At 34.3% G+C, this 52,663-nt stretch overlaps 1 protein-coding gene across 2 annotated transcripts; it reads left to right on the forward strand.

The window, feature by feature from the left end:
- Nucleotides 1–25,096: 25,096 nt before the first annotated feature.
- LOC107029562 (probable pectate lyase 8) lies at nt 25,097–29,134 on the forward strand. Of its 2 annotated transcripts, XM_015230998.2 has the most exons (6): nt 25,097–25,252; nt 25,412–25,465; nt 25,904–25,978; nt 27,195–27,941; nt 28,029–28,167; nt 28,320–29,134. In XM_015230998.2, the coding sequence occupies exons 1-6, from the start codon at nt 25,167–25,169 to the stop codon at nt 28,536–28,538; spliced, it is 1,320 nt and encodes a 439-aa protein (XP_015086484.1). In that variant the 5' UTR covers nt 25,097–25,166; the 3' UTR covers nt 28,539–29,134. The 2 variants fall into 2 exon arrangements, with proteins under 2 accessions (XP_015086484.1, XP_027775238.1); XM_027919437.1 differs by lacking the exons at nt 25,097–25,252; nt 25,412–25,465; nt 25,904–25,978 and adding an exon at nt 26,345–26,608.
- The last annotated feature ends 23,529 nt before the right edge of the window (nt 29,135–52,663 follow it).

Consider the following 52,663-nt stretch of genomic DNA (forward strand, 5'->3'; position numbering starts at 1 on the left):
AGCTTGGACTGGATCTCCTTCCTCATGTCTTGATGCCTTGAAGTTTCGGCATAGACTAGCTTTTATTTGTTTTAGCTTCTTAGAATACTCTTAGTTTAGTAATTTGATCATAGATGTTCTTGTGGTGATGACTTCCAGATTTTGGGGAAATAATAGATGTTGAATTTTAGAAGTTATTGAATTGTCTTTTATTAATAAGTTTAAGTCTTCCGCATTGCTTTATGTTGATATTAAATTGAAATGTTAAGGTTTAGATTGGTTGGTTCGCTCACATAGGAGGGTAAATGTGGGTGCCAGTCGCGGCTCGGTTTTGGGTCGTGACATCCATATACATCTGTCACTACTCTACGTCACTGACTAACTAACAAACTAACTGACTAACTAACAAACTAATCGATTAAAACCTGACTAATCTCGAAGCATGCTGATTAAACATATGTACAAATAAATGATTAGCTCATCTTAATACCCCCCTCAAGTTGGAGATGTATTTCTTATATCCAACTTTGCCAAAGTATTGCTGAATGTTTGACTCATGTAAAGACCTTGGTTAAAATGTCTGCTAACTAATCAGAGGTTGTCACATTGTTCAAAGTCATGAGACCATCTTATATCTTGTTCCTTACAAAATGATAGTCGACTTCTATGGACAGCTGACTGGATATCACAAAAAATAGCATAAGGTGTAAAGGTTGGTACAATTAGTTCCTCAAATCTCACCAACAACCTTTCTTAAGGATCTATACCCTGCTTCAACTGAAGATAGGGATACCGCCTAGCTAATTGGAGTATTGTCTAGCAACACAATGTAGCTTGCGACAGACCTTCTAGAATCCGGACATGCTTTCTATCTCTTTTTAGTGAAATTGGTCTGATTTTGATTAAACAATTCCTAATTAGAATCACAAAAAGCTCTAACTGCGCCGTTTGTACTATTGGACATACAAATCCCAATAATGGATCTCCTTTAACATACTTGAGTAGATGGAAAGCTGCCTGCAAGTGAGACTCTCTAGGATCTTGCAAGAATTGACTTAATGTTGTACTTCATAGAATACGCCCCACCTACTGTTAGTGAGGAAATTCAGCTTCACCGCCAATTTTCTATAAAATATAGGATTTGCAAGAGTTGTGTCTTTTTTAGCCTTTAACTGTCGAGTTGGATCAAAAGGAGAAGGAGAAGGAGAAGGGGAGAATGTAGACAGTCAAATTCATTCTAGAGATCCAAAGCAATCTTTCTTTGTGAGATAAGTACTTCATCAATATTGATAAACTTCCAGATCTAGGAAGTAGTGTAATATTCTCATGTCTTTGATTTTGAATTGATCATGCAAAAATAACTTCAGGGAATGTATTTTTCAAAGTCAGTACCTATCAATATCACATCATTTACATACATGACTACAAAGACGACTGAAGCGTTGGACTTCTTGTAAAACAAGTGATAGTCATTAATTGTATGAATATAACCTCTAAAATATAAGGAACAATGAGTTTCGCATACCACTGTCTACTTGGCTGTTCGGGGCCATACAGTACTTGTTTAGTTTACACACTATGTTTGGAGCTTCAATTATCAGTATGGAGGTTCAACCATATAAATTTCCTCGTACAAATTTTCATTAATAAACAATCAAAGATCTTACAATTTTAAGTTTTACAATTGGTAAGAAGGTTTCTACATAATTTATGCCTACTTGCTAAGTGTAACCCTTCACAACTAACCTGACTTTAAATCTCTCAATACTCCGCAACCAATCATGTAAATGCAAGCTAACCATATGAGAGCATGGATCCTCAACCCTAAGCTACCATGAGAATCCTATCTCAAGTTATTCCATGAAATACACCTTACATGTAATTCACGCTACCATAAAATGCACCTTGCATGCAAGTCAAGCTAACATTAGGAGAGTATAGGTCTTTCCCCTAAAGCTACCATGAAATGGTTTTGGCCAAACCAAGTCAATCTAACATGATCAAGCATCCCATAAACACAAGACCAAGCTAATCATGGGAGAGTCCATTACCTCCATCTTAAGCTACCATGAAGGCACTCTAGTCATGCTACTTCAAGCTACTTTTAGGAGAGCTACATTACTCGATCCCAAGTTACCATGGGAACCACCATACCCAAGCTACCATGAAGTTCCACACCTCAAGCTACCATGAGTAATCTAACCCAAGCTTCCATGAGATTCACCATCCCAAGCTACCCTTGAGACCTACTATCTCAAACTACCATGTCCTTGGTGTTGTCTCACCAAGTTTACTACACAAGAAGTGATCATACAATATAAATTCAAGCTAATCCTTAGTCTACTATGAAATGATTTACGTTAGGTTCTTAAGTTAACCTAGGACTCCTCTATATGAGAACTTGCTTCTCCTAATCATATTCATGTTTAGGTGTAAAGGAGGAAGGAAATATCATCACAATCATCTTCATCAAGACTTTACCCCAAAAGCTAACAGCCCCTAAATGATTATTACCTTTAATTCATTATGATCTATGTTCAATTACATGCTTACTTCATTCAATTATAACATTAGAAGGCAACTCTAGTCATGCATGATCATAAAGGTTCAATGTCACTTTACAAGTCAAGACCAACCTAGATCAATTAAGCCTAATTCAATCCATATCTAGGTGATTCCATCATGATCAAATAGTATAGAATACAATTGACCAAAGAAGATTAACATAAGACCTTCATCTAGCCTCCAATGACCGAAAATCACCATGATCACCTTCAAGTTCAATTACTACAATTCAATATGAATTCACCATGAAAATAGTGAATAATCATCATATAAACATCATTGAATGCTACCCACTAGATTTGGATCATAATCAAGCCTTACACAGAATGCAATCACAATCCTCTCTAGATTGGGGTTCTTTGGATTCACGATTGAAGGGAAACTAAGGAGGCTTGATGGATGAAAGAATCCATGAATGAATAAGCTTCACATATCTTAGATAATAGCCTTAATACTAGCTTGAATCCTTGAATAAATCGTCCTAAGCTGCTGCCCCCAATTCTGCTTCTTCTCCAATGATGTTCTTGAGAGTTCTATTGTGAGAGAAAGGTTTTGATTTGGAGTCTAGAGCCTAAGTGGGTATTTTATTGTTTAAATACTCCTAAAATACCTAATGGCACCTAATTTAACCTCCCATGCATTTATTTGGACTTGAAGTGAATTTCCCAATTCACCCCTTCACTTAACAGTGAACTGGCAGGAAGTTGCAGACCCATCAACGGTTTCCCACCTACGGGGCGTTGACCATACGACGGGCCGTCCTGGAATGCTGTCGTTCTGGTAAGAGACTACTCAATTGAGTCTTTTTCTCACGAGACCAAGTGTCAACCAACGCCCACCATTGACGGGGTGTTGATGGACCTACGGTCCATTGATGCCCCTCGTTGGTTGGGACTGGTTTTAACAACTTTTTCTCTTAACATGGGTCCCTCTTCAAGTACCCTTAGGTGGGTTCTTGGGAAGTCTTTCCTGGACGTTTTCACTCTAAATACGTCCGTCTAGGTTTTAGGAACTATCCCTATCAATTTGAACCCCAAACTCAACTTAAACCTCATGAAACATACTAAGGCACGCTAGCACGTCTCAAGGCTAACTTTTAAATGTCACCAGACGTTTCACTCTTAATTCTCTCAAACTCTAAACACTGCCTCTTAACACCATATTTGATCCTTTTAGTACCTTATAAGCTCTTGGACTCACATGTAAGACTCTATTTTACCTTATTGATTTTGTGGTCCTTACAACATTGTAATGGTAGTTATGATTTAGATTATATGTCTGGGAACTTTTATTGAAGTCCGGGTTGGAATTTTTTGGAGTAAGGTTTGATGTTTTGTTTGTTCTGTTCATTGGAAGGTCACTATGTATCTTGTTATCTTGCAGAAGTCGCAAAATAATTAAGACTTATACCTATAGTTACCCTTACGCATACGCCTTCCATAACCACTAGGCAAGTAATTAGGAATTCGATTAGGGGAATGAGAAGCCCCAAAAAAAATTTGCCCAGAAGAATTCATAGTGAGATAAATAGATTCCATGTTCATTATAGTATGTGACTTAAATTCTCGATGTTTTCCTCTTGAATCATAATGGAGAAGGCTTGTGACATTGAAGGTAAAGGAACCATTATGAGAATACTCACTCTGAATACATTACATGCCTCATTCATCCCCATGAGAAACTGAATCAATCGTCGGTCTTTCTCTTCTTTGTGTTGATTTTCCTTTGCTCTAGAAATACAAACACATGCACAATGACTCTTACGGCAGAAAGTATTGAATTTTTCCCATAACTTTTTCATTTTTGTGTAATACGCAGTTATATCAATACTACCATTAGTCAAATTGTTGATTTCCATCTGGATATGGTACAACTTCTCTCCATTCGTTTGATCATATCAATCTTTGAATTTCTTTCATAGCTCCATGAAATCTTTCACATACTCCAGACTATTAGATATTCATTTGGATAAGGAATTCAAAATTCATGAGGTTAGCATATCATTACATTGCTTATTGTCGGAATCAGAAGGAATTAAGCTAAGTGCGCTTGCAGTCGTCATTGATGAAGCCTACTTTGTTCTGCACCAAAACAACTCAAAAAATACTCTTTCGCAAGGATCTGTATCCCCCTTCATTGAAGGTCACTAGGACAAAGACTTAACCAAGTCTATTTGAAGGATGCATGTACAATGGATTGCTCGAATCAACCAATCCAGTAACACTAGTGGATGCACCAATGTTCGCAGCTTGCGTTGATCCATCTATCGCCATGAACGAAGATAAAAACATTAAGTCAGAAAAGAAAAGAAAAGAAAAAAATCGGAAAAAAGGATTAGACGATGCTTCACCTATGCTCTGATACCATGTCAAAATTGGAAAGATCTATGCTCTTCCACCATCAGTTTGCCCAATGGGAGCATCTTTACACAAATAGAATTATTTTGTGAGAATTGGAAAAATTATCTTATTGACACATCGAGGGAGTATATATATAATATACTAACTATATACAATTGTTACTACTCTACCTCACTAACTAATTAACAAATTAATTGATTTTTAAATCCAGATAAATAAGCTTTTCAATTATAAATGTTTATTAGTAAGCAAGTAAGCATTATACTGCATTCCAAAGTCTACTATTCTATATTTATCAGACTTTTCTATACATGTTTTTTTAGGCCTCCTTCATAGGCCAAAAGAAACACATTTCGAACATCCATTTTCAGATATATATTACTCGTGTAGTAGTTTTTCAATTCTTATAGTTTTCTTTTTGAGAGTCAAAAATATAATTTTTTACTAACATTTTGATATGTATTTTTTTTCTAATATTGATATGAAAAAACTTGCAACTTATAGTAATTTCCGTATAGTTTTGACAAGTGTGTGAAAGACGAGTATACATCTTAAATCCACCTATAAAAATGTATTAAACTGGAAGTCATGCCCAGTACTCTCGGTAAATACTCAACATGCAATCAAATACATCATTTAGTCTTTTTATAATACGGAGGTTGATAAATATTATTAGATTAATTTTTAAAATATGTATATCAATATTTAATTTTAGGCGAAAGTAATCTACAACCCCTAAAATTTATCCTCATTTTTCATTTAGACACCTCAACTAAATCTAGTACCTATTGAGCACCTCTACCACCCCAGATTTGAACCGTCTAAACATTTTTCTTATCACTTTTCATAAACTGTCTGACGCGTGTATTTAATCTCCCCACGTGTATCTGACGTGTATAGAATGACCATTTAGAAATAACCATGTGTAACTGACGCGTATTTAAAAATGTCTTAATTGGGGAAATTCCCAAATCGTTAACTTTGACAGAAGACTTCTCTCTCTCTCTTAGCAAATTTTTTCAAATTGAAGTTCTCCAACTTCGCGATTTCCTCCAGATTGAAGTTCGATTAGTTTTGTTCGTGTTACCATCTTGAATATTTCCTTGTGTAAGTTAGGATTATCAATGTTTTTTTACATGTTTTGTTAAATGAATTCCAAAAAGCTAAAGTTTTGTAAAAATATAGTGTTCGTGATTTTAGCGAATATTATGACCCTTCTCTATTATTACCCAAACAATATGCTTTAAAGCTTAGTTGTATTGGTTATATGAGCATATTCTGTTATCTTAAGCTAGGGTTTGTTTGATATATTGTAGGGCTAACAATTGACCATGGAGGAGATTATAATTACAAAGATTTACCATGGTGGAATCTTATCCGAGATTTCTGTCCCTACTTATGTTGGAAACAGTGTGCCTGCACTCAGGTATATTATTAAGGACCAATTTTCCATTTTGGAACTACTGTATTATACTAGAGAATTGGGGTATGAAACTGTTAAGGGCTATTATGTTAAGAATTTATTGAATAAACAATGAATCCTAATTACAACTGACCTACATCCACTACACCAAATTAAAGACTTAAAACATGATGAAATTTTGAAGTTTTTGTCAGACATGTGTTAGATGAACCTTCACTTGACACCGAGGAACCTAGAGGCTATCTAACTAATGTAGAAGGTGTTGATGTTGATCTTGTGAAGAGGGTGAGATTGTTGACCTAGGTTGAGAAGGTGAGGTTGTTAATCTTGGTGGTGAGGGTGGTGATGTTAATATTAGTGAAGAAGGGTATAGCTATTGAGGGTGAACCTGTAAACCTAGGTGGAGAGGGTGTAAATTATAACCTAGGTGGAGAGGGTGTGGATGATAACCTAGGTGGAGAAGATGCATCTGATTTCTTGACTAGTGATTCAGATCTAGATATACCTTCAGATGGTTAAGATATTTATGAGGAATTGAGAGCTTTTAGGCAAGAAAGAAGAAACAAAAAATAGAGAAAAGGGCTACTGAGTTTGAAGAAATATTAGTTGGATAGGTTGGTGGTATAGATAGAGGCTTTGAGGGTATTGAAAAAAATAAAACTAACAACTATGCACGAAAATTGGGTGGAGATGAGGATTATATTGATAGCTCTAACTGTTCGAGTGATGATAGTGATGAACAACTAGATGTGGATGTTGTTAGGGGAGTAGATATATCTGCTATTAGGAGAAGCAAAAAAAGTTAGGTATGATGAAGATCGTGAAATGTCAATATTTGAGTTTGGAATAGTTTTTGAAGGTGCAAATCAGTTCAGGAAAGCAGCGGAAAACTATGTGGAGTACAGGAGACAGTTAAAGTTAAGACCTAATAAAAACATAGAGTGAGGGTGAAGTGCAAAAATCCTAATTGTAAGTGGTTGTTATATGTTTCCATTCAGGAACTGATTTCATTGTAAAGAACTATCATCCTGTTCACAAGCGTATTCCATTAAACATGAATAAGTTGCGTAATTCAAAGTTAATTGCTAGAAAATTTAATGACATATTTGTATCTCAACCAAGCATAAGGATTTGGGAAATTCAATATTTGTTTAGGAAGATATCGAGTCTTTATGTTGGTAAGACTCTTTATTTTAGGGCTAAACATAAAATTATGAAGGAAGCCATGGGTGATTGAAATGTGAAATTTGCCAATTATGTGACTATGCAGATATGATCAAACAAACCAATCCTGAAAGATCTTGTTGGAAAAAATGGATAAGGAAACTGAACTAGGAAAGAACATTTTTATGTCTTTTTATGTGTATTTTCGTGCATTTAAGAAAGGATGGTTGGAGGGGTGTAGGAATATAATTGAATTTGATGGTTGTTTGCTCAAGGGAGCTTGTAAGGGTGAGCTATAAATTGCTATCAGAAAGAATGGAACAATCAAATGTATCCCATTGCCTGGGCTGTTGTGGATATAGAAAATAAACCTAGTTGGATCTAGTTCATAATTTATTTAATTGCTGATCTAAACTTGGAAACTGGTGAAGATTTTATTATAATGTCAGATATGCAAAAGGTATTGACTTATTCATATATTTTTATATTTTAGTTTTAATTCTTATATTTTAGTTTTAATTTGATATTTACTACTTCAAGTAATTATTTTATACATATTTCTTGTTAGGGACTTATTCCTGTCTCGTCAGACTTGTTACCACCAAATGCTGAGAAAAGGATGTGGGCTAGACATATATAGAGTAACTGACATGTGAATTGGAAAGGAGAAGAAATAAGGAAACAATTTTGGAGATTCTCAAATGCCTCCTTTGAGGTCAAGTATAGTGAAGAAGTACATGCAATGTATAAGCTAGGTGAGAAGATAATAACAGAGGACTTGCTACATTATGATCCTATAAATTGGTGTAGGCTTTTTTCAGACTCACTCCAAGTGTGATTTTGTATAAAATAACTTATTTGAGACTTTTAATAAATGGATCTTAGCTGCTATACATAAATTAATTATTACTATGTTAGAGGATATTATGCATAAAATGATGAACATATATATATGCATGATCAAATTTGCTAAAACATGGATACCAAACATTGTACCTATGGAAAGGGGCAACACTAGAAAGAAATAAAGAGTATTCAAATAACTGTAACGTTTAATGGAATGGAGTGAATAGTTTTTTGCTTATTATTATTTGAATCAAGATCCTGATCTACATGTAGAGCACTAGTATAAGAAGGAAACATTTCTCAAGCCTTACATCCATTTCATCCAACCTATTCCCAATATGAGGATGTGACCTAAAACTACGAATCCATCAATAGAGCCTCCAAAATCAAGAAAAATATCAGGCAGTCTTGTCAAGAAGAGAAGAAAGAGTAAGGAAGAGCCAAAAAAAGGGGGGAAACTTTCAAGAAAAGGAGTAAAGATAACATGTTCCATATGCAAGAAAATTTGTCATAACAAAGTTGTGTGTTCACATACTTCATATTCACATTTGTAAATTGCTTAAAGTTTATATAGATTATAATCATATATTCTAATTTATGGTGATATAGTATGGGAGGGAGAGCACTTCTCAACCTACAAATTAAGAAAATTCAAACCAATAAAATTATTCTCAAACAGGAGTAAGATTTGATTTACATATTCATTTGAATTAATTTTCATTGTATAAGTTATTCATATCTTCTTATTTTTGTTCAAAAGGTTAAAACACAATCAAGTCAATGAAGTTCTGTTTGTGCTGATAACACTACAGTGCCAAGAACTACTCAAACAACAATAATATTAGATTTAATAATTTATTCGCATTTTCTAATTGTTCTACAAGTTATTCATATATTTCTTATTTATGCTATATAGTTTACAATGGAAGGTCTATCTACAATGGGAGGTTCATCACATTCTACTTTCAGAACCACATATGCAACTATACAATCAAGTCAATCAAGTTCCATTTATGCTGACACAATATCTGTGTCAAGATTGGCTCATAATAGGTTTCAAGTTGGGAGTGGAAGAGGATTAGGAAGAAAAAAGCTAATGCAAGAGGGATCTCATTTGTTACTGAAAGAGATAGTTCTTCTAGTCAACTGCCACCTTTATTAGGTTATAAAAGATCATACAGTTCTGACTAATTTGTTGCTGCTACTAGAGGAAACAAAAGGCCTACAACTTGTTTTGGTGTTTACTCTGATTCTAACAACCGGAGCTCAAGTATTTAGTGTATGTTCACTTAATATGTTTACTCTATTTTAGTATATATTCTGATAGCCATTATGATCTTACCTTATCTTACACTTTTTTTCTTATACTGCAGCTTGATACATCAAGTGAAAAGATTCTTCTTGGGCCAACAAAATTGAAGAGTGCCTCACCAACCAATATAGACACTGATTTTAAAATTTCGTGGCCTAAAAAAGAATGGAAAAGATGCAGTCAGCACCTCAAAGTTGCAACAAATGAAAGCAAACAAGAAAAACTGAAAGTAGTTCATTTGGAAAGTTTTTATGATTTTGGCCCATGTTAAAAGGGTTTTCAAACAAGCTACTCTTTAGTTTATTTTGAGCACTCGTGTAATGTATTTTTGAACCGTACCTTTGTGTTAGCATGACTATGTATTTTTGAACCATGCAAAACAATTATTTTTTATCACCTCTCTATGCATTTGTGTTATTAGCTCAGTTTTTGAACAACAACTACACTACCTCTCAATATATTTGTTTTTGTCAATTTGAACAACAAATACACTACCTCTCAGTACATTTGTATTTTTGTTAATAAGACTAGTCGATCTCAAAATTAATTTTAGAAACAGGGCAAGAAAACATAGGCAAGTTATAAAAGAGACACTGATCAATTCAATTCAAACTTCTACTTGATGTAAAATATGAACTTAACAGACCAACTAAGTACAACACTAATTGATCTAGAATAGTCTCCTAACTACTGCAAAACTAAACAATTAAGTACTACAATCTTGAACTACTATGAACTACACAATATTAAAGAACCATTTTATAGTTATCAGAGAAAGAAAAACAATCACAATTCAGTTAAATTTGACGTTTTTCTAATTTCTTTGGAGTTAAACTTTCTTGAGCTTCTTGTTAAGTACCATCATTTTCTCTTCATTTCATTCAATTGAAATATCAAAGAATCCTCTTTAAGCTCTTTCACTTTTCTCTTTAGTCGATCAATCGGATTTTGACCATCTATAAATCTATTCATTAAGGATGATTCATCGACATTTTCAAGCGACAGATCAATCCACCTAAAATAGATACATCCATCATTTTGCAACAAACCACATAACAATAATAAATATACAAAAATTTTGATTTTTCAAATAATACAATAACATTAATTTTTGTTCGGATAATTACAAACCTTTGATGCTTTGCATCCTAAAATCGACGACATGGGTTCAATGGAGTCCTCTAAGTTTTCAGTCGACAATAATAACCACACTTACACATATCAAATTCTTCTATATTCACTGAACTTTACGATATTTGATAAAAGACAATTGATTTAGAAGAGAGAAACGTTGGATATTTAGAAAAAGAAGAGAGAACTGGGAAAGAAGAGAGAACTGGAGATTTAGGGTTCTAAAATGGAATTGGGGGAATAATTGGGAATTTTAACATTCCAGTTAAAATTTTAATGTTGGAGGATCTTAAAGACAGGGTAAAAAATGGGAGAAAAAACAATTCGCACGTCCCATTTGCGTGACTGACAAACAACTTTCCATGTAGACCAAAAAATGCTTAGACGTTCAAATCTGAAGTGATAGAGGTGTTCAATACAGGAGGAGACTTACGTAGACGATCCTAGTGCTCGAGCACCCATTGACTCCGATAAAATTTTTGTATATACATATAGAGAGAGGGATAATATGAAACATATGATATTAATTATAAATAAGCACCCATTGAACAAAAGCAATCATGGCTGCTGATTTTTGTTTGAAATATAAGGCTTGTAAGCAAGGCGGGCGAGGGTTTGAATCCTTGTCAGCCCATCCTTTTTCTACGAATTTTTCACATTTCTATTACTTTTTCTAGCGAATTTTACACCTTTTTTTTATTAAGCTTCTTTTACAACCAATTTTGTACCTGTTTTGACTTTTCCTATTCTTAATTAGTTTAGGCTGTCAAATTATTTTTTTTTAACTTTTTCTATGCTTTATAACCTTTTTCAATACCGATTTTTGAGGTTCTTTCTTTAACAAAATACGAAATTATTTTTCTTCTGCTTGTTTCAAAGAGATTGCAACCAGCCCAACACCAAACTTCAAGCTTTTTTTCTTTTCAAAATCAAAATACAAAAGCAAGGTAATAAGATTTGATGTTTGATTAAAGTTAGATAATGAAAAAAAGATTTGGGGAATTAGATTTGGAGATTTTCATTGCTCATGGCCAGTGGCGGATTCAGAATTCAAACGATATATAATATTACTAGCAGGTGAATGTGACTTATAATTAGAGGTTATTTTTTATGATGATAATATTAGTCCTTTTTTATTTTTACTTTTTTATTTAAGAGTTTGAGCTAGTATAGGTTTACTTTTTTTTTTTAGTTTGAGTTAGTATATGTTTACACTATGTGATTGATAACAATTTTATGTTAAAGGAAGTGAGCATCCACAATCTTGAAATTCTGAATTCGCCAGTAATTTAATAGATACTAGACTTAGTTAAAATGTTTAAATGAGTTCGAGGACAACTTTGAGGGACCATGACTTTAACCTAAATTTTATGAACAAACCACGAATTCACATTCTCCATTTTCAGGGTATAAACTCGTCCATCTATATATGTACGCAGGGCAAACAAAATACTTCTCTCTCTTACCTTTCCATCTTTTAATAATCAGGGATTTGTTAGTTGTTACGGCAAAATAACTACCACTAGTACAATACTTTTTATTTATTACTTTCATCCTATAAAGATAAAAATATATTATTATTTTTTCATGTTTTTAGCCTACATATTTGTTGAATGCCTTGAATCGGACCCGTTACAAACAGAAAGGACGGGGGTCTCGCTGCCCGGTCAGCGAGTCGGGGGATCCAGGGGGGCGACGCGCCCCCTGGCCTGGGGGTCCGGGGGGGCGGAGACGCCCCCGGCCCGACGGTATATAATGTTGTTGTATTGGGCCCTTAATTATCTGTCAATTCTGTATGTTGGGCCCAAGCCTGTTAGGGCGTAGCTTAGCACTATATATAGACGCTATGGCAAACCCTATTCGGTAATTCTGTTCTTGCCTCTCCATAATAAAACTGCTCCCCCTCTTCCCCGTGGACGTAGCCAATTTATTGGTGAACCACGTAAATCTGTTGTCTTTGTTTTTCGCGCTTATATTTTCTCGTATTATCTCGAATTCCGCATAACAATATTAATTACTTCATTCTCTAAATTATTTTTCAAAATCTAAAATCATATTTAATTAATTATAAAATACTCATGTTAATTATTGTTTTTTACTAAAACATGTTTGATATGAATAAGTAAAATTGAACAGAGGAGTGTAAATAATTAATGTGTGAAGAAGTAGTTGTTCGTGGCAGGAGAGGAATATATAGGCAGTGCCGTAGCCACATGATGGTTAGACCTGTCTAATTAGACACCTTTTGTTGGAAAAATACAATATATACAAGTAAATGATATATAAAATAATTAAATAACATATTTTGGACACTCTTAACATAACAAGTTGTTATATAGCTCACTAGTTTTGCCTCCTTGAAATGAAGAAGTGTTCGCTATTCTTTACACTTTGTGAAATTTCTAATCTCGCCACTTTATGGGGACCCCTTTTACCTTCCGTTAGGCAGCAAATATGAGAATTTCTCAGAAAAAGGCAAACACGCTTAAAACTAGAGAAAAGTAGGCATGAAAAACTCAAACAACGAAAGGTATTGAAAGCTAAAATGTGGAAGAATTGACAGCCAAATAATATATTTATGAGTCAAAACAGATTAACAAACAATTAAGTACCTTTTTGGTCTAGTTTGAGTTGGAATGCACTCCCCCCCCCCCCCCCTCCCTTTTTTTTTAATTAAAAAAAAAACACCGTAAATCACTCCATAAGAAATTGGTTGTTGACCTCTAAATCCTCCTTAATTTCTGCCTAATTAATCATCTGACTTTTCCTCCTAAATTTCAAATTACTAACTTGAAAAAAATCATATAAGTAACGTAACTTAAATTGCGTTGATTAAGAATAAATTCATATACAAGTTTCAGATTATAGTAAATATGTTTATTTTCCCGCTATTCGATCAAATTAAGCATGAGGTTTTCATGTTTCTCTTAACATGGTCAACCATTGCTATTAAATCAATTTTATTGAGAAAATGACGGTTTTAAAATGCTGTCACGATCATGTTTAGTGATCTCAGTTGGTGGTTAATAGGATTTCTCCACATGTTATATATATATATATATATATATATATATATATATATATAGCTATTTCGACGGCGTCTGAATAATTTTGAGTATTAGCGTGTATTTTAAAATTCAGTTAGTCAGGTAAATAAATATTCTTAAATACTATCAATAATTTAAAAATAAAATTAATAATTCACGCCAAATTTAAAAATATTTTCAATACTTTTCTAAGTCCCAACTTCATTTCTACGTATACTTATGTTACTTCATTTTTAGGTTATAAATTAGGAAAAAGGTCTGAAATATATTCGAACTTTGATTGAAATTAATATAACGATACCAAAATTTGAAAAGGTCCTTTTAACCCTGCACTATTTAATAATGTAGTTTAAAGGTATATATATTCTCATGTGGACATCATAATATTGCATCATTATAAATAATAGTGTGTCTACGTGGGTATATTTATATCTTTAAAATACACTATTAAATAGTGAGAATATAAAAAAAAATCAAAAATTTAAAATTATTACAATAATTTCGATAAAAATTCAAATATATTTCGAACATTTTTTTCCTTATAAATTCATGAATAATGTCCACATCATACGTGTTACTAGAAATTTGTATTGTGCAAATACATATCCTAAGCCTAATTAAGGGGATGATGATAAAATATAAGTGATCAAAGAGTATATGTTTATAATTTCGAAAAAGTGTTGCTTCCTAGGTTCATGGGTATATATATGGGCTCCTAGTTTTGCAGTGCTGTCGACTTGAGAAATAATAATGAAAGTTTTTAATGGATATGCATGGGAAAATAGTTCTGTCTTTAATAAGCAACTACGAAGAAAATATAAATATATTCTCCAAACATGTTCTACGTAAGTTTAAATTGTTGGCATGATATTACTTTCATTGTTATGAAACAATCCCATTACCCCCTAAAAGTTTTAACGTAAAGGTTATGTTTTTCAATTTTTTGATAACTTTTTAATATATATACATATTAACGGATTTCTTGGCAAAATAATACTAAGTTAATGCGCTCGAGCTTGATCGCATCAAGATTTCTAGCTCCGCCTCTATTTGGAGTATTATCTCATACTCTTTCCGTCTACTTTTATTTGTCATGTTGCATTTTTTGAAAATTAATTTAACTAATTTTTAAAGTTAAATTAGATTGTATTAATTTGATATTTTAAATTAAAATTTTAAATATCTAAAAACAATATGAAAAGTATTATAAATTTTAATTTTTTGCATATCAATATGATGAAAAAATACTGCTTAAAACATTAATCAAAATATTTATTATTTAACTCTAAAATAAAAAGTTATGACAAATAATAATGGACGAAGAGAGTACTCCTAACGGAAGAGATGAAAACCTTTGACATCTTATATGCTTCAAAGATAATAAAATGAACAGTAAGAATCAAAATCCAGCTAATCATATTCCCTAATCATGATTAACGAAATGACAAAAATGTGTACGGACATTCACCGAGGGAACCGGTTTTTTAGAGGGCTGGCAACCTCGTGTAAAAGCCTATACTACCGGTGGCCAAAGGCGGATGAGAGGTAGCTGAGGCTTTCACTAAAACTCCTAAAATGTTACATTGTATATATAAGAATTTTTTTTTAAAAAAATTATCTATAAATTAATTTTGAACCTTTTTAACGTGTAAAATTAAAAATTAATTTGGTGATTGAAGATATTAAAATTCACCTTAAAGTTTCAATCGCAATCTTAGGCATTACTTTTTAAAATTATATTTTGATCAGCCACTATTATAAACGTGTAAGATTAAAAATTGATATGGTGATTGATGATTTTAAAACTCACCTTAAAGTTTCAATATCAATCTTAGGCACCACTTTTTAAAATTATATCCCAATCCCCCCTGCTATTAAAAATTGTGATAGAATGAATAATACGTCTTTATCTTTAATTAGAGGTTTCAGGTTCAATTATCCTTAAATATACAATCATTTTTATTATAAAAAATTTTCCTCAAATATAAATATTTTTATACAAATTCAAAAATAATTAAATTTTAATATAAATACTAGACACGGGTACTAAACCAAAAAAAATTGAATAGAAAGGAATGAATAGCACAGACAATGCCGTACGGGGTCCGCAAAATTCGTCAACATCTTCCACATGGAAACGTGTCCACGTATCAAAATGGCACCGTCATCTGCAAGTAAGATAATTTCGGTTAATAATATTATTTGCTTTAATTTATTTATCTTTTTTTTTTAATTTACTCTTTAAAAAGGTGCTCTAACTTGGACAATAGAAAATTATACTATGGAAAAGTTATTTTCTTTTTTTGACAGTTATCTAATTTTTTCGCACTACATATTAAAATTACAAAAACAAATATTTTTAAATATTTTTAATTTTCATATTAGAAAAATTCAAAAATTATCTTTATTTTTAGAACTTCAAGTCAAACCTAAAATAGAAAAAAAAATTGAAACAAAAAAATAGAAACCATTTTTTAAATCACACTCTGTGACAACCTAACGCATATACATATTTCTGTTTACACCCTTTCATCAAAACTTTTTGCTTGCCATGATTTTATACATATAAAAAATCGAATCAAATTAATCAAATAAATAATTAATTTGAGTTTGATTTTTATATATATTAAATTTGATTTTGATTTTTTTTTCAAAAAATTGAAAATAAAAAGTTGAATTGAATCAACGATATATATATATATATATATTGATCAATGGATTATATACATGTATATATTATATTATTGTTTAAGAAGAATTTTAAATATCTTATAGATATTTTCATCAGAATTTATTTTTAAAAATAAATTTAAAAAATTAAGAGAGGTGCATTAACAATTCTAAATGGTAAATGGAACAAAAATACAACATCAATTAAAAAATAAAGAATAAGCAATATATACTCTTATGTCAAATTTCAATATTACACAAAATAAATTCCATTGCAACTTAAGTAAATATAATTTTTTTAAAAAATGAAATGACAAGTCTATAATCTCAATAAATAATGGAATTGTGTTTTAACTCTAATATTAAAATATTAACACACTTATTCTGAATGCAGAAAAATATGTTCAATTACGTTGAATCACAAGATTAAAAGTTGAAAAATGAGAAAAAAAAAAGATAAGAAAATGAGAAGATAAATAATGTAGAGTAAAAAAATTCAAAAGTTAAATTAAAAAAATACAAAGAAGAAATTTAAAATAACATTGCAATTATATTACGTAATTACGCCCAACTATCAACCTTCTTCAAGATTGAAGAGTGTAACTATATGCTTCTAATTATACTCAATCCCCTCTAAATTGATAATTACTAGGTCAGCTAAACAGGTTAAGTCGTGTAAATACATATATTCAATAAAACTCACTAAATACATATATTCAATAAAATTCAGTTTCAATTGACAAAATTCATAAAGAACACTAACATATGTGTTAATTATTTAACACATCAATAGTTCAATAATCATATACCTTGTAGGTACATCATATTTGCCCCTAGGTACACAATATCTTGTCTTTCTTTGTATATCAATTGCATTCAGTATTTTAATAGCAATTTCAAATATTTAACATGAAAATACATTGATACATCCAATATTTCTGTGTAGAGATGGCAATGAGGCGAGGCGGATGTAGGGCACGGTGGATTTAAGATTATGCGGGCCTGGATGAGCTTAAAGTTGTCTGGGATGAATGTGGGGCAGGTTGAAGTGGGTTTCTTAAAAAACTAATGAGGGGCGAGGGCAGGGTGGGGGTGGGATATGTGGTTTTATGCGGATCCGAACTTAATTTTGACTTTTTAGATGTTATAAGAGTGATAGAATATTATTTATTGCGATAATGCACAAATACCCCCCCCCCCAGAAACTATGATCGAAAGCCCAGAGACACACCTTAACTATACTAAGGTCCTATTACCCCCCTAAACTTATTTTTTTTGTAATTTTATTGACCTTTTGTCTTACGTGGCATACTCCGTGACTCGATGCGATTGAAGTGCGTGAGAGATATTTGGATGCCATGTAAGCCAAAGAGGTAGACAAAATTACAAAAAAAATAAGTTCGGGGGAAGGGGGTGGGTGGGTAAATGGACCTTAGTTTAGTTAAGATGTGTCTTTGAGATTTCGGTCATAGTCTAGGAGGGTACTTGTGCATTTTTCCTTATTTATTTATTAAGATAATTTCTTTAAATCTACTAAAATTTTCAAGATAGTTTAAAAAAATAAAAAAAAATAAAAAAATTCAAGATACTAGATACTAGATAGTAAATGAAGATGATCCGATAAAAAATACTCAATAGAATTCTTATATGTTTCCCAATTGACCTTTAAAAAAAAAATAAACTTTAAGTTACTATACATTAAATTAGTATAACTTAATGAAAAAATGAATTTATTTTTATGAATTTTACTTTAAGTATCAAGCTCAACTAGAAAAAGAAAAACTTTAGGCAAGGTGTGTTCATGCGAGATTGTCACGCCCTGAGAGCACCCCAAGGCATGAGACAATGTACAAAACTCTGAAAAGTCTCATAGCATTTCGTTGCATTCGATATAGAAATAGAGCTAAATTAAAACTCATTTTAATCCGAAATATCAGAAACTTCATTAAAAGAAATACTTGAAATAGACAACGAAAGTCTTAGTCTCACATGACCATTTAGGCACAATCTTTAAACATATTAGTGACACGACCCTTTACAATCGAAAAGACTACTAAATGTCTATTATACGAGTAAAAGGAAACATAAAGGTTCTTGTCCTCGAATCCATGAGAACATACCAAGTCTTGGAGGATTAGCAATCCAAGCACTTCAATCTAGCTAGAGAAGATCACTTTGCGAAAACCTACACTTGTAGTAAAAACATGAAGAAATATATATTCACACACAAAAATGTACTATGTATGATGACCATGCAAAAACATGCTTTATAAAGGGACATTTTTTTTTGAAAGTCATGCATATGTCAATTTGAGAAAAACTTCATGAATATAAGCACGATAGACGTAATATCCATACATAAGCCGCCCCACACATGTCATATATTCACATTAGGACATAATCAACATTTAAACCATTATCTCTACATTTAGTCTCCACCTCAAGTAACCTTGAAGCTATACCATGTGCAATGTATGAATGACGTCCCATACTACCATCCACACTATGCACCACCTTAAGGTCAACAAAAATGAACTTATCATTCAATCTTTTCACCTTAGGACAATTTATTCATAAGAGACACAAACAATTCATAAGTCATAACATTACATTAAGACCCTCATCTAAGACAACCCCTAAGTCATACTTGTGCAATGCATGAGTAGCATTCCATACTACTACTCACACTAAATACTCCTTTTGAAGCCACCACAAACTAGACACACTCACATTCATTAAGTCATGACAAGGAAAGTAAAGCATAAGTACAATCCAAGTAAAGCATGCATATTCTCATTTAGACTTTAAGTCAACATTCTTCATATGCTTCATTTAGAACTTTTTCGTTCTTTAAGGACGCATTTATTCATTAGTCATTAAGACTTAGAGAACTCACTATAACCCTCTTAAACCTACTCGTGCAATGCATGGATGACATCTCATACGACCACCCACACGTCATAGAGCCTCTCAAGAATCATAATGCACATCTCACATGATGAGAATAAGCGTTTAACTGACATAGACCGTGAGAGCTAGATCATGAAATCCGATCTTCTTCCCTCACACCGAAATTAGAGGCGGTCTACTTGCCTAAGGTAAATCGATATTTAGCTTAAGTAGATCTACTAGCTAGACCTATGCAGACACATAGTTATGATATAAGGAGGTTGATACTTGATACCTCGCCTCAACTCATGGATGTGTACCCATCTTATTAAATATCCACTCGGTGCTTAGCCGACGTTCCTATAGAGTCATTCATTTTTTAGTTCATCATTAAGGGGAAAAAATTGTTATCAAATACCCCGCCTCAACTCATGGTTGAGTATCTATCTCATAGGATTGCTACTAGGTACCCCGCCTCAACTCATGGATGAGTATCTATCCCATCCCAACATTCATATATTGAATAACTTATGGAGTATTGAGATTACTACTAGATACTATGCCTCAACTCATGGATGAGCATCTATCTCAAACCCTATATTCATTCAATATGAAGAGATAAACAGATTGTTACTAGACACTCCGCCTCAACTCATGAATGATCATTCATCTCCAATCCTCAATTCATTCATTAGGAAGGGATATACGAATTGTTACTAGACACTCCTCCTCAACTCAAAGATGAGTATCCATCCCCACTCCCACATTCATTCATAAGTGCACAATGAGAATAACCTTTCAATGGACACTACTTCATTAACTTAGTCATAGAAACTTCATTCATTCTTAATTCATGAGTCTGTATGTGAGAATAGCCTTTCACATAAAACCTCATCATTCATAAGTGTTAATTAAGAATAAGGCTTCATTCATAATATTATTACATTTAAGACATGATTATAACACCTTCATAGACATCAGACACATGCACTTCACTTTATGATCATACATAGACCCTTCATGCATATGTAGGCACAAGAAGATATTCATCAACTCAATACCATATTATACTTACACATTCACCTTACAAGTGGATCAACATCAAATTTACAATTCTAATTCATCAAGTGATTGATCAAAACTTGCCTTCAAGGCCATGAATCGCAAATCACCAACACACCAATAATCCACTATGATCAAGGCATATACAATTCAATTATTTAAAGTAATCTAGACATAATTCATTCACATACATTCATCATCAATCAACCCACTTCATCAAGCTCAAGTTAAAAATTGAAGGGAGTCATGGGTTCATATAGTATTCTTTCATAAATCATCAATCAAACAGTGATTCAATCATATAATGCCATTAAAAACACTTTAAAATTGTTTAGTAAGTAACCCATGAGATTGAATGAAACTTGATGTTTATCTTGAACTTGAAAACTTGAAATTGACTCTAGGATGAAAACTAACCTTAGATGAAGCATTGCCATACCTCAATAGATGAAATCCACTAAAACTGCACTCAATTAGCCCTCCTCTTCAAGAACTAAGAATTTTTCTTCTCTTGGTTCTTTAGTGGAGTTATAAAGAGAAGATATTTGAGAGAGAGGGATTTTGATTTGGGAATTTCGATTAATGAATCTAAAATAGTCCTTTGACACGTTTAAATATTCTAAAAATATGTTAATAACTCAAAAATAACCATTGATATACTTATTAGGACTTGGGGTGAATTTATCAATTTACCCCTACCAAGGTCGAACTTAAACCAGATTGCAGGTGCTAAACGACGGCTCCCCGTCCACGGACCCTGGATGGGTTGACTCCCTATACTGTCACCTCATCGTTTGGTTTAGATACATGGATGCCCTTCCGCGGTTCACCATATTTTGGGCATCTTTGTGGTTTCAAAGGGTCTTGGGGGTTAGGCTTTAAGGTCCTCCTCAAGGACCCTTAGGGTGGTCCTTGGAGGGTCGTACCTTGGCGTCTAAACCATAAACACCTCAACCATGACTCGGGACAACATCAAACACATTTTAACCTCAAGACAAACTCACACACTCACTAATTAGGCTCTAGTTTCACTAATTCAATTTTTAGGGTCGTTACAGGGGTGAGTCTTGTTAACCTCATTTACTTTCGTATGTTTTAATAATGACAAATACATTCACTAACTAGTTATATGATGCAGGAAAAGAACGAGATGCCTTACCATAAACAAACTCTAAATCCAAGAAGGATTGCAGGAATCAAACAAATCATGAAGAGATCCAGTTAAGAAGGAAAGTGAATATTTGATCAATCAGATCAAATATCACAGCTTGCAAAAATCAAAGGAATGTACACAAGAAAGTTTTCTCAAGTAAAATCATAAAGACATATCGAGAAGAAATACAGGACGAAGCAGTCAAGCTCACAATTAGGGGAAATCAAATCAAAGAATGAAGATCAAGCCAAGACTCAAGGTCCTCAAGCAAAGGAAAAAATTGTTTTTTCATGCACATATCTGATATGGAAATGACTCAAAAAATCAATCACAAAGTGAATCAAGGATAAAATCACAAAGATCCTTGATTCAAACACCTTTGGGTTTCTGACAAGAGCACTCACTATATAAACTTTCTCAACCGTTTGTGTGAAGCACACAACTTCACTTAAACTTATTTATTTCTTCTTTCATCTTTGATAAAGTTTTGTACACATGAGTGAAAAATTGTAAAAGAAAAAGAGAAGAAAAAATTATGAGAGTAGGTTATACAAGTAGATGTAGAGTCGAAAGTAGAATATCTGATTTGCATATCAGACAGAATTGGATGACTACTCATTTTGTACAACCAAGTCTAAAGTGAGCTCTAAAGGAAACCCTTGAAACTCAAGGGTATTGGACTAGGCACTACATTGGTGATCCTAACCAATATAAAATTTTTCGTGTTCATTTACTTTTAGTCAATTACTTTGTTTTACTCTATGAACTAACATGCATGATTAGTCAACTATCTCACATAGATAGTCGACTAGACAAATATTTTAATTCACTTCCTTCTCTTGAATTTCAGGTCTATGCGAGGAAGGTTGAAAATGGAAAAAAATAGTTATGCCGAGCGGGTTAAAAAATTTGCGAGTTAAAGCTCAACCTACACTCTTCACCCCATTACCATCCCTATTTTTGTGTATAATAGCTAGTATATCTATGCATGATTATAGATTTGCTTGAGAAGATGCTTATTTATATTCAATGTGTACGTAAAATACATCTACCTAGTATCAAATTTATGATATAACGATGAACAACTTTCACATATAACAAACAAAAAAAATCTTATTCGTATGTTATGACTACAGTTTGCATAATTGCGCTTCATAACAAAATTTATGTTTGGTATGACTATTTCGCTATACATATATACAAAAGAAGCTGACTATTTCGCTACATATATAAAAAAGAAGCAATTGTATAATCTATTTCGGTATACATATACAAAAGAATCAATTGTATAATTTGTGTTTGTATAAAGCGAGAAAAACAAAAGAAAACTGACAAGGGAAAATCGTATTTGTATAATCACAAGTGTATAGGACAAAAATATATGCATTTGAATTTGTATATACAATTTTCTCTCGCTTTATGCAAACACAATGTATACAAAGTAAGAGATGTGAGTGAGAGCGACGAGCGAGATCTGGGGAAGTGGCGAGCGAGATCAGGGAGAGGGGAGAGAGAAGACGAAAATACATGTATATATACAATTTCTCTTTCTTTATTCAAACATAAATACCTTTTGTGTTTGTATAAAAGCGAGAGAGGCGAGCGATACTGCCAGCGAGAATGAGAGTGGTGAGCGAGATTCCACTAGGAAGAGAGGAGAAATAACAACCGTTGCTAAGGGTACGATTAAATCAAATTATGTCTATAACATTTAATTTGAATTAATAGCTTGCTATTATATATAATTTTCCCCATAACTATTTAAATACACATACTTATAAATAGATGTGTGTATAATATGATTATGTTTGAAATAGTGTCTTTTCAATAACAAAAAACGAAATTAATTACATAGCAAGAAAAAAAGAAGGTAGAGAGGAAGTACGAGCAAAAGAAAAAGTAAAAAATTATTAAATTATTTTACGGTACAAGGAAATTTAGTAAATTTGATAAAAATGTTAGTTCGAATTATAAATTTTCATTTCAATTCCCTCTTGGCTTTCCAAACGTGCCCATAATTAGTGAGGTTGAAAAAGTGGTCCCACGTATGCGGTGAATAGATTGACTAAAACCATATATAGGTGGTTGAATTTAATATTTAACGAAAGAGGAAGAATATTTAAGAAAAAGGGACTACTCCATTTTTCCATTAACAAGTGTGGTACGTGAGTGACCGACGCAACTTCACACGTGTAAGTCGGTGGCAGTTTAATTAGGTATAAGAAGATATTGTTATAATTCCTTTTCTCAAATTTACAAATACTTAGGAAATTTAACTTTTACATATTTGATGGTGTAATAAATTTTTTTTACAATATCAAGTAAACCTATAAAAGTATAGAAAACCACTTATAAGTTATAATTAGTGAAATTAACAATTTTGTTTTAAAGTAATCTTCTTCAAAAAGTTAAATATACTAGTATTATAAAAAAAAAATTAAATGGATAGGGTATATAAATGAAACTCACATTTTTTGGAAAATCATTATAAAACTTTCTCAAACTATTTTAAGATACAAAGAAATTATACAACACACTCTTATTGTTATTATAGTTAGGCTCTCCAAATAAGGAAGCGTTTCCAAGTTAGTAACATCATAATTTTGATCTAAAAAATTAATATCAATAATTAAATTGTAGATAGCCACAATATCAAATTTAAATATAAGAATTGAAATCCTTACCATGATAACTAATGACTCCTTACTGTATGTGAATAAAGTAAAAATTATTCTTTCTTGCTAATCTTCAAAATGGCAGTTGGTTAATACAAAAATTAACAAAATAAATCCTTATACAATTAGGGGTGGATTATACTCTTGTTATTTATTATTCTGTGCTAGTTTATCCTACCCTTAGGTGGGGTAAACTAATATCAATTTTGATATATAAATTTAGCTTAAAATTAGTTGTATTTAAAATCAAATAAATCTTTTATGTTGGTTTTGAAAGCATTTTAATATTATTAAATTATGATTTTCATCAATATTTTGTTTCAATTTATATGATTATTTTTTTTAATTTGTCCCAAAATTTTCTTTTACATTTTCATAGTCGTAATGATTTTACTTTAAAATTTCTCATTTATTCTTAATAAAATAATATATAGTTATACAAATAGTCACAGTATTTTAGGCCATAAATTTAAAAAAAATTTATTTTAATTCCTAATTATCCTTTAAGTTTTGATTCATAAGCAAAAACTATAAGTTAGAAATGCTTAACTTATGACATATTTTAACTTAAAATTAAATATTTATAAACAGTTTATTAATTGACCAAAACACATTACGTAGAAATTATTTTAACTAAAAAATATTTGTACCAAAACTAATAATAATACCACTTATTTTGAAACGAGTTAAACAAATATTGTAAATTGGGGGTTAAGTCTAATTCGAAGAATGTCAAAAGTTAGGCAACTAGAGAGTATCACTAGCACTTCCCGCTATCTTCTCTCTCTTACTTTTTTCTCCTATAAAAACGTTTCTTCCATTCAACCTTTTTCTCCGACTCAATTTCACTCACATTTCTATAGAGAGAGCTCTGCTTTTTTATTTCTCCAATGGCGATTTATTGGAGATCGTGTCTCTCTCTTTCTGCATTGCTAATTTTGATGCTACTAGTCATCAATGTCAACCCCAGTCACAGGTAATTGAACCTTTTCCATTCATCCAGAAGCTAATTTTCGACAATGTCGAAGCAAACAACTTGAATTTCTGAATTTGAGTGTGACTCTGTTTCTGATTAGTTTGAAATTATTACGATTTGCTCATTGGATGTACTTTTTTTTTTTTAAAAAAAATTCAGTGCTGAAGAAGCAGAGCAATTCCAGAGCTTAAAGAACTTGACAATGGCGAATAGGTACATTTTTGATTTTCTTCTAACGTCTCGTTGTTAAATACCATTTGATTTGCTCTTTCTACGATATAGCTGTGCATGTAGTATTGGTAAGTTTTAATGTGCATCCTACAACACAATCCTGATCGTATAGATTGGATCAGGAAAAAATTGGTTCTCGAGCAAAATAATTGCCCCATAATGATCTGCTCCTTCACCGTCATATTCAACATTGAATTTGAAAAAAGTCTCACATTGATGTTTGATGAGATGAGTGGTCTCATTGAGCTAGTTTTGGAGTGTGAGTTCAGTCCAAGACATAATATTACATAATTCTTTTCATTTTGCCTGAAATTGGGCGTTGAATTCATTATCTATACTTTTCATTTTGTATTTGCAAATCAAGGCTCAATATCGATGGTTCTGTTCCTAACATTCAATTTTCTATTTCAAATTTTGCAGTTTAAGTGAAGAAAATGTACCAAACCATGAACATGCTGTAGATGATCCAGAAAAGGTGGTTTCAATGGTAGATATGTAAGTTTTCTCTGTTTCTCTCTCATCAGAATGCTGCTAATATTTGGTCAGTAGGGAGTATTAAAAAATATTAATATTTATTTTCCCTATTCCCTTTACCTATCTACATTCATGTGCTTACATAAATGAACTGTACTAGAAGTAATTAACCCCTCACATGATCCATTTACATCATCAACACACAAAATTAAATGCATTACCCCAGTTACTACACCATTTACCCCTCCCCCCACCTACTCAATTTTCACCAAATTCATCCCCTCTCAATTCTCTTGTTTGACAGTAAAGAATATATCGCACATGCAATGTGCCCTAAGTCAGCTTTTATGAGCCCAATTAACTTAAACTAATCCTGTTATTAAGTTAATCAGAAAATTCAGTTTAAATATTTGCTTCGAGTTATGTGATAGCAGTACTTTATAATATAGGCAGGCATCCAATCCGGTATTAGTACGGAACTCGAAATACCTTTTTGGAGAATTTAATCATTGATTAGCAAGGGCAAGGCCATGTTATGTTATGTTGTAGCATCTCCTTTTTGTTTTCACGTGGTCTTTGTTGCCAGATCCGCACATTTTGCTTTGTTTCATGTGTCTTTTTCTTTCACGTTATCTATGGATTATGTTGGAGGTAGCTTTACATACCAAGAACATAGTTGGTTCAGTTTTGTGTTTTAACTTATTTTTCAATCCAACACTCACCTTTATCTTAAATCACAGGCCAAAATCACCCTATTTGCTTCACGTGACTTAAAGATTAGGTAAATAGTGTGTTGTGCTTTCACTTGTATTTTGTGACAAAGTGAAAGCGATCAGATCTGAGCTCACACCAGTAAATCCAAAGATCCAGCAGCTGGCTGAACAGAACTGACATACACATGCCCATATTAAATGACACTTGTATGTTAATAAAGATTAAAATTATACTACCGACATTATAGATGCATTTATCAGCCCACCTTATAGATTTATTAATTGCACAAGGCAAACGGAAAAAGTACCAGTTCCGTAAGGACCCTTATTCCCCAGCCCCACTTGTATCACTTTAATAACTAACTACTTCACCTCAAATGCATTACTAAATTTGTTCATATATGTCTAATCAAGATCAACCAATTTTTATTTATATACTAGAATTATTAGTAATTGAATAGGTTTAGTGACTTCCTACATTTAATCATGTGAACAGAGCTAAACTAACATTGTTGATAATACAGGAGCATTAAGAATAGTACAGAGAGGAGGAAATTGGGTTTTTTCTCATGTGGAACTGGAAATCCTATTGATGATTGTTGGCGTTGTGACCGTAATTGGCAACGTAACCGCAAGCGCCTAGCTGATTGTGCTATTGGATTCGGACGTAATGCTATTGGTGGCCGTGATGGCAAGTACTATGTTGTCACTGACCCAAATGATGATGACCCTGTAAATCCCAGACCTGGAACACTTCGTCATGCTGTTATTCAGGACAGACCGTTGTGGATTGTCTTTAAACGAGATATGGTTATTACACTTAAACAAGAGCTAATTATGAACAGTTTCAAGACAATTGATGGCCGTGGTGTCAATGTTCATATTGCCAATGGGGCTTGTATAACCGTCCAATTTGTTACTAATATTATTATTCATGGCATCAATATTCATGATTGTAAACCAACTGGTAACGCCATGGTACGTAGTTCACCAAGTCACTTTGGATGGAGGACAATTGCTGATGGAGATGGCATTTCCATTTTTGGGTCTAGCCATATTTGGGTTGATCACAACTCTCTTGCTAACTGTGCTGATGGCCTAATCGACGCGATCATGGGATCAACTGCTATTACCATCTCCAACAATTATTTTACACACCATAATGAGGTGATGTTATTAGGCCACAGCGACTCCTATGTTAGAGATAAGATTATGCAGGTGACTATTGCTTACAACCATTTTGGTGAGGGTCTTATTCAGAGAATGCCAAGGTAAAATTTGTTTTATTCCACTTCTTAACATTTTTATTCTCTGTAAATTCTAGTGCTTAAAGGTATTATCAATTGATCGATATACAGGTGTAGACATGGTTATTTTCATGTGGTGAACAATGACTATACACATTGGGAGATGTATGCCATTGGTGGCAGCGCTTCTCCTACGATAAACAGCCAAGGCAACAGATATCTCGCTCCGGCCAACCCTTTTGCCAAACAGGTAAATTTCAGACTAAGCTTAATCTGTTGCTAAGTTAAGTGGAACTCATACTCTGGAAATACAAAACCACCAAAAGAAAATAGAATGGACTATAAATCAGAGCTCTAAGTGATTCACTTTGGACTCAAAATCAAGGACTTTTTGGTTGGCAGGTGACACATAGAGTGGAGCAATCAGATGTGTGGAAGCATTGGAACTGGAGATCAGAGGGAGACCTTATGCTTAATGGAGCCTTCTTTACGCCATCTGGACACGGTGCTGCAGCCAGCTATGCTAGGGCTTCAAGCTTAGCAGCAAAGGCCTCTTCCCTGGTTGGCACTCTTACTTCAAATGCTGGTGCGCTTACATGTCGCAGGGGCTACCAATGTTAATGTCTAAGACATTGACACAACCACATATTACCTTCACCTGTCCCGTGAAATTGTCGTGTAATCTAGCCAATTTTATACCTTCTTTACCTTGCATCCCTTTCTAAATACCTCACCAGCAAGATACATATGTATTTCCTTGATACTTAAAAGTATTCGAACCCCCCTTGTTCAGTGTTCCATCTGTCTAATATAGCAACGCTCAACCTCGCCCTGCCTCAACGAGAAAATTTTAACTCAGAGGATCTGTGGAACAGGTGTTGAAGTGTTGTACCCTACACATCGCATTTCTCCTTAGTCATTCCCTTTCTCTCCTACCACGTTTGCTTAAAATCTGATCACCAACTACTTCTCTTGCTTACGGTTGATAGGAAATCGACCTTTTTCTTCCCTCTCCTCTTGATATGGAGCATTAAGAAACATAGTACCAAAGAGATTGCAGAAAACATGCACAATAAAAAGAAGAAGACAATGAAAGCTGATTTTTCTGGTTTATTGTTAAACATGTTTAGCTTTAAGTGTTGAAACTGGCATCTTATATAATGTAATTATTATGCTTTTCCTTCATAATTCAAGTTATTTCTGCCTAATTTTTATTACTTTCCCCTCTGTTTAATTTTCTATAAATATCACCAAAAGTTGAGTTATTATGATGACAATTACAGTTTTGCTTCACCTTAATTATCAGTATTGCAGTAGATGAATTTTTGGTGAGGGCTATTCATTATTTAAATTAGATTGGTTCAGACTTTTAAGGTACTTTTGAAATTATGAGTTCAGACTTAGTGCTTGTTGAAACTTCAGGAATTTAATTTTTCACATAAATATTTATATCACGAGTCAATAATATTGGATTCTATTGAGATCATAGCACAGGGGGCTGCATCCACCACGATATGGATGCCACAAGAATTGCATGTGAGATTAGGCAGGTGGTACATGCCTATTCCTTACCTATACAACATGCCATTTTCTTTCCCATGAGTATCTTCCAGGCTGCATACAGCCACGTGAAAGTACTTCATCATGAGTCCGGCATCAAAACATGACACTTTTTGAATTATAAACACCAAAAAGAACCTCTCTCTAAAAACACACATCAAAACCGACAGTTCAGCCATTTGAAACTAGATAATAAAGTATTCATATCAAATTGGCTTTAATAATTTCTCATTTTCACTACAATTATCCAAATGAAATGTTAATTCAAGCAATAACATTATTATCAAGGAAATTTCTAATCTAAATAAAGTTAAATCAAGTCTAGATAGACCATACTACTACTAGTTCATTTTCAAATTCAAGTCAACCATTTCTCGACTCTTATAAACTCTATGCAATTTTAACATCAATTAATATGCTTCAACTAGACACTGGTGCCACAACTCCTCAAACGACAATGAAAAAAACGTCAACCTGAAGGCATCTTAGAGCATGTTTGACAATTGATATTGTGGCTAAAATAACTTATATTTAGAAACACTTTTTTTTTTAAAAAAATATAACTTTTTATAACAGTACTTAAAAAAATAATAATTTTTGTTTGACAAATTATTTGAAAAATGCTTTTGATAAGCCAACTCTGTTTGATTAATCATTTAAAAAAAATATTTTTGATAGTCAAATTACGAAAATTGACAAGTATCAATGCATTTTTAATATTAAGATTATTTTGTAGAGAGATTATTTTAAAATATTTATTATTAAATTTTAATTGATTTTTTATTTTTACTAAATTAATAGACATATTTAAATTTTCAACTAATATCATACATACATAAATAATTTTTTTAAATGTTGAGATAATATTGATAAAATAGTTTGAATATAATTAAAAACATCAATCAAAATGAATTTAAAAATCATTCTACAAATTAAATCACTACATATGGACCTTTTCGCGAACAAAGTGATAATCAATTTCAATATGCTTCGACCTTTGATAAAAGACAGGATTGGCAGTGAGATAAATGGCACTGATGTTATCACAGAATATCACAGGAGGACAAGGACAAGGCAATCGGAGTTCCTTGATCAAACTAGCTATCCAAGATACTTCTGATGCGGCAAATGCAATGGCACGATATTCAGCTTCAGTGCTTGGATATTCAGCTTCAGTGCTGGACCGAGCTACTACCTTTTGCTTCCGTGATGACCAACTGATTAGATTAGGACCATAATATACCGCAAAGCCATGATGAGAACGACGATCATCAGGATCAGCAGCCCATCTGTATCACAGTAGATATTTATAGTACATGAAGTGGATGGATTAATGGAGATACCATGCGTAAGGGAGCCTTTGAGATAGCGAAGGATCCGTTTCACGGCTTTCCAATGATCCAATGTAGGATTCTGCATGTATTGGCAAACACGACTAACCGAGAAGGAGATCTCTGGTCGCGTAATGGGAGCGCCAACAATGCTCCTAAATGATGATGGATCATCAAAGGTTTCACCATGTTTGGACAAATGAAATGTGGGGTCCGCTAGAGAAGGAAAAGGCTTGCAATCTGTCATTTTTGTTCGAGTGAGTAAATCTCGAACGTAGCTAGTTTGAGAGAGATGCATCCCAGATCCGGCACGACTAACTTCAATACCCAAGAAAAATGAGAGATTACCAAGGTCTTTTAAAGAGAACTCGAGATCAAGAGATTGGGTGAATGAGGATATATAAGAGGGATCACTACCCGTTATGATGATGTCGTCCACATAAACTAAGAGGTAGGTAGTGGAAGAAGGAGTATGACGGACAAACAAGGATGAGTCAGAGTAACAACAAGTATAACCATGCGATAGGAGAAATGTTTTGAGCTTGAGAAACCAGGCGCGAGGAGCTTGCTTTAGTCCATATAACACTTTCGACAAGCGACACACAATGTGGGTGAGACTTGTCAATAAAGCCTGGTGGTTGAGACATGTAAACAACCTCCGTAAGGTCACCATTAAGGAATGCATTGTTAACGTCTAATTGCTTAAGAGCCCAACCTTTAGTCACTGCATAAGATAAAACAAGTCTGATGTTGAAGGTTTGACAACTGGGCTGAATGTATCATGAAAATCCACCCCCTCTTCTTGATGAAAACCTTTGGCAACTAAGCGAGCTTTGTACCTTTCGATTGAACCATTTGCTCGTCGCTTAATACGGTATACCCATTTGCAACCCACCACATTTGCATTGGGAGGGTAGGGAACAAGTGTCCAAGTGCAGTTGCGGCAGAATGCTTGATATTCAGCTTCCATGGCGCACAACCACTCAGGAGAGGATGCAGCTTGCTTATGGGTTTTTGGTTCACTTGCTACAACGGATGAAACTGGGGTAGGATGGCGAGATACAACAAGTGTTTTAGGCTTGAGGGAATTTGTTTGAGATCGTGTGGTCATAGGATGATTGGAAGAAGTAGCAGGACGGAAATATGTGGGAGCATTCTGATATGTGCTTGAAGCAGAGGACGCGACGGTGGGCGGAAATGTATTGTGTGGTGGAGATGTTGTGGTAGATGAATGAGGTACTGGTAGGACTCGAGTGGGTAGTGAGGATGAGGAAGGGGAATCTGCTAGTGAATGGAGTAAAGGTGAGGCAGCAGATGTGGGAAAAGCATTGGAAATTGATTGTAGAGACGTTAAGGATGAGGGTGGTGAGTTGTCACTGGAGCTAGAAGAAATTTTTTTGTAATGAGGATAGGGAAATTTATCTTCATCGAACGTCACATGACGAGCAATATACATCCTATTGGTTGGGGATAATGACATATATAACCTTTACGCTTCGAACTATAACCCAAGAAGACACACGGAAGAGAGCAAAAATCAATTTTATGATGAATGTAAGGACGTAGAAAAGGGTAGCATAGACACCCAAATTTTTGAAGGAGTTGGTAGTCCGGTTGGATGATAATATAGAGCTTGATAGGGTGATTTAAAGTATAATATGGGAGTGATGGTACGTTTATGTAGGTATGTGGCGGTAGAAAAAACATGCTCCCAGTATTGATATGGAAGACATGCGTGAGCAAGTAAAGTTAGTCCTTTCTCCACAATGGTGCGGTTACGTCTTTCTTTAGCCCCATTTTGTTCGTGAGTGTGAGGAAAAGAGAGACGATGAGTTATGCCGATGGATTGGGCATATGAAGACACATTACGATACTCCCCACCCCAATCAGTTTGCAAAGTTTTGATGTTTTTGCCAAATTGTGTGGAAACCATCTTATGAAAGTATTTAAAAACATCAAAAACTTGTGATTTTGTTGACAAGAAAAATATCCAAACAGATTTAGTAGAATCATCAAGAAACTGAACAAAATACTTATTTCCATTAATAGAAAGATGCGGAGAAGGCCCCCAAACATCAGAATACACCAAATCGAAAGGGAATAAACTACGACTTGAGGAAGACGCTAACTGGAGCCTATGACTTTTTCCTAATTGACAAGATCCACAAACTGCAGGCATTTTGTTGGAAGTCATTGGAATATTAAAATTAGAGACTAGACGACGTAAAAGTTGCTCATGAGGATGATCAAGGCGTTCATGCCACACTTGGAGTGATGCTCGAGATATGACAAAGGCGCGAGGAGTTGAGGATGAGATAACAGGAAGCCCACCACCTTCTAAACGATATAAACCATCATCAATTGACCCGCGAAGTAGTATTTTTCCCTGAGGATCCTTCACAAAACAACATGAGGGGTGAAATTCCATAAAGACATTATTATCTTTAGTAAATTGAGAAACACTCAGTAAACTCTTGGTGATGGAAAGAACATGAAGAATTTTATTAAGATGAAGAGTTCGAGTAGCACACAAAATCTTAGAGGAGCCGATGTGATTAATAGAGAGTTTTTGGCCATTACCTACAACAAGTTGATCCTCACCATTATAGTCCGTGTGAATAGATAGTTGAGACAAGTCTGACGTAACATGATTGGTGGCACCTGAGTCCACCAACCATGAATTATCAATAATAGCCGAAGGAGACATCATAGAATTAGTCGAGGGAGTAACCATATTGGCTTGAGGACGGTTAGAGGATCGGTTTGGTGGGTAGGCATCCATGTTGTTGCGGTTGTAGCAATTACGAGCATGGTGGTTGGGTTTCTCACATATTTGACAGATTATGCGATGTGATGATCTATTAGAGGAACGAGGGGGGTTGGTATTGGTCGGGCGAGTGGAGGATTTTTGAGAGGTGGTGACACTTTGTTGATTAGGATATCTAGTGATTGGGGAGCGGTTGGAGTATTGACGAGATATGGCATTGGCTTGAAGTTGGAGGGATTTGGTTTCCTCAGCCAGTTTCTCCTCTTCTTGGAGAAGTAAATCAAGAAGTAAGTCAGTGGTGAGGTTATCAAGGTGAGGGTTAATGGCAGAGCGAAAAAGGTCCATAGGAAGAGTCTAGTCCGAACAAAATAGCACTCATAAGTTCTTCGTCTGTAATGGGACGGGCAGCAAGGGCTAGACTATGGGATATAGTTGGTTTCTTGTCAACATAGTCCATAATGGTTGAAGAACCCTTAGTGGTGGTTTGGAGTTGGTGGCGAAGTTGCATGACGCGAGCTCGGGATTGAGATTGATAAAGGTTGGAAAGATATGACCAAGCTTCACGAGTGGTACAAATGTGCATTATGTAAGGTATGATAGAATGGCTCATGGTAGTTTTGAGCCAAAGAAGAAGGATTTTGTCCCGCTTCTTCCAAGCCGTGAAGGCTGGATTTGTTGTGGATTCAGAGGTGCCCTGAGTAGTGGTTAAGATAGTGGCAGATGGAGCATTAGTTCCATCAAGTTGACCCTCCAAATCAAAGGCTTCAAAGGCAGAATATACGGTAGATTGCCAAAGGTAATAATTTTCTCGATCAAGTTTTATCGGATGGCCGGGAAGGGCAATTGTTTGGGATTTGGAGTCAGTTATGGAGAGATGTGTGGAAGAAGATGAATGTGGCTGAACGACAGCGGCAAAGGACTGGTTAGGATTGTCCATGGTGGCGGAAAGAAAAAAAAAGTTGGCTCTTGATACCAAATTAAAAACGTAAAAGAAGAGGTCAGAACTTGGTCTTTTCTGCAGTGACCAAGGCTGCCATAATATATATATATATATATGTGTGTGTGTGTGTGTGTGTGTGTGTGTGTGTGTGTGTGTGTGTGTGTGTGTGTGTGTGTGTGTGTGTGTGTGCTGATGATGTACATGATAGAGTTTGAATACAAATAGAAAAGAGCTATCCTAATTAATAAAGGATTTTGAGTTTACATAAAAGACTTATTATAATATCTATAGAGGAATCCTACATTCCAGCCAAGAAGGATTTATTGTCATCTAACATGGATAAATAAATACATATAAAAAATATATTAATAAATATGTATATACGACCAAGATAGTTTTGGTCTTTCAAAAATATCTTTCTTGCTAAACTTGTTTTGGAATTGATTGAAAACCTCTTTGCTAAAACTAATATACTTCCTTTGAAACTAGTCATGTTCTTCTTATGAAAGTAATAGACTTGGAACTATTCAAGCTACTTAAAACTCTTTCTCAAGTTTTTTCTTTAATACCAGAAAATTTTTTTTGAATATGAAATTTTGCATAATTAAATGAGAAACTTACATAAATATACTAAAATAAAAAAATATTTACCACTTATAGCAATAATATCTTTTTTTCACTTGATTACTTTTAATTCATTTATAATACAAGTTTAATACATATTACAAAGAACAATTTAATATTCATATATAAGACAAGTTTTAATGATGGATAATACACTTATCATACATTTTAGTACACTTATAATACAATGTGTCAAACTTTTACCAACAAACATAATATGTCAAAAAAACAATTATAATTCATATGTATTACATACATAATTCACTTTAATTCATATTGCAAATTTAACATAATATTGTTATAAATGGTAATAAATAAAAAAGTATTGCTAAAATCAGTAATTATTTATTATTATGTTCTAATTTATGTAATTTTTTCAAAATTATATGCCGAAGCACAATCTTTACTTAAATAGAGTTCATGTGGTATAATAAACATGAACAACTATCAAAGATCATAGATGTATAGAGAGGACCTAAATCACTACAAGGAAATCAAGAATAAAAAGTTGAAGTGTACGGAGGATTTCGCATAAGGTTAACTTGGGGTCACCCTAGTTTTAATCTTGTCAACTGAAAATAGAAAATAAATGTAGGGCGCGATGAAGGACTCATTCACTCATTATGATAGATTTTTCACCTTAAACACTTTAAGATTCTTGAAGAAAACCTCAACTTAATGAAGAGAAATCAAGAAACCTTTTTCTTGAAATTCTTGAATTCGTTTTCTTGGAAGCCCCATGGTCAAGATTTAAATTTTCTATCACCGATTCATGAATAACTAAAGAAACTTGCGTAGGAGAGATTGAAATCCATGGAGAAGAACTTATATTGACGAATGAGGATGAGAGAAGGAAAGAAACCACTTTCAAGAATTGAAAGAGTTGTCAAAAGTAAGAAAATTAGACAAAAACCGACTTAAATAATTTCTCGTCATCCACTGGCGTTTTAACTGGTGTAACCCTTATCCAACACTGTTCAACGCCAGTGAAATGCATGTTCAAAAAAGAAAACCTCTTATTTTTTCCTCAATCGGCGCTAGACCGACGTTTCACCAGTTTAGAATTGTTCAACACCGATGAAATACATGTCCAGGACAAAATGTCAAACAAAACTAAAATGACCATAACTTTTGACTCAAATATCGATTTGATACAATCTTGGTGGAGTTGGAAAGAAAGATCATAGACCTCCAATTTGATAGGTTATAAGCTACCTATTTTTTACATGATGAGAGATATGATCATTTGAAGTTGACTCTTGGATGAATTAGTGCAATAACCTTAGCCGATAGGAAGACTTTGAGCTCGACTTAGCGCAAGAGGTCTCTTATGACCCTAAAATTACTTCTGATACACTTCCTACACTTGGTAAAAGAACTTTAAACACATGATAAAATAAGACATCATTTGGTTCAAGCTCATATACTTACGAAGAACGATTTAGATTCTAAGAGTAGTATTGTGAAGTGTTACAATATCTCCCACTTAAGATCATTCGTTATTGAATGATGATCAGGCTAGGATAACCAACTTAAGCTAACCGTCTCTGAACCAAATTTACTTATCAAGGTCATAAGAATTCAAAAGTGTAGACAACATACAAATATAATGCATAAATAGAACATTCAAAATACAAGGCACATGTTATAACTTCGAAATAAGGGAATATATTTTACCTTCAAATCTTCATCATAAGGAATGAATAAATGAGGGTATCTAATTTTCATATCCTTTTCAGCTTCTCGGGTAGTCTCGTCAACTAATTGATTTCCCGATTAAACCTTGACAGGTGCGACCTCTTTGGTCCTCAATTTGTGAACCTGACGATCAAGATTCTGAAACTGATATATGGGAACGATGAGTGATGGGTCATCTGTACACTTTTTAAGTATGGAAATGTGAAGCACTCGGTAGATTATTATTAACTCTAATGGTAACTCTAACTCATAAGCTACTTTACCCATCTTCTTCCAAATTCAATATGGAACAATATAGTGGGGGATTGAGATTTTCTTTCTTCCTAAATATCATAACACCCTACATGAGTGAAACTTTAAATAAACTCAATCATCTACCCCGAATTCTAGGTACTTTTGCTTAACATTAGTATAGAAATTTTGATGGCTCTGCGCAATCTTTAAGCTTTCATGAACCAATTGGAGATCATATATACATTTGCTATTAAAGAGCGTAAGTACTTGAGTGATAACTATTATGTGTACCCAAACTCTATGAGAGTCAAGTGGTCATTCCAATTTCTCTTTGAAGTCACTAACATAAGCCCATAACATGTCTTCTAGAGTCTGAATCATATGTCTACCTTCCGTTTATCTGTAGGTGAAAACCGGTACTAAGGTTCATCTTTGAACCCACTTTCGAAAATAACTTTCAAAATTTGGTGGTTAATTGAGATCCCCTATTTGAAATAGTGGACAATGGAACTCCATGATGTTTTACTATTGCCCTAATGTTAAATTTATCACAATCCTCGGCTAAACTAGTAGTCTTTACTAGCAAGAAATAGGTTGACTTGGTCGTTTGATCTATAATCACCCAAATAAAGTCGGGTTTTTCTGAGATCGCAATAAGCCAGTAATAAAGTCTGTGTTGATCATCTCACACTTACACGCAAAGGAGAGCTATTTTTAGAGCCATTACACATGTCCTTTAGTGCTTAACTTTGACTTGGTGACGATTCAGACGCCAAGACACAAAATCTACAATGTCCCTTTTCATTCCATTACACTGGTAGGCTTAGTGCATCATGGTGGAACCTAGATGACTTGAATACCTGGAACCGTTGTCCTCTAAGATGATTCTATCTCAGAGACCATCCACATTTGGAATACACAAGATACAGTGGTACTTCAATATACCATCTCCCTCTTGTTCAAAAGGCATCATCCTCTATATATGAAATTCTTCCTTTAATTGAAGTAGGATGGGTCATTTTTATGATTCACCTTAACTTCCACTATTAGAGATGATTCAACCCCTTTTAGGATAAGAACTCCACATTCCCTCCAAATCTACAAAGCAAACCCCCAAACGTGCAAGTCTATGCACTTTGTTAGATCATTCTCTTTCCCCTTAACATGAGTTATACTTTCTATGGATAATATGCTAAGAGCATCATCAACAATGTTAGCCTTACTTGGATGGTAGATAATACTCACGTCATAGTCCTTAAGCAATGTGAGCCATCTTTTTTGTTTGAGATTTAAATCCTTATGAATAAAGACATATTGGAGGCTATTGTGATCAGTGAACACATACACATGCATACCAAGGAGATAGTGACGTCATATTTTAAATGCAAATACTACCGTTGCCAACACGAAATCATGTGTCAGATAATTTCTCTAGTGGATATTAAGTTGCCTGGAAGATAAGTGATAACCTTGTCATTCTACTTCAGCACACAACTAATTCTTATTTGGACGGATCACAATACACAATAAAAACTTTTGTACCCTATTACGGGGTTGACACTAGAACAAAAATATAACGAGCTTTCAACTCCTTAAAGTTTTTCTCGCAAGTGTCAAACCATTGAACCTTTGTCTTATTCTAGGTCAACTTAGTCAAAGAAGATGAAATCGATGGAAACCTTTCTATAAACCTTCTTTTGGGTCAACTTAGTAAAAAAAGTTGGGCAAGTGCATGGCTTTCTAGCATAAAATAATGATAAACAATAGAAATTGTGGAGGAAATAATGTGATGAATAAGAAACTTAGTGTCATGACTCGAGCCTACACCCTGAATGTGACCGACACCCGAGAATCATTATTGGGCCTCCAAGAGAACCCTCATCCTGGATGACTACAATTGAAACTAACTAAAGTATACATAAACATAAATTTGAAAGAAACATTTAAAATAATTAAGTGAATCTCAAGACTGAACTGAATATACTGAGTATGAAACATATATTTTAATAAAACATTTGAAACTGAAAAAATCTCCAAACTATCTATCTATGAAGCCTCTATTGTATAAAGATAAGTGTCAAGACAAGAGTCACGACTCCTTAAAATATTACTAATAACTCATAAAACTATAGTCCTCAGGAAGCATGGAGATCTTACTCAAAGCTAACGAGCAGATGAAGTGATCTCATCGGACTCTTGTTGAGGATTCTAAGAATATATATCTGCATTATTAAAAGATGCACATCGAATGACATCAATACATTAAATATACAAGTATGTATTATAGCTGAATAACTAATAGCTGATGAAAGAACCGCAATAGATATAGATATATACTCAACTCGATGTATAAAATTAAACAAATGAAATCATTTACAACTTTACCAAAACACTTACTCATCTTTGAACCTCAACATAATAAGTGATATAATAAAAATATACTTTTAACTTTATTTGGGAGATTCTCTAACCGATAACCACTAGTATGAGCTACGTGATGATACAACGTCTCGCCCACACTGCTAGAACGTTTATATACCTTGCTGGATTATAGAACACCTCGACTAAATGGATCCACTAGGCTCTGACCGAAGGCACTTAGAATTCATCCAAAAGGATGATCTTGACATACATGGTTTATGAGGAATGTGAGTTTCTTGAACTTATCCCCATATCGATGTTGAATACTACTCTCAATAATATATGATGATGCTTAATGTTTAAAAACATCTTCCTCATCTGGTTTGAGATATTTACTCGAAGTATCCTCTAAAAAGAGGTAACTGCTATGTAAAGTCTCTTAACTCATTAACTCATTTAGAAGTCAAAGGTTTTCTTTTCTTAATGTACTGTTACTCAAATTATATTTGAAAACTCTTTCTCAAAAATATATGAAAATCATATTGTGATATGATCATTAATGACTCATGAAGTTATACTGCATAAACATTGATGGCATATCTAGAAACCATACTGCTTAAACATTGATGACATACTCGACTGTCATACTTATCATGTTTTAGAAATTCTTTCTCAAAACTCATCTTTACTTCCTCAAAAACTCAGTTTAAAACTAAAGTGTTGCCTTTAAGAAGGTTCTCAAGTTTATAACTTAAAATGGGGTTCATACTGAATTATAGACATGAACAAATCAATTCAAGGATCTCAATAACAATATATAAACTCAATACTCAGAACTGAATGACTTAAGAACTCAAAACTCAATGGTAATTCTCATCTCAAGAATACTCAATTCATAGTGTTCATGCTGAAAAATAGGCATAAACGAATTTACTCAAGAATACTAATGCAAAAAATATAACAATTAAATAATTAAAAATTGAATTTAAAAGAGAATCAGGAATTCAAGAACTCAAAATCAACCCATCTAAATCTAGAGATAAAAACCTAGATTACTCATTTACTAATTTGTAAGTAGATGTAAGGCGTGAGGATAAACTAGTCTAACACTATGATAGTATTACATACCGGAGAGAACAAGGATCTTGAAAAAACCTGAAGAAATATTTAATTAGACGCCTTGAAACCCTATCTTGAAGGAGAATAATCAAGAAAACCTTTATTGAGATTCATAATTAGTTTCTTGAAATCTCTATGACCAAGAATTATAATTTTCATGAGTGATTCATAATTGTATGGAAGAATTTGAGTTGGAAATAATAGAATTTTTGGAGAATGACTTACCTTGAAGAAGAATCTTGAAAAAGATTGAAAGAATCTTGAACGCAAGTCCTCTAGTTTGATTTTTCCTTAGGGTTTTGCCTTATGATTTGAGAGAGAAGAGAATGGAGGATTAAAATATGAAAATCTGATTGAGTTGGAACTTTAATTACTCAAGAAATTCAGTTAGGGTTTTCATAGAGGTAAAAAAACAAAAAACAATCCTTTTTAATGTTTTTCTGTTGGCTAATCTGTCACTACAGTGTATCCGATTACTAAAATTGTCATAACTTTTTACTTGTAACTCGGATTGTTGCGAAATTGGTGGCATTGAAAGAAGATTCAAGTATTTATAATTTGATAGGTTAAGGGTCACATATATTTTATATTCTTAGAGATATGATTGTTTGAAATTGACCCAAGTAGAATCTTACATCACAACTTAATCGGTATGAAATCTTTCAACTCAATTTTGTGACCTTAATTCATATTCAAATCCATTCCACACTAAATAGTTGACCTTTACACATATGATAAATTTAAGAATAACCAGATACGATCTTATATGTGAATGAAGAATAGTTCGACCTTAGCTTAGAAATTTTTCGATTGTTACAATATCTCCCCATTTCGTATCATTCATCCTCAATTGATGGTTAAACTAAGCATGGAAGGGGAAATATTTTTTTAAATAAATGATTGGCCACAGAGGGATTTTTTAGTGAACATGTCACAAGCTTACTCCTATCTTTTTGTAAAGTCACTCTTACTATCTTTTTGACTTCTGAACTTGCCTATTAACACAGACGGAACTGAATCACACTATGGTCATGGAACTTTCTATAGCACATAAGCCAAGAACTATATTAGTTTGTGATGATTCCACGATCTGGACTCATTTAGGACTATATTTTGGTAGATTTAGCGTCCTCAAATACATATTTTCTCTCAATAATTGATGAAAAACCTTAAGTTTCAGGTATTTAGACCTGCAGATAAAACATGGATGTAATTAAGCAAAAAGGAACAAGGAAGTTGAAAGATTGAAGAAAAGAAGTCCTGAAGATCTCCCAATCCATAAGGCGAGTCGTTAAATGGCCTTATACTCGCGTAATGTTCCAATTTTCTGAGCCCTGATGGAAAGGATCAAGTCGGCGGTGAAAAAGAGCAGTTGTTGTTTCGCCGAGCAGTTCCGCGAAGCAGTACTAGATCGCCTAATAATATAGAACGCGAAGATTCTGAAGGCTAAAGAAAGACGGGGATCGAATATACCAAAGGGCGAATCGCCTAAATAACCAGTGATCCCAACTAATTGCACCTAGTGATCCTTCAAAACACAATTTTTCGAAAACTATAAATACTAGATCAGATTTTTATTATTCAAATTTTGTGTATTTAGATAGATAATTCTAGTTTTAGTTCTTAAGACTTTTTAGGAGACATTGTTCTTGAGCTATGAAGGTTTCCAACTCCGAAAAATTGCAAGTGGGTATTGAAGAATCTTCATATTTTACTTGTGCAAAGACATTTTCTATTGTACCCAATTGATGGAAATGGTTTTCGATATCGATTTTTACCTCTTTCTACGTTTAGCTAAAACCCCAATTCTTGGCGTGTAGTTATGTGAATATGGGTTGAATTTACTGCCAGGTCTTGCTTATTAATAGATTTTTGTTGTTTAAATGTGATTTCATTCACTAATTGTGTATGAACTTAATGGGATCATAGTTGCAAATATGATTTCATCTCCGTGTCTTTTGCTTGCTCAAGAGAGAGGCCTTAAGATCAAACTAGTGAATTGATAGTGTGTGGTTATTCGGTTGACACAGTTCAACTCGAGAGAGTGAATCCTAAATTATCTTCCACACATTTAGCTTGAGCGAATGAGTAGAATAAGGCAAAGGCTGGGCGTAATTAGAGCTTATCAATGTTTGAGAGAAACCAATTTGATTTGGGGTAAATTTCTCAAAAGAAAATTTACCCCCACTAAAGTCTAGCTTAGTTACAAATTCACAGCGATTTACTATCATTAGCATGTACCTGGTTGTTTATTTTAGCTCATATTTCTATCACATTCCAAGAATCCTATCTCAATATATGTATACTCATTTTTTTATTGTTTTAGTTGATAATTAGCTATAACCCCCCCTCCCTTTTGATAATTGACACTTGTGTTACCCCTTGAACTTATTATGCTTTCATGCGTAAATGTCTTTTTATCTATGACTAGCATGAACTGATTTTTACTTGGCTGTTAATCCTTGTAACCACTCCCTATGGGATTAGACCCCAACTCACTTAGTTGGGTTATATTACTGACTAACGACCATCGATACTTAGTATTGGATAAAGTGTCTTAGTATTGGATGAAGTGTCCTGATACGTCAAGTCAGTTTGAACATAGTCACGCTCTGTCTGATGCTATTTTTACCTAGAAAAAATATATGTGGGTTGAAGTAAGAACGAAAACAATGTCTTAATTGATATGACTAATAACTTTCAAGCTTAGAAACACTTCTCAACTATGTTCTCATTTTTTATTACTACACTTCATTAGCTATAACTCCTATCTCCTAATTAACGTTTCAAGCACACCTCATCCAATTCTAGGTGCAAACGATTGTTAAGCAATATAAAACCTGATAAATGAGTTGGGGTCGAATTCCAAATGGGACTGTACGTGTTTAAATTCAATTGGAAGTACAAATGTGATCTAACTAGATATAAAAATATATTATCGAAAAAAGATATATCAAGTCAAAAGAGGTGATACAAATGTCAATGGGGATTTCGGTGTGTAATTATCAACTTTAATGCAATTAAATAATAATGAAATAACAATAATGAGAGGAGTTCTCGGAGTGTGGTCGATTATAGAAAAATTTTATATATGGGTACTTGAAACTACTAGTAAATTGCTAATATAATTGGGTAAGCTAGACTATAATTGAAATAACTTTCTCGTGAACAAGTATTTCAATTCAAGTGATTTATCTTGAAGATCAACAAGCATAGTCATAAAGAACAACCCATTACCTTAATACATCTTCTCTCTCGAGCAAGATGGGTGGGATTGAGTTTAGGATTCACTCTCTTGGGTTGAACCCAAATCAACCCAATACCTACAAATCATTAGATAATAATCTTAGTTCTAAACTTCTTCTATCTCGAGCAAGTTAAGAACACAAAGATAGAACTGCATTTACAAATACAATTCATAAATTCAACCACAATTAATGATTAAACCCACTTCGATATAACATTTACTAGAAATTAGCAATACCCATAAACTAATTCAACCCATAATCACATGATCACACCCTAACAAATGGGGTTTTAGTTGAACATCGTAAAAAGATAAAACCGGACGCCAAATCGATTAGACATCAAGTGGGTAAGGATAATTAAGCCTTTACAATGCTCCAATTGGCAGAAAATTTGAATCCCACTTGCAAAATCTCTAAATTGAGTCTCAAAGCCTTCAAGGCTACTAAGAAACTCTAGAGAGAACTCTTCTAGACTAAAAATTCCTTATAAAGTTCTCCAAAAGTTTGTAAATAATTTTTTAAAAATCTAATTCATAGTCATCAAAAATAAGCCACGAAAGCCCTTTTGGCAAAGTAAGTCGGGCTAGTCGGAACACTCGGTGAGCCACCCTTCAACCTATTCCATTGCCTTTTTTGCGTTGGCATTCGACATCCTCGAGTTCTGTAACTTTTGGTGATCATCCTTGCTTCACGGAACTGCTCGGCGATTCACTGACTGCTCCTTTTTGTTGCCAACTTGGTTTTTTCCTTTAGGGCTTGGCACACTAGAACATTAGGTGGTCAAATGGGACACTCGTTTACACGCCAAGTTCTCTTGGCGATCCTCAGGGTCGCCCTTCTTCATTCCTTTATCTTGTTTTGTTTCTTTTTGTGTGTTAGTGTCTTTGATTTGTTCCTCAATCAATACACCTTAAAATAAAGGATTTAACATCTGTTTATGGAACAAATTAAGAATTTGAAAACACTAATTCGATATAAACAAAGCGCTAAATGTGTCCAAATATCAAACTCATCAATACCGCTAGCTTAAACTTTTCCTTGTCCTCAAGTAAAACTTAAGATCAGTAGTTTAGAAATGATGTCTGAAATAGTGCTAAATAGGAATTTACATGAATGAACAGAATAAGTCTCAACTTATTTATGCAATGATCAATTGTGCACTTAAAGATTCAAATTGTGACTCACCATTATCAAAGATTCTCAAGTTCACAATACTTGCTTCAAATGCAAGTTCAAGCTCAAAAAAGTTACTCAAATGCCCTCACAACAAGGGTGATTCTATGTTCACACAAAGTTGTTCAATAATTTAGAGTACTGGAATCACATACGACCCTCACACTCACAAATGTTAACACATTTACGGCTTCACCCATAGGTTTGCCTTTATTTTCTAGTCAACATTTTTTTCAGCTCACTGAAGGTCACAAAGGTCTTTTCAGGGCTTCTAACCGAGATGAGTATTAAGGTATGCTCATTTAGGCTTATTTGTTGCTACCTTTATAAAGTATGTTCTGATCATCAGTTTTATCTTTTTCGTTAACATTTAAAAAATGCTCATAATGCACCCGTTATTCAATTTCAAATGGACTACTGCATACCTCATTTCTTTTGCAATTTCCACCATATTATTTCACAATTTTTTCATTATTTTTTCTTTGCTTATTTTCTCTTTTATTTTATTTTTTTACACGAAAGGGTTCTATATTTTTCAAAATCATTACTCAAAGGTGGATTGCTCACACTTCTTGACTTTCCTTCTCTTTTGGCCTAAGTTGTCTATTCAAACAACCCACACTTCATGAAAAGTTATGGGTGAATGGAATAAAGAGAGGTCACATTGTTCAAATTTCTACCAAGAAAAAGGGTAAGACTTGACATGTGCCAAGAAAGGTTCACTTATCTCACAAGGTTGTCCACAAGAGAGGCATATTATCAAATTAGTTCACTCTTCAATTTTCTTTTTCCTAAGATCATTCCAAGTGCTTTCATCACTTAATCAACCAGACCAATGAGGAAAATTCTATGTGTCATCACACCCAGTGTTCAAGGTAATCTCATCATACAAGACATTTGCACCAATATTAAATGAGAACTCATACTTCTTGCTAGTGTACAATGTTCATCACAAGAGACTCATTTGATAATCGGCTAGTCATAACGAGATGCTAAAGTCCACACATTATCAATAAAACTTCATTGGCCTCATCGTAGATGCAAATTCATTTTGTTCAATTAAGAGCACTATTCAAGTCATCGGTATTTATTGCAACCGACACTCGAATTTGTATAAGAATTATCACACCCTGAGCTACCCCTAAGACGCGGACATGGGACCTAGGACCATAAGTGATCCCAAACTAACCCTGCTGGCATGATCATGAGCATACTAAGGGTTAATAAGCTGATGCGGAAGCTAAATCATAATTAAAATGAAAAGATGAGGAAATACTCATATACTACAAATGAGATATTTGAAACTGATGAGTTTAATACATAGAACATATTAACTCAATACTAAGCGGAAACTAACTATGTACGAAAATAGCCTCTAACTGACTAGAAATGCTGGGAAAGACCCCAACTAAGTCTAGCAAAAACTGAAACTAAATAACTAAAATTACTGGAAAGAAATTTATGACTATTGTCCTCGGAGAACGAGGACTCACCACTGATTCTGCTGAACTGGAGATCGAAAACCAATCTAAGTGTGATTTGGATGTTGAGAAGCTGAACCTACATCACGAGAAGATGTAGCGCATGTATGCCTCTGTACTTGAAAAGTACTGAGCATGTAGGATAGAGTAACGTTGAAATAATACATAACTGAATAAGCACAAAAGCAAGTATAATATTCTAAATATGATATACTTAATTTTGAGCTAGCTGGATGCAATGACCAAAATTTATAACATGCTGAGATTGAATACTAACTGAACTGTAAATATGGTCAATGCAATAGTGTCTGTCTAAACCGTGAGAGCTACTAATAACCAATAATAAAACCAAATGAGTTAAATGTGGATTTTGATGTATACGCCCCATCGAAAGGACCCAATATACACTGCCAGAGGTATAAAGGCATGCTGGCATGATCACTAAACTGATGCCCACAGAGGGGACTTACAACCTACTTTTCTAGTAGTTCTAGGAATATTTGGGTATACTGAACACTAGTCAAATGTGGTACTATTCTACTCCTAGTGAATTAAGTGGTTAACTAATTATGATTAAGTATTTGTAAATAGTGGATAACTCAAACCGAACAAGCAAACTGAGAATGCAACAATTAAACTGATATTGATGCATTAATAACTAAGGCATGTATAACTGAATAACTTAAATATCTGACCTAGCATGTGTAATTCAAGAACTAAAGAAATACATAGCTAGGGTTTTGAAATTCATGCAATAAACTGAGTTATAACATCTGATTTTGAACCCTAGGTCAATTCATCATGATAACATCATGATCTGCTGTAATTCTAGAAACCCTAGGTCAATTCATAATAAGGGAATCAAGAAACTGATTGAATTCTAGGGATCCAATGGGCGAAAGGAATCCACTAGTAAAATCCCACATACATGATGAGGAAATATACGGAGAAATATTTATATTTTGGGGCTGGAACTGATGGAACCTTGTTGCGTTCTTGAACTAGGATTTTTGACATTTTTCTCCTTTCTTGCTTATAATTTTCTAAGTTTTGATTAATGATTTGACTTAGGTAAGTTTTAGTTATTTTTACGCATAAACTAACTAAAATATCATGGTTTAGGGTCCAAACGACGTATCTTAGGGGTTAAACAAAGTAGGAGAAGACCAAAAGACCCATGACTTAAAAGCCGTCGGAGTCACTAACAAAGTCGACTGACGGACCGTAAGTCGACTGACGGTCCGTATTGGTTGACCATCGTTTGTAATTGAGAGATGAATGTCAACTGGCGAATCGGTGGAGTCGAGTGACAGACCATAAGTCGACTGATGGCCTGTAGTGGCTTTGTCGTTGGCACATGCAACTTCTGAAAGTTTGCATTTTCATGGTCTATTTTGGATACAGTGTGTTACAAGAACAACCACAATCACACAAAAGATGTGGAACAGAAGTGTTAACATTTGGGTCAAAACAAATTCCGTTCAAAACAACGAGCCACAAGCTCAAACATCCACAATATATAGCTCCAAACATAATCAAAACACAATTATAGATCACAAAACCCAATATATACAAATAAAAATGTTAATCACAAGTCATAAGAGGTAGGCATGAAAATACCTCACCCCACCCACAAAATAAAAGCCATTGTTCTCAAATGCAACTAAAAAACAATAATCAATATAAACAATAGAGAGGGAGGTAAAGAATGATTATGTCTAATTAGTTACCTGTTTGTCAGTGCATCAGTGCCTGAGGTACCATCAACACTAGATCCACTAGAGCCTGCAATGAAAGTCTCTCTCAATGAAGTCTGAATGGTTGAATTCACCATAGACTCCTTAACCTCAGTTAGGACCTCATTTGTAGTCTCCTTTTGAACATGAACTGCTCCTCATTAGTCTCAGCCTCGGACTGTACAACCATATTATAAGCTATACTCTCATCTCTGGTGGTATCTAGAGGCACATCAAAATAGGCTGGAATATATATGTCCAGGTCACCATGGATCTATACGGTCCCCAAAATCATCGACATGTCAGTGGACTTTAGTAAGTCCACATCCTTTCTCAACTCTTCAATTGTGACCTTTAAGGCTCTCACCCCATGAGTGTCTCTATGAACTCTCTCACACACCTTTATCCTTGCCGTGAGGGCATAAATAGAATCTCTAAGGTTTTTCAAAGCAGCTGTGAGAGCTTTCTCAATAATACTAGGAACTGTAGCCTCTATCCTGGAGGCAAGTACATAAGTAGAATGGGTTAGGTTCCCTATCCATAGTAGCATGGCCTGGGTTAGTGGAGGTCGGGAATCTGTACTAGCAGCAGACCTAGGAGGCAAGACATTAGCAGAAGAACTCAAAGTCATAGAAGGGGTGGAGCTAAAAGTACCTAAAATCCCAGAGTACAGAGTAGGCAATACTGCCTCTGCAGGTAGTGTCTCAATATCAACAATATGTGATGTATCCACCAGAGCTGCCCTTTTCTTCTTAGCTTCATCTTTCAAATACTCGGACTCCATGCGCTGGATGTCCATAGAGGAGGTGGGAATCATTTCCACATCCTTTTTCTAATCCCATGGCACCTGGGCGCGTTTTCACAACACGATGATCAACACTGGAAAAGGGAGAGATGTCTGTTGATGCCTAGCTCTCCTGTCTGATAATCACACCTAGATTGATGCGCTTCCCTGCAATAATAGATCTAAGACAGGTTGCCTTTGTATGGTGGAGGATAGAATTATTATGGGAAGGTATAATTGTACAATTGATGAATCCAAACCAATGTCTCACTACCACATTAAGGCCTTTATTCTCTATTAGCACTCTGGTCTCGAGCTACCTAGAGGTATTGTCGGATAGGAAAGAGGGGCCAACCAACCTTTTATGTCCTCTAAATTTGTTATGTTGATCATGCTTTGATATTCATTTGCAATGTTGGCAGTGCATCCCAAAACAACGTTTATATCCTCATTATCACATTTTACCTTCCTTCCCCTAACAACTACATAGTCTACTAGCTTAAAGGTGGAAACCTTCGTCTTCCTTTATGTAACCGAAACTCCATAGGTAGTGTAGAACTCCCGAACCTAATTAGAAATTTAACGGCCCCTGGGTATGGTAAAAATCTAAAATTTGTGGGACTTAGGGTGTACCATATGTTTCGATATCTTTGCACCACACCTTTTATGGAAAATATCTTCTCCTCAATGATAGTTCATAGTCCCACGACCTTTAGTATGTTTAGAGACCGGGTAGGAGGACCATGTACCGGTGGTGTAGGGACTATAGTCTGCACTGAATCTAGGGGGAGAAGGAGGAATCTGGGGTACCCGAACCTAGACATATCATGTATCCTCTTGGTGCGCTCTCCGAGCCAATAAAAGTTGGTCATCCTCAAGCTTAAAAATGGAAACCTGATAATCCTTGTTGTGTCCCTCTCTCTATAATGTGGTGAGTGAGTCACGTAGACTCCCTCATTGTCAAAGCTGATGTCCAGAGACTCAACTACGGGCGCCTTGCCATTTCTTTGTCTTTCCCACCTTTTGTAGGAAGTTTTGTTTCTTTTGCTTTGGATGTTGTTGCATCCTCATTTATGATAATCCCTTTCTCTTGATTGTGGGGCAGAATGTCTTGTAGTGGAACTTTGGGTCTAACCATATCTGCATAAAACACCAAATTTTTTAGAAAATATCCAAGAAAATTACAGAATTGAAGTTGTAGAAAAACTTGCAGAACCACTTATCGAGTTACTTAGTCGGGCTCGCCAAAAGGACTAGCCTAAAACATTTTTAAAATTAAAGAATGCCGATGATATTCTGGCCTTTCGACAAATCGCCATCACTACTCGGCGAGCTCAGTCTTCCCACCAAAATTACAGACTCTAACTATGCCAAATTAAAAAATTAAAAGCGATTAAGGGGTAGTTGGTGAGTCGCCGAACAGTTTGGCAAGCTCAACCCAACTCGCTAAATTCCCCAAGGTGTAAAATTTCAACCATGTTTTCCAAAATCAAGCCCGCAGCCCAAAAAATCAAAATAAAATGTACACAATATGCAATTAGGACAAGACCCAATCTACCCATGCCTCTGGGGTACTCATACTTCCCCCGATTTGGCTAAAATTTGTTAGTTGACGACTTATACCCTTAAGAATGATGTCAAACACTCCATCATTGGACATATTATGTAATTTAGCGCAATTGGGGGCTACTTAGACTTCACCCAACTATACCCAACATAAAATAACCTCAAACCAACAATTATTGGTCAATTTTAACGCATAAAACTCGAGAAATCATTTTAAGCATTTAGTCACAAATTCAAACACAATTACGGGCAATACAACAGATAAAAAATCATTTAAACAATCATCCAACACAATATAACACATAATTACCAAAAACATTTGAGTTCAACCACCAAAGTAAAGTTTGGGATTCGAAAAACCAACCTGAATGCCGAATAGAGAGTTTGGTAATCTAGGCGGCAAAGTAATCCAAATTCGAGCACGAGATCCAAACCAAAAGCAATAAAATGGGAAGATATAGAAGATATAAGGTGCGAATGAGAGTGCAGGGGGTTTGAAATGAGAGAATATGAAAGATTTTGAATTTTTAAAATGTTAGGCCTTTTAAAATATTTAAGTTTGCAGCCCTTTCGGCAGTATCAGTCGACCACACCGAACCACTACATGATGTGGCGAGTGGTCACTTACATCACAGAGTTTTACAAGATCTCCCGTCAATTTGGCGGTCGAGATGGCGGAAAAAATTGGGTTTATCAACCTGTTCAGCGAGTCGCCGATTCAGCAATTGTCCTGACCAGTTTTACAGACTTCCACATTAGGTTTTGTGGATCCTACGGCGGTCCAAGTCGGGCTTGCCAACATCTTCGACGAGTCGCTGGTTGGACTTTTGGTAGCCAAACTACACATTCTCAAACACACTTCACTTTTCAACATGCACAATCAACACCCATTATTCAAAGTCAAACTTAAAGCACTAAAAACTTGGGTTTCCTTCCAAGTAGCGCGTTAGTTAATATCATGACACGACACAGGTACCAAATAAAGCTCCATTTTTGGGGTTTGCCATAGTTTCACTAGGAAATCCTCTGTTGTCTTGGATTCAAATGTGATGAAATCTGACCTATTTGGGTCTCAAGATGCTTGATAGAGACTGAATGAGAGGTCATCATGTGGTTTAGAGTCGATACATTCTCCTTTATTTTCTTTAACACTTTATCAGACCTTTAAACCTTGTTGAGAATGTGTGAGAGCATGTCTTCCATATGACCACTCTCTAAATCTTTGGCCTTTTGACGCTCATGGGGAGGAACATAATTATCCTTCTCCCCCATTTCTTTCCTTCCAAGTGGCGTTACTATCACGCCAATCACTGTAATAGTCTCTCCAACCCTCATCTTTATTTAATCCTTGATTTCCATATGGTCTTAGGTAGTTTGCACGTGATAACCTCCTCATTGGTTGGCTAGGAAGTTTACTTTCTCATTGAAAAACACTTCAAATTTTGCTTTGTCGGGGTTCATTCCACCAACACCCACAATATTAACACTTTTTGCACCAACACGCATGAAATTTTAGCCAAGATATATAATTTGGTCATCATTTTGGCCATGTTTTGGTCTCTCTTTTGATCTTTCTCGATATTTTCTTTTTTCATTTTATAAATAAGAGAAGAGACTTAATCTTGAGGTGTGTACCATGCCCTGTTAATCTTGGTCATGTAATCAATGAGTTGAGATGCCACTACATTAGATTGTTTCATTAGACCACCCCGAGAAAGTTGATCAACCACTCCTCTATTTATTGAATCAAGGCTTCTGTAGAAATTTTGAAGCATCACATTATTTGGAAGTCCATGAGTTGGATACTAAAGCACCAACTTCTTAAATCTGAGCCATGTCCGATGGATTGGATCACCTTCCACGCATTTGAAACCTTGGATGCTATTCCGTAGACTCATCATCTTCGATGGGGAAAGAATCTCACATGAAATGATGTGGTCAGCTCATACCAGAGGTGATAGAGTCCCACGGTAACTCAGCTAACCGTTTAGTAGCTTCACCCATTAAACAGAACGGGAATAACTTAAGGCAGATTGATTCTTCCATATGTTCTTAAATGAGAGCGACTTAGAGACATCCACAAAGTTCCTAATATGCTCATGGGGATCCTTATGAGCCAGCCAG

The sequence above is a fragment of the Solanum pennellii genome, chromosome 9 (assembly GCF_001406875.1).
Source record: "Solanum pennellii chromosome 9, SPENNV200".
Taxonomy (NCBI): Eukaryota; Viridiplantae; Streptophyta; class Magnoliopsida; order Solanales; family Solanaceae; genus Solanum; species Solanum pennellii.

Bases quoted from the DNA above. Each gene is read 5' to 3' on its own strand.
- LOC107029562 (XM_015230998.2), top strand. From the start codon at position 25,167: ATGGCGATTTATTGGAGATCGTGTCTCTCTCTTTCTGCATTGCTAATT. The intron at 25,253-25,411 runs GTAATTGAACCT...AAAAAAATTCAG, and splicing joins AATGTCAACCCCAGTCACAG to TGCTGAAGAAGCAGAGCAAT. The intron at 27,942-28,028 runs GTAAAATTTGTT...ATCGATATACAG, and splicing joins CTTATTCAGAGAATGCCAAG to GTGTAGACATGGTTATTTTC.